Raw genomic sequence first — 71802 nt, 5'->3', positions numbered from 1 at the left:
CAGTATCATGGTACAGTAAAACCTGTATATAGATATCAAACAATAGAGAGAAGCAGTCTTTGTAATAGGATAGTCTTTATATGAACAGGGTCTGGTAATACATGTTTCAATGATATACAAGGATACACACTTATTATCAGGGATGGTGCCTCAAACGGTAGATCCACCATATTTTTTCAAGCACTAGTAAACCAAGATAGAGAAAAGGATGGAGTAAAGAGAATAAAAGAAATAAGTGTATCACCAGCAGAGGTTTCAGCTATGTAGCTTAATAATAAACCCTAAAATACAAATGATAAAAATATGTAATCTCTCAGTTTTTATGTTCATATTGTTACCCTTTGGTGTAAATTTTTACACGTATTGATTTGATATTTATTATGGATTCAGTTTATAGAAGCAATCGTGCTCAATTTGACCCCTCCACAAGTATAATCCCTATTTAATGTAAATTATTTTGTATATTTATATATTTTGAAATTGTAATAATGAAGTTAAATTTGAATTTCAATCATCTTCTTATATAGAGTCAATAAGATGTTGTAGACAGATGGTCTCTAAAGCAGCTTTGACTGTAAATACAAATGTTCCAATAATAATGACTTGTGAATACTGAATGCAATTGTTGTGGAACTTTTATACACATGGGAATGAATTTTTAAATAAATATTACTCTATTTTTTCATGTATATTGTGTCTGCTCTGAGTTTGTCATGAGATAAGTTTGTGTGGGCACGTCATGATCTAGTGGTTCTGACTCGCCTTTCAAACAGAGGGTCGTGGGTTTGAATCCTAACCATGGCATCTTTTCCTTCAGCAACAAATTTATCCACACTGCGCTGCACTCGACCCAGATGAGGAAAATGGGTATCGGCAAGAAGTAATTCCTCAAAAAGCTGTGCACACCAGACTTGCTAAGCCGGGGTAATATAGGAGTGCCTTGAGCACCTAGCAAGGTGTATACGTGCACTATACAAATCCTATATATCATTATTATAACATTATTGAATACATCTGATTAACAGTCTTGACTACCTTGTTTTGACAAAATTGCAAGATGAATCATAGTGTGGTAAGAAATAAAAAGAGATGAAGATATGGAATGAAGGAGAGGTGTGAGGGTGGGGTATGTAATAAGATAGAGATGAAGATGTGGAATGGAGGGAGAGGAATGAGGGTGGGGTATGTAATAAGATAGAGATGAAGATGTGAAATGGAGGGAGAGGTGTGAGGGTGGGGTATGGAATAAGATAGAGATGAAGATGTGGAATGAAGGGAGAGGTATGAGGGTGGGGTATGTAATAAGATAGAGATGAAGATGTGGAATGGAGGAGAGGTATGAGGGTGGGGTATGTAATAAGATAGAGATGAAGATGTGGAATGAAGTAGAGGTGTGAGGGTGGGGTATGTAATAAGATAGAGATGAAGATGTGAAATGAAGGGAGAGGTATGAGGGTGGGGTATGTAATAAGATAGAGATGAAGATGTGGAATGAAGGAAAGGTATGAGGGTGGGGTATGTAATAAGATAGAGATGAAGATGTGGAATGGAGGAGAGGTGTGAGGGTGGGGTATGTAATAAGATAGAGATGAAGATGTGGAATGGAGGAGAGGTGTGAGGACAAGGGCATGTAATAAGATAGAGATTTTTTTTCAAAAATGTGGAATGGTTTATAGGGTTAAGGGTAGGGCTAGGGTTAGGTTTAGGTTAGAGTTAGGGGGTAGGGCGGGGGGTAGGGTTTAGGGTTAGGTAAGTAGACGCTTTGAGCTAGTGGGGGATCCCCCATCCATTATGTTTGGGCTTTGTAAACTTATACAATTTATTCTTTTAGATTTATCTTATTCTTTTTTTCTTCCGTAGATAGTGTTTGTTTAATTTCCTTTGTGATGACCTTTTTTTTTACATGTTTACTTAATTTAGATCACTCTTATCCGGGAATTAGGGGGGCGGGGCAAATTCTCTTAGTGGCCGAAATTAATAAATGTTCATTTGGTTATGGCGAGGGTAAAGGTGAGGGAAAAGGTTAGGGTTAGGTATAGAGGCACTTCGGGCCAGGGAAGCGGGGGTGCTGGGGGTGCTTAGGACCCCCAAGATTTCCATGGGGGTACTGCGTGTAATATTCATCTCAGTAGGCAACACCCCCTTGAAAAGCTTACGAACGTAAAAAAATAAATATTAAACAAGAATTTCCTTAATTTTGTAGCAAAAAAACTTTTCTTTGTGCCTGTCAAATTTCTCTTGATCAAAAGGAGCTGAAATTTTTCGTGAAAACACCTTTTTTTCATATCAAATGTAAACCAGCACCCCTGTTAAAAATTGTTCCCAGCATCCTGTCCAACACATAATTTTTCTTGTCCCATTAACAATAGGATTCATGCATTTCAAAATCACCATAACATTTGTTTCACATAATAAAAGATTTAAATAAATTACAAGCTCACCCATTAGTAAGCACATCTCTTTACCTAGGTTGACAACAAGCTTTTTTTCTTTACTCATGTAGGAATGCTAAAAGATATTGAAAATACAAAACAATTCAAATACATGAATGCTTTGTAAATGGATTATGAAAGGATAGTTCGAAAATTATGAACAAAGATAGAGAAAAGCTTGAGAGGAAGTCTGCTGACTAGCAATATGTCCGATCGTCAACGTTTTTTTTTCCGGCCATTTGGCGCAAGCCTTTTTTCTTTTATATCTGCCAAAAATGTTCCGTGTGTATTCAAGCATGAATGAAACTATTTTTATGGCATTTGGAAGATAAAACTTCAGAGCATCTATTGACATCAACATACACATTATCGTAATTTGAAACAAAGTTTTGATAGATTTTACAAAACTGTCCTTTTTTCATACGCATTGTGGCTTGTACACTAATGTATCGTACAATTTCGTTGTTTCTTTTTTTTAATAGATAATGTAGGCCTTTGTGTTCAATATTTTTCATGGTCGTTTTTTAGGGTTAGAGTGCGAAAAGGTAAGGATTAGGGAAAGTGTTTAGGCTCGGTGTAAAATGGCAGAGGTAAAAATGGCAAAGGTAGTAAAGATCATGACATGCTACGTACATCAACAAGAAAAAGACGGAGCCTTTCCAGAATATTCATGGCGGTGTGCATATACATGTTTTCACAAAATATTGATAAAATTTAAAATTCAATAATTTTTTTTATCCGATTTTTGTGAAATTTTCAGCATTTTGCTTTGTGAATTTTACTGTATTTATGTTATTTAGATATAAATATTTTTTAGGGAATGCTTGTCAAGGGTATCGTTTATTTTATTTTTTTTCATACCTGGTATAAGGGTAGGGTTTCACACGCCAATACTTGTTAAGGGTTGCATTTTCAGAACATGGAAAATATTTGTTTAGGGTGTTTTTCAAACCCAATGTTCACGCATGGTATCCACTGGTCAATGGAAATGGAAGTGCCCCCCCCCCCCCCCTCCGGATAAAAAGTTAGCTGAATAACAACAGTTAACACGCCCGGAAAATTTGGATTTTATCTTCCACAGATTTTAAATAGCGCCATCTGTATGTCGATTAGGAAACAGTTTTTCTCGGGGATTCCCCGTGACGCGTTGCAGGAAGTGTTTGTCGACATCGGCCATTTTGGTCATTGGCCGCGTACTGTACAAACTCTTCTTCCTCATCTATTCCGAACTTTGACAGTTCATTGGTGGTCATTGTTTTCATCATCATGAAGACATCCACTATTAAAGTGCTGGGATGTCGTGATATAGGCCCCGCTCGAGAAAAAAATTGTAATCGATCATACCTCAATATCTAGGTTGCTAACTTCAGCTCACTATATATACTCGTGATATAGGCCCCGCTGCTGTGATGAATGGCTCAGAATGTCCGTTCGCGGGGCCTGTTTCACGAGTATAATACTATAATCGTTATATAGGCCCCGCACTACGGCACTTCAGGCACTCCAACACAGTAGCGGGGCCTATATCACGAGTATATTATTAAGCTTGCATCCTAAGATAATCGCGAAACTGGCCCCGTCCAATGCGCTTTTCCCAGCATTCGCACGTGCGTGGGGCTCGGATGACGGCTATTAGTATACTCGTTATCGAGGCCCCTTGCACTGTTATATCATGGAAAATAACGTGGTCGTGGGGCTTGTTTCCCCGGCCGGTGAGAATTATCATGGGCGGCGCTGGAGAGGGGGGGGGGGGGGGGGGGGGGGGGAGGGCCTCCAATTTATTACCCAAATAAACAAGGAGAGAGAATAATAAAATGTGTATGTATTTACTTCTTCAGAAATTTATTTGTCGATTTACTTATATATTAATACAGTTATTAACTTATTTATTTATTTATCAATCTATATATATTGATTAATTAATGTATTTTATTCATTTAATTAATTTGTTTTCTTTTAATTTTTTTTTCTTTTGTGATATAGAGAGTATCAATCAGTATCAATCTAGATTAATTAACATATTTATATTTATTCATTAATCATTTAATTTATTTGTATTGATATTTTTCCTTTTGTGATATAGAGAGCCAGAGGTATCATTCGTTTTTAATTCTTTTTATGTGTGGAAGTTCATTTATTTCAGTTTATTTTAATTGATTAATTAATGTATTTATATAGATTAATTAATGTTCTTATATTTATTCATTAATCATTTAATTTATTTGTTTTCAGTATTTTTGTCTTTTGTGATGTAGAGAGTCAGAGGTATCATTCGTTTTTGATTATTTTTATGTGTGGAAGTTCATTTATTTATTTATCAATCTATATTAATTGATTAATATATTTATATTTATTCATTAATCATTTAATTTATTTGTATTATTTTTTTTCTTTTGTGATATAGAGAGTCAGAGGTATCATTCGTTTTTAATTCTTTTTATGTGTGGAAGTTCATTCATTTATTTATTATCTATATATTTATTTATTATATATATATATATTTCTGTTATCTGAGAGGCGCGCGTAGGCCTAGGTTTTATGTTAATACAGGCTCGTACATTTCATTTATTTTTATTCATTCTGTAAGTTCTTGTGGATATACAAAATGATGACGGCAATCATTGTAAAGCTCAGAATATCTACTCTTTCACCTGGTATCCTCAGAATATTCCTCGATCATTCAGGCATGAATGACTTTAACAAATTGAAGAAAGTATAGATATACAATCTAAATTTGAAAATAATCGTTTACCTTTTTTTAATTAGTCGTAGTTGAAGGGTGTTATAACCTTATTTTTCGTTACATAAAAGGAATTTATATTTTATTTAAAGGTCAAGTTCACCCCAGAAAAATGTTGATTTGAATAAATAGAGAAAAATCAAACTCGCATAACGCTGGAAATTTCATCAAAATCGGATGTAAAATAAGAAAGTTGTGATATTTGAAAGTTTCGCTTATTTTTCACAAAACAGTGATATGCATAACTCATTTGCTTGCAAATGATACAGTTGATGATGTCCCTCGCTATTTCTTTTGTTTTTTTATTGTTTGAATTATACAATATTTCAATTTTCACAGATTTTACAATAAGGGCCAACGTGACTGAACCATATATTCCACATGTTCAGGGAGGAATTAATCATTGTTTCACTTGACAATGAGGAGAAAATTGGAAAATATATTTCATATAATAAAATACTAAAGAAGTAGTGAGTGGGTGGCGTCATCAGTTTCCTCATTTGCATACCGACCTGGATGTGCATATATAACTATTATTTTGAATTAAACTAAACTTCAAAATGTTATAACTTTCTTATTTTACATCCGATTTTTATGAAATTTCAGCGTTATGATCGTTCGATTTTCCTCTTTTTATTCAAATCATTTTTTTGGGATGGACTTGTCCTTTAAATTAATTTTTTTATTCATGTATTTGTTTGTATTAAACTTTTTGTTTTATTTGATGTTAGACCAACAATTATCGTTAATTTCTCTTTTTTGTGTATGTATTTGATCTCTCTCTCTATACCGTATATTATTATATGTATAACAAACTACATTTTGTTACCTTATAATATAATACTGAAGCCAATACGTGAAACGTTTATATATAGAGAGAGAGAGAGAGAGGGCCTAATACATTACTATTTCAAGTTCTCCTTCGTATTGCTTCACTTATTCATTTCCTGGTTTATTCATTTATTCGTTAATGTTTGTGCTGTTTTGGGAAAAAATGTTGTCTATTAATTGACACGATAGGCCTACCCCGAGAGGGGGCAGTAAACCCTGACGTAAAGTTGATGATAATTAAAGCAGAAACTAGAAAAAATATTCTTAAAGGTTTGCTTAAAATATATTTTTTTATTTGCCACGCATTTTGGTTAAGAAGTTCGCTATTCTCTAATAAAATATTTTCATTCTCACACTATAATTAATGTTTATTATATTAAATTGTATTCTACTCATTAATGTAATGAATGACTTTCTAAGATCAATTGTAATGTCACTTTCACCTGCCCAGTAACCTGCACAATCAAGGTACTAATGGATAATTTGTTTTTCTGTTCCAATCATGAAGAAGCGAAAACGAAAATCAGCCCCTTAGTTTGGGGTTTTTGAAAACACAAAAACGAAATCACAACGAGAATATCGTGTTGTGATTTGGTGTTTGTATATCAAAAAACAGAAAAATTAAATTAGAAAAACTTTTGTGCTTCATCTGATTTCTCATTCTAAATTTGTGTTTGTATATATATATAAACAAAAACAATATCAGAACATGCCACGATTCGTGACCTCACTGTCAACTAAGTATATGTATGATGCAACTGCATGAAAAACAGCGCCTTTAGAATTGTTGGATGTCGCCTAGCAACAGGATACTATGTTAGTGGTAATTAAACTACATGTAAATCGATGTAAAATATTGATATTTACATATTAATCCAACATGACCAAGCAATATCATTTTGGTTATATATCCTATATATAATGCTAATCAAATAAAGCTAATTTCTTACCCTACAGAAACTATTAGACGAAACTGACAAGGTAACAAATGTCACTTAAACACAACAGTCATATCATTTCGTCTTCAAGAAATATAATTTTACAAACAAAGAAGTTTATGAAGCATGATCTGATTATTAAATCAAGAATTATGTAAATCTCAAATATAGAGAAATAAAAAAAATATCCACGCAAATCATGTTCGATAAACGATCAAGCAGGGCACTGGGAACGATTTTTAGTAGGGGGTGCTGTGGGTTTTGTTTGAAAAAAATGGCAAAAAAGAAGAAAAAACATTACAGTCCAAGATGATGGGGATTTTGGTAAAAAATTATTGCTCCCAAAGGCAAATAAAAAAGAATTACAATCGATTATAGACCTATAATTTTATGCTCCCATCAATTCAAAGAACACAACGGTTCAAGGAAAACGTCAATTATACTAAAATCATTTAAAATGCATTATTATCCTTTGTAATGGATCAAATTCAACCAGGAAAGTTAAGTGTTGAACAAGATGCCCCCCCTCCTCTCTCACTCCTACATGTCAGCAGTGTTTAAAAACATAACCTTTTCGTGTCGATATAAACTATATCAACAAAATTCATCTCGAACTTCGATTGCATTCGCATCCTATTTTCAAGTGTGAAAATAAAATCAGCTCGCGCTCCTCTTTCACATCCTGTTCATGCGTCACTGTAAAGTCCTTTTCCAATCTTCAGTTCAGTAATTAAAATATTAAATAAACGTTTGTTGTTTAGGGTTAATAAGAGCTTAGTGTGCTCCATTCATAGTTTTTAACACATGGATTATAATTATTTTTTTTTACAGTTAGCGTTCTCGTTTAGTTCGGCCGTATAGTCATGGTAGGCCTATCTTGTTGGTAAATATTAAAGTAAAATGTACATAAACTTCCCTATCACAACGCCCCCCCCCCCAAAAAAAAAAAAAAAAAAAAAAAAACTTACCTTTTCCTCTTTGAGTGGCCGACCAGGGATTTCATGAATGGCAATGTGTCCAACTGGCCTGTACGGCTGTACCCCCGCCCCTTTAAAAATACTGAACCCGTACTTGTGTGTATATTTTTTCTGACGCATTCAACCAGACAGACCTATGCGCCACCAACTGTCTTCTCAAATTTGCGCTCCCCCCCCCCGCCCCCCCCCCCCCCCCCCCCGCTACGAAATCTCGGATCTGGGGGACACATTAAAGATAAATTCCAGTTTTGGTCACGATCTAAAAATGACTTTTTACAGAATCTAATATAATGACCACCTAAGTGTCTGTTTGTATGAATAAAAAATATGTGCCAAAGGATTCTGGAAGAAATTGTGTAATTGCTGAGAAATAAGCAAAATAAGCGCGGATTCGGTCACTTCCGTCGGGTCTTTATTTTAGCAATAATAATACACTGTCCCACGCGTGCCTATCTGTGTTGGTGATCTTCAGTGTGAACATTTTTCAGCGTAGATTTCAAGATTTCACAAAGTTCAGTTTATGTAACTGTACCAGATCTAGATCCTCGATGATATACTGACAATTAAGCCTTGTTTTACAGACTTTCTCATGAAATCAGTGTTTACTGCAAATACTGGAATTTCTCTTTAAACTCCTGAAATAAACTATCACAGATAAGGAAATAGTAGAATAATTCGTGCATGAAAATGAATTATAAGAACACATTGAGACACTTTTCCGAGATTATAAAATCTTTTAATAAAATCGGGGGCGAGGGTGTATGAATGAGTAAATAAATGAATACCATATAGGCGAAGAAAAAAATGCAATATTTGGATGGTGAATTAATGAAATGACGATCGATCAATAAATGTTTTATTTTAAATAATTTGTTGATGCGATATGCCGTTATTTCAGGCCTACTACCATGTATACCAGCATACAATCGAAATCCATCATTTTTAAAACCATGCCATCAAATACAGTTACAAACAATCTTCAAGTGGATTGATTAAAATGAATGCAGGATGGGAAAATGATTTAAGTTGATAGGTTAATTAGCTGAAGAAATACTGGGATATCAATGAACAGTATTAGTAAGCTTTTTAAAAAATAAAAGATTAATAAATTGATATTTAGGTAAAAGAGAAAACGTACTTAAGGTACTTAGACAATATAGGTAATGATAGGCTTATCCCCAATTGTAGGGGCCGGGAGGGGGATAAGTCTCAGTAAAATATAGATTAAGTTAATTATAGCGTAGATATCTCTCAAGCAATTATAAAATTGACCAAAAGAAAATTAATACATTTTCCCCGAATGAATATGCCTATTCGTTTTCTTTTCTGAACTTAAATGGATGAAAAGTGGGGAAGCGGGGTGGGGGGGGGGGTATGAAAGGAATTAAAAAAAATACAAATTGATAATACGCAGGAAGCCAGATGAATGATTCAATATTGAAAAACAGATTTACGTCAAGTGAAATATTGGGGGAAATTATACAAGAACTATACAATTTTATTATTAATGACACCTCCCTGCCCGCAAAAAAATAATTCAAATGAAATGCTGAATAAAACGAGGTTATCAAATAACTAGCAAATACAAATTACGATGGATAATGGAACAAAATAACTATATATAGGCCTAACGTTACATCGAAAACACTAAAAAAAAAATAGCAAATGAATGAATCATTCACGGATTTATCAAAAGTTATTCAGAGAGCAGATCTTTAAAAGCAAAATATTAGCAACACGAGGGCGGCGTCAGGTTGTGAGGGGCCTGGTTGATTTTTCTCTGAAAACTGGAAGGATAACATCATGCCTAAAACAAGTCGCCCATATGGATCCTACTCCATTGTCATGCAGAGTTTTTATACTCACTTCTATATTATTCCCCTTGTTTTTTTAAAAATAAATTGGACCCCCCGGGCTCCTACAGCGCCGCGCATGATATCACTCACCGGGGAATCAAGACCCACGACCACGCTATTTTCCATGATATAACAAGTGTAAGGGGCCTCGATAACGAGTATACTAATAGCCGTCATCCGAGCCCCACACACAATTAATATAGATTGATAAATAAATAAAAGAACTTCCACACATAAAAATAATTAAAAACGAATGATACCTCTGACTCTCTACATCACAAAAGACAAAAAAACTGAAAACAAATAAATTAAATGATTAATGAATAAATATAAATACATTAATTAATCAATATGAATACATTAATTAATCAATTAAAATAGATTGAAATAAGTGAACTTCCACACATAAAAATAATTAAAAACGAATGATACCTCTTACTCTCTATATCACAAAAGAAAAAAAATTAAAAGAAAACAAATTAATTAAATGAATAAAATACATTAATTAATCAATATATATAGATTGATAAATAAATAAATAAGTTAATAACTGTATTAATATATAAGTAAATCGACAAATAAATTTCTGAAGAAGTAAATACATACACATTTTATTATTCTCTCTCCTTGTTAATTGGCGCATTGGACGGGGCCAGTTTCGCGATTATAGGATGCAAGCTTAAAGGACAAGTCCACCCCAAGAAAAAGTTGATTTGAATAAGAAGAGAAAAATCCAAAGAGCATAACACTGAAAATTTCATCAAAATCGGATGTAAAATAAGAAAGTTACAACATTTTAAAGTTTTGCTTAATTTCACAAAACAGTTATATGCACATGCTGGTGGGTATGCAAATGAGGAGACTGATGACATCATCCACTCACTATTTCTTTTGTATTTCATTATATGAAATGGGGAATATTCTATTGTTCTCCTCATTGTCAAGTGAAACAAAGATTAATTCCTTCCTGAACATGTGGAATGAGCATTGTTTAATACTATATGATTCAGTCAAGTTGGTCCTTATTGTCAAATCTACAAATAATGAAATATTGTATAATTCAAACAATAAACAACAAAAGAAATAGTGAGTGAGTGACATCATTGACTTTCTCATTTGAGTTGTGCATATCACTGTTTTGTAAAAAATAAGCAAAACTTTAAAGTGTCATAACTTTCTTATTTTACATCCGATTTTGATGAAATTTTCAACGTTTTGCTGGTTTAATATTTCTCTATTTATTCAAATCAACATTTCTCTGGGGTGGACTTGACCTTTAATAATATACTCGTGATATAGGCCCCGCTACTGTGTTGGAGTGCCTGAAGTGCCGTAGTGCGGGGCCTATATAACGATTATAGTATTATACTCGTGAAACAGGCCCCGCGAACGGACATTCTGAGCCATTCATCACAGCAGCGGGGCCTATATCACGAGTATATATAGTGAGCTGAAGTTAGCAACCTAGATATTGAGGTATGATCGATTACAATTTTTTTCTCGAGCGGGGCCTATATCACGATTTTGCCGTGTTCGGAATCAGTCGTTAAACAACAAGATCTACTAGTACTGGCAAAATTGACTGGAATCTATCGAGTTCACGAATCACATTTGTTGGCCTACGGTCATGACGGTACCGTATGGGTACTAGTATTCAACCCGGCATAATTCAAAGATTTTGACATATTCCCCAAAATATCTAGAAATAGGGAATTTATCTTAATTTCATACCTTTGTTATTTCCAGGGTAATCTGTTGTCAGTATTTTCTTTATCAATCTGTCGACTGTGTGCGCAGAGGATCGAATTATGCGGCGATGGCCTTTTGCACTGAATGGTACTAGTATTCAACCTAGTGAGGATTGATAGCAAATCTTAAAAAGGTCTAGATTGCTAAATTAGATCTAGATCTATGTAAGTCTCTGGCTTTGATTAATTCCCTGTTTGGTCTCATCTCAAATGGTCTAGTCCATAGTCGGATGGGACAAGGGCAGATTGAGAGACAGGGCCATCTTTCATCGCTAGGTTGAATACTAGTGCCGACGGGTTGAATACTAGTACCAAAATCCGTCGCCGTAAAATTTGATCGCCCGCGCACGCAGTTGACGGGTTGAAGAAAAAAATAACCGGAAAAGAATAACCAGCATTTGCTCTTTGAAATAAGACAGGTCTGAAATTCAGGTAAATTCCATATTTCTGTATATTTGAAGAAACTCTCCAAACAGGTTGAATACTAGTACCCTTACGGTATATACAGTTGCATTGACCATGCTGGCTAGAAGAACCTCGTTCGTAGGATGAGTGCTGACTGGGTCTGGGAAGAATGATCAGATAATATTCTGCAGGTCATGCAGGTGAGATGATCGAGAAGTTCTTTTTCTATTAATTGCTATGAGAATATATCTTCATATAAACATGTAGAGAATGATAATGATGCCGAGTTATTATATTACAGGCAGACTTGTTTCCTGGTCTTACAAGTGGCTGTTGAAGTTCAACCTGGATAAATGTTGTGTACTTACAATAGGTAAAATGAATGATGAATTTAATGCCTATACAATGACACATGATGAGAATGCCTCACATCACAAGTTGAAACTAGTAAAGATTTAGGAGTGATTGTCGACACAAACATGACAAAGCTTAGTTTTGACCAGCACTTTCTGTCAAAGATAAATAAAGCCAATAGGCTAATGAATCTAATTAGAAGAACATTTGTTTATCTTCACATGTCACAAGGAGAACTTCTTACTCCTATACAAAGCATTGATTAGACCTCATTTGGAGTATGCTCCTGCAGTATGGAGTCCATACTTAAAGAAACATTCAAGCAATAGAAAATGTACAAAGAAGAGCCACTAACTTGGTACCTGAAGTAAAGAACCATCCATATGAACAAAGATTGATTCAACTAAAACTTCCTACATTAGCATATCGCAGTGTGCGAGAAGATATGATCGAAACATTTAGGTATGACCAAGAGGTAGTGCCAGGTTTGGGTCAGGTGCATGGGCCTACCAGTGGTCATGATAAAAAATTGTTCATTCTGAGGTCAGTCACTGAGAAATTATTGAATTTTAAATTTTATCAATATTTTGTGAAAACATTTATATGCACACCGCCATGAATATTCTGGAACGGCTCTGTCTTTTTCTTGTTGATATAAGTAGCATGTCATGATCTTTACCTCTGTCATTTTTACCTTTGCCATTTTTACCTCTAAGTCCGCTTGTAATAACTCAGCATCTTTGTCATCCGACGACACTCCTTTGCGGTATTCCGCTGGTTACATCAGCCCAGTCAGAGAACACATCATTCACACAAACACGGTGCTGTCGACCAACAAGAAATGATCTGACCTACTCAAATATGAGCTTAGATATGCCAAATCCCTCAATTTGGCTAAAATGTTGATTTTGAGGTGCTGCTAGGTTTGTGCTCCTCCTGGCCATGTGCATTTGCTATGAGACCTTTAAAAATGCTTAAAGGTCAAGTCCACCCCAGGAAAACGCTGACTTGAATAAATAGAGAAAAATCAAACTAGCATAGTGCTGAAAATTTCATCAAAATCGGATGTAAAATAAGAAAGTTATGACATTTTTAAATTTCGCTTAATTTCACAAAATAGTTATATGCACATCCTGGTCAGTATGCAAATGAGGAGACTATGACGTCATCCACTCACTATTTTGTTTGTATTTTATTGATATGAAATATTCTAATTTTGTCCTCATTGTCAAGTGATACAACGATTAATTTCTCCCTGAACATATGGAATTAGCATTGTGTAATACTATATGTTTCAGTCAAGTTGATCCTTATTGTCAAATCTATAAAAAATGAAATATTGTAAAATTCAAACAACAAAAAAAAAAAAAAAGAAATAATGAGTGATAGACATCATCGACTGACTCACCTCGTTGTGCATATCACTGTTTTGTGAAAAATAAGCGAAACTTTAAAATGTCATAACTTTCAAATTTTACATCCGATTTTAATGAAATTTTCAGCACTATGCTAGTTTGATTCTTCTCTATTTATTCAAGTCAGCATTTACCTGGGTTGGACTTGACCTTTAAATTTACAAATTTTTAAAGCCCCTTTTCAGCCAAAGTAGGTTTCATTGTCTTGTGGTTCTTGAGATTAGATGATACTAGTTGAAAAGTAGCAAGCAGCTATATTGCTTTTATTCCTCTAATTTGGGGTTTACAGATATTTGCGAAAAAATATATCTGATCAAATAAAAGAAAATGTCATTTATCCATAGGGGCTGTACATTATACAATGCATTGTACATACTACACTGCAAATATCCATGAATTGACCACCAAGACATATGACAAGTCCTGTATATAATGTCATAGAAATGAGGATCTGAGGTTTAGAATTAGATTGTGAATTTGATTGCTTGTCAGCTATACATGCAAATATACATGATGAAACCAGATGTAATGTAAATTCCTCATGAATATCATTTGCATATTATGTACGTACATCACATTTTTAGCCATATCTTCTTTTTTTAACCGACCCACTGTATGGTTTAAATGGGGTCAGGTAACTACCATGGTAACGCTGATCAATGGCCAATTTTAGAATAAAGGATTCCATGCAAGTTACCATTGGACGGCAAAGTTAACGTAATGGTAAATTTTTATGCAACAGGCCCAAAATAGCTACAGTGTAAATGCCATAATGCGGGGTTGACTATAATCTATTATATATTTTCCTCTCTCTGCCCCCTGAATTAGCATATTTGACAAAACATGTCTTCAATTTCTGAGACAAAACATATCTTCAATTTCTGAGGCATTTAGAGCTCATTTCTATGATACTTTAGTTTATATACAGACCTTTTTATATGTCATGGTGGTCAATGCATGGACATATGTATGCAATGCAGTATGTGCAGTACTTTGTATACTGTATAACCCCAATGGATAATTGGCATTTTTTTTTGTTTAATAAGATATTTTGCAAATATCCGTGAAACCCAAAGTAGAGGAATAAAAGCAATATAGCTACATGTACATGAAGCTACTTGCTATTGTTGAATTTGTATCATCATTATATCCAAGAACTCCAGGACAATGAAACCTACTTAATTTTGGCTAAAAAAGGGCTTCAAAAATTGTCAAATTTAGATAAAATTATCTTTTAGATCTACAATGGTTTAAAGTACTAATTAGAGGAAAAACAAATTGTCTGCCCCCCCCCAAAAAAAAAAAAATTTAATAGACACCAAAACCATAGAAAAAAATACCACCAAATAAAGAAGTTGTGGCCAAAACAGTGATTTGGGGGGTTTTCGCTGCAATTTTGGCCCGGCACAATTTTTTCTTGGACCCGAGACAAAAAATATTGTCATTTTTATGTTGAGATACATTACAAGGAATTAAAAAAAAACTGTTGCCATATTGAAATGACAAAAAATAGTTTTGACCCATGTATAGCCCGCTCCTATTGGTATCATATTATTACCCCGGCTGAAGCTAAGCCGCCTATTTTAAACTAAACTTGACATGTACCAGAGGACCTTTATCAAAATTTACTGTTGCCTTTCAAAGTTCTTTCTATTAAAGCGTACATTCATACAAAATTGTCCTTCAACTCCTTTTTAGAAAATACAAATTTTTCATTGTTAACAATCTTCATCTTATAATACAGATTAACTAGATGTACTAGATCTGTCTTATACTGAAATATCTTAAACCAAAATCTGAAATAAAAACAAAATATCGTGATATGGTATTTTCTCCATCTTTATGTTATGGGGGGGGGGTATATTTTTCAAAAATTCTATCATGATCATCATCAGATATTTTATCAATAACGTAGCGGAAAAAAATCTGGTAACAAAATAAATTTTATCATGTACATGTATTTTATTGATTTTTTTTTTATTTCTAAAGTATTTCTTTTTAAAAACCTTTTTGTTACAATTTCTGGAAAAAAATCATTGGGTACATTATTTCTCTTATAAATAGCGTCAAATTAAATGACTGTTGTCAATGAAAATGAGAATAGATTTTGTAGTGACTTTGTACATGATAGATACATCTTGAGCAATTTGGTCTGACAAGAACTTAATGTTGCATAATTTATTTTGTTACCGCATGCCCGCGCATCACAAATTTGGTCTACATGTATAAAGCTGTGCAAGACTTAAAATTAAATAGTCGTTGAGCGGCATGGTAAAAATTTGTGCAGCTGATATATCTCGAACAATTTTGAGGCTGCCTGAAAGCCCCCCCCCCCTGCAGATAAGTTAAGGTTAAAAGGAGCACCAAAACTCATTCCTGCAGTGACATCATCAACTAAATGTTATAGAGTTAACAAAGGGACAGGGGTATTTTGAGGGTGCCTGAAAGCCCCCCCCCCCCCTGCAGATAAGTTAGAGTTAAAAGGAGCACCAAAACTCATTCCTGCAGTGACATCATCAACTAAATGTTATAGAGTTAACAAAGAGACAGGGGTATTTAGATTTCTTAGAGCTGACCTGTATTATTAACAACGTCTAACATCAATGATGAATTAAGGAAATGTAAAGGAATTGAATGAAAGCAGATAATTTTATTGTCTGCAACTGCTTGGTTACATACCATTGTCTATCTATACAAGTGACGCCGACTCGATTGATGATGTTACATCCAGCATGCGATCTTGAGCCTATTGGAGGGAATTGGGTCAAGTTTATTTGGCTGTCTGATACTATACTTTAAAAGTTATGATTATTTTTTTAAACAAAACATTTTGATATGTTTTGATACCATTATATTGAACTTGTATTGCAGGGGTCCACTAATAAGACAAGGGATCTGACCCCCACCTACATTAATTCTGTAACGAAAAAATTCGGTGCTGCACCGTGTCATGCCTATTTTTTAAGCCTTGCGAAACTTTTGAGAATATTTGCGTCTCCTTCTGCACCCGCCTTAATAATCTATTACTGTGGTCTGGTATGATATTCCCCTATCCAGTCATTAATACAAAGCTTGTCACAGCCTGATAAGCAGAGAAGAGAGGCAGTTACCACCCCCCCCAAAAAAAAAAGAAATTGAATAAAATATTTATACTGAAAAATATTCACAAAATTAACCATAAGTGTGCACAAAATCCTTCAATTTTACTTTAGAAAATGCAAAAGCGCTCCAATGGCAAACTTGGTTAATTTGCTCCCTCGCTTTTGAGTTTCATCAGAAAAATTCTGTTTACGATCTTGTTCATCCCCTCCACACAAATCGACACCCATGGTAGTAGAAGTAGCAGAAGAAGAATGTTATCTGTATGTCACCTGGAAATTATATTGGGCACTCAAACTACTGGAAAACAGAACAAGTCCCCCAACAGAGCCTTGGGGTACTCCACATTCAAGTGGCCTTCTCAAAATGGTTTTGCAGGAGTGACCGGAGAAGAATTGGAAATTTTCATTTAGTTTTCTCACCCACATTCTCATGCCTTTTTCTCATTTAATCTGCTTTTAATTGAAAAAAATCAGGCAAAAATCACCAAGTACCATGACGGAGACCTTAACAGAGGAAAAACTCATCGCCCTAGCAGAGGCTGTGGGTGACCATAAGAACGTATTTAAGTTCGGGTTGAAACTGGGATTCAAGAAGTCCGAAGTCAGTACATACATCAGTACAAATAGACGAAATGACAGTTCCGAAGGAACCACCTCCATGCTCTTCGACTGGAAAAGAAAGACACGGAGTGCAAACCAAATACCTGATATCATCAAGGCACTTGAAGACGCTGGATTTGCGGAATTAGTAGATGATTTCTTCCCATCTGGAGAGGGTAAGGTGGCCTTACATATTCCTTTTAAAAATACATAAAAGCGAGATCCCCTTTAAAATGATGTAATTTAATGAATTTTATTATAATAGTTTATTCCTTGAACTGCTCTTTGCGAGTGGGTATGTCTCTTCGGGAGAGGGAAGGGTGATGTTCTCCTTTTTAAATATATATTCTTTATGGGCCTTCTCATTTAATTCTAATTTTAACTTCAAATATTTACGTACAACGTAATACTGGTACATGTAGTGTTCGATAATAAAAAATATCTAAAAATTAAAGATAACTTAGAAATTATCCTTTCGTTTAGTATAACGAAAATAGACCACAAGGGATCCCAAAATTTCAAAGCCATGCTAAGAGGTTCTATTAATTTTGTAAAAAATAGTTATTACACCAGTTTTTCATGTTACTTGATACGCTCTTTACTTCTTGATGAATCCTTTGAAGTCTTTGGGTAGACCTTTATGAGCTTACAAATCATTTTGCACTACATGTATTTCATATTTTTCATTAATATTTGCTTTAGTTTCATTGTAAAATTAACTGTGCTATACATGTACTCTCCAAATGCGTTAGATAAAATATCAGTGTAAGTACATAATGTTATATGGACCAAACCAAGGTTAGATTAATAATTTGCAAACAATAACTTTGATTTCCCTTCTGTAAAATTTTTAACACATACATATTTTGGTTTTGTCCCTATAATTGCTCTCAAATTATTTGAGAGTATAGGTATATATTTTGACAGATTTCCTGCATTTCCTAAGCAAATGAAGTCAGATAAAAGTGAATAATCAATAAATCGTTAAAGGGATACTCCGGGCTGAAGATATTCATATCTAAATAATTGTAGTACAATGCACACAGCAAAATGTTCAAAATTTCATCAAAATCTGAAGTTATTGAATTTCAAAGTTAAGCAATATTTTTTGTAAAGAGTTATATGTGTGGTAATATATTTGTTCATGTCTTTAGTTAAATGAAATCTATTAAACCTGTTTGAGATTAGTTTGTTAATGGCTTTGCTTGCAGAATGCCTTTCTGAGTGTAGTACATTAGGAATTCTCAGTGGTAGTACAGTATATAATTAATAAAGGTCAAGTCCTCCATAAGAACAAATTAATTTGGATAAAAAGATAACGTTCAATCAAGCATAATGCTGAAATTTTATCAAAATTTAACAAGATGAGAAAGTTGTGATGCTTTTTTCGTAGTTATTCACATTTCAGTGGTTTGCAATGAGAGAGTTCATGGCTGATGTAGCTCACTCACTATTCATTTTTTTCAATTTTTTAAAATTTCAGTTGTTAAACATATGAGAATACAGATTTAACCACCAAAGGGTTAATTAAATGGCAATGCCATATGTTTAATAGGAAAGAGTAAAACTTTCACATTACAATGAGGAAACAATTTTGATATATTATATTTCGTATTAAAAATAACATACGAAAGAAATCATGAGTGGGTGATACCGATGGTTCCCTCCTTACTTGCATGCCAACCAGGAGGCCCATTGCATAAAAGTAAACCAATCATAACTTGCATGGAATCCTTGATTCTGATTGGCTGTTGAGCAGTGTTACCATGGTAGTTATCATTAGATAGAAAAGTTTAAAACCACAATAGTATACGATGGGGTCCAGGATGTGAAATGATTCAACAGTTTTGCATTAATCCTCATTTGACCCCCTCAACAAATTTTTGTCACTATGCCGTCGCGCATTTTTGTTTAACTGCGCCGCTTGCTTACTTTTTACTTTCAAGTCTTGGGCATTATTTGAGACCAAATTTTCGACGCCCGGATACGTGGTTTGGAAATTATGCAACATTTTATTTTGTAAGCGCATGTCAGGCCCCAAAAAGCTCAAAAATGTGATCCTTTGTACAAAAGTCAATGTAAGTTGTGTTTTTAAACCAAAAATTATATCTATAAATGTATGATTATTTTTACTTTTGTTGGTTAATGATATTCATGACTTTTGGCAGCTTTTGTCTGTTAGAAATGTAAAAATTAATACTCTCTCAAAAAATAAGCATTCTACTAGCTATATTAAAAAGGCAAAAATCTACAATAAACAAATTTAGGGGAAATTTCATATAGATGCTTATTTGCATAATTAGATGATAAGAAATATAGACAATCAATATTTGGAAAATTTTACTAGATAGTCTTATAGTTTACATCTGGCTTTATGCACGTGCAAAATTACACGGTGATCGCGCAATCAGCTGCCAAGATCTGAACAGGGGTCAAATTGATCCTCCTCCCCCGTCTATGGTGAAATTATATAGCATTTTATATTACCATATTTTTTCCCATTTTTTTCTTTCTTTAAAATGATAAAGATGTCTCACAAGAAACTGCAACAACTTCAAGAGCATCGACTTCAACAGGAGCAGCAGACATGTCAGCATTACCACAGTATGTAAACAATCAATACTTGACTTGGTGTACACATGGGGATGTGACCAGAGCGTTAAAAATCTGTGTTTCTTCGTATGCTAGAAAATTTGGACAAACATCAAAATAAGAAATCTAGATCATGATATATCATACTCTTACATTGTTATAAACATTTTAATAAAGACTATAGAGTACCAAAGTGATGAGGTCAGTTGCCATGGTATCATGCCGGCCTGGTTCTAAACAAATGAACCCGGCCAAATGAAAGCGTGTGTTTCTCATAGGAGAAAATGGCTGCTATCAAATGATTGCTTGCAACCTATTTTTCAGATGAGCCAAAGTCATTTACAAATACAGATGATCGCTAGGTGTGACTTTGATCAGAACCAGCCCGCCATGACACCATGGCAACTGATGTCACACTTCAATACTCAAGATGATTGTACGGTATTTTAGTTTAGGTAGAAAATAATACATGTACATGTGTATTCTACTGGGTTTGTACATTACTTTTAAGATTTGTAAATAAGACGAGGCTTTGCATGATGTACAGTAATTGCGTACTCCAAATGTATAGTATAGGGAAGATGAGATTTGATTTTGATAATTGGTACTCAATAATGCATCACAATAATATTAGCACTTGATATTTCTCATTTCTTCTACAGTACCATCAGTGAGGGAGAACTTTTGATGTTGTCAACAGAGATCGGACCAAGTTACTACAAGAAAGTTGGCGTTAACCTGAATATCTCCATTGTAACCCTTGATAACATCAAGGAGCATACCCGAGATAACTGCGAAGCATTGATGACAGCTTTCACAAGATGGAGGGATAAACAGCTTCCAGACACAAACATCAGGGCTCATCTTGCAGAGGCTTTACAAAAGAGTGGTCTAGTGTTGCTTTCTCAGAAACTGATTACTGGAAATCTATTGACAGAGTCAACAGGTAAGGGGAAGAAGGAAGTTATGATGGCTGCCTTCAAAAATCAGTTCAATCAATTCTTAAAACAAAATACTGTTTTTATCTAGTGGCACTATTCCATTGACCTGTTTGATCGGGTTCACTATCATACACAATGATACACTTATCTTACTTCTTATAGAGTTAGGATATAAATGGTGATGTTTCAGTTTGTTTGAGCATTTTGATGCCTCATCAAAACCGTTCCTAAATTGAGTTGGTGCTGCCCAGAAAACAGATTTTTGACCCATGGGACCACGCCCGATTGAAAATGCATTCATTATACAAATAAACAGACATAAATTGACCATGAATTTTTTTTAAATTTATGACTGAAATAGTAACACCTACGATTTAAAAAAACACACACACACAAGAAAACCAAAAGCCAAAAACAAAGAAATACATAATGTACAGTATACATGTACTTGTACATGTCTATCAGTGAAATGGACCTCTGGTGATCTCTCACAGCTACACTTTTCATGCTAAGGGGGTGGGGGGGGGGTGGGATGGGCTCCGATTTGACCGGGGTGAAGCTTGAGTTGTTATGGATCACATTTGACGGGCTCTCATTTTACAACTATGCTCTACAACAATGAGCTGTTTAAGTTTCGAGGTCACACGACTTGTTGGCCCAATAAATGACGTAAGTCGTTTGTCGTCCGTCCACAATTTCAGAATGCTTCTTTGCCATTTCAAGTCCGATTTCAATTCTGTTTGCTTTATATGATAGCACTAGGTGGGGGATTCAAAACTTCTACACAGAATTTTGAAATTCAGTAAATATGCTAATTTATGCACATTTTTCGAAATCCACAAAAAGTGCTTTTTCTTCTTTATTTGTTGATCGATTTTGATTTTTTTCTTCCATCTGGTAGAGCTTCATAAGGTTCACCAAACTTCTACACAGAATTTTGAAATTTTCAGTAGAAAATTATTTATGCTAATTTATGCAAAATTTATTCAGAAATCACAGAAAATGCCTCTTCTTCTTTATTTGTAGACAGATTTTGATTTTTTGCTTCCATCTGGTAGAACTTCATGAGGTTCACGAAACTTCTACACAGAATTTTGAAATTTTCAGTAGAAAATTGTTTATGCTAATTATGCGAAATTTATTAATAAATCACAGAAAATGCCTTTTTTTCTTTATTTGTTGACAGATTGTGATTTTTTTCTTCCATCTGGTAGAATTTCATGAGGTTCACCAAAAGTCTACACAGAATTTTGAAATTTTCAGTAGAAAATTATTTATGCTAATTTATGCAAAATTTATTCAGAAATCACAGAAAATGCCTCTTTTTCTTTATTTGTTGACAGATTGTGATTTTTTTCTTCCATCTGGTAGAATTTCATGAGGTTCACCAAAATTCTACACAGAATTTTGAAATTTTCAGTAGAAAATTATTTATGCTAATTTATGCAAAATTTATTCAGAAATCACAGAAAATGCCTCTTCTTCTTTATTTGTTGACAGATTTTGATTTTTTTTCTCCCATCTGGTAGAACTAAATGAGATTTACCAAACTTCTACACAGAATTTTGAAATTTTCAGTAGAAAATTATTTATGCTAATTTATGCAGAATTTATTAATAAATCACAGAAAATGCCCCTTTTTCTTCATTTGTTGACAGATTTTGATTTTTTTCTTCCATCTGGTAGAACTTCATGAGGTTCGCCAAACTTCTACACAGAATTTTGAAATTTTCAGTAGAAAATTATTTATGCTAATTTATACAAAATTTATTCAGAAATCACAGAAAATGCCTCTTCTTCTTTATTTGTTGACAGATTTTGATTTTTTTTCTCCCATCTGGTAGAACTAAATGAGATTTACCAAACTTCTACACAGAATTTTGAAATTTTCAGTAGAAAATTATTTATGCTAATTTATGCAGAATTTATTAATAAATCACAGAAAATGCCCCTTTTTCTTCATTTGTTGACAGATTTTGATTTTTTTCTTCCATCTGGTAGAACTTCATGAGGTTCACCAAACTTCTACACAGAATTTTGAAATTTTCAGTAGAAAATTATTTATGCTAATTTATGCAAAATTTATTCATAAATCACAGAAAATGCTTCTTCTTCTTTATTTGTTGACAGATTTTGATTTTTTTTCTTCCATCTGGTAGAGCTGCATGAGGTTCACCAAACTTGTACACAAAATTTTGAAATTTTGTCTGGAAAATTATGCAAATTTATGCAAAATTTATTTATAAATAACAAAAAAAATGTTTTTTCTTCTTCATTTGTTGATCAATCTCAATTTTGTATGCTTGATATAATACATGTAGCTCGAGGTGGTGATACAAAATTTCAACACAGAATTTTTAAGGTCATTAAATATGATAATTTATTCATATATTTTCAAAACTCACAAAAAATACTTATTCATTTGATTGATTTTGATTATTTTTGTTCCATCTGAGAGCTACATGAGGTTCACCAAGGTTCTACACAGAATTAAGAAATTTTGACTAGAAAATTAATATGCTTAATTTACATGAAATTTATTCATAGATCACAAAAGATGCTTCTATGTAATTTCTTCATCAATTTAAATTCTATATCCTCAATTTAAGTCACCAGTATAATTCTCTACAGTGTCAACTGGGCTGAAATTAAAATTGTGTTAAATTTTGTTGCGAGATGCCGGATGAGCTCCCCATCATTGATGTGCTAGTCTATTGATAAGTTTAATAGATTGAAATTCATTTAGGACGAAAGAAGCTTGTGCTTGCAGAAATATGTCTATAATTGTTTCACATGACTTGAAAGTTAAAAGATGTGACTTTTTTTTCTAGGTGCACCTGTGACAATTCCAGTATCAGAGACCAAACCACTTTCCCCTGACCTGATTGAGAAATGTAAAGATGAGCTCCAATTCAAGTACAGGACTGATTTCTGTATGATAAGAGCTGATCCACTAGATCCTGATTCTGTTGTGCCATTCCAAGATATGTACACAAACCTTTTCTTGGAAAAAGAAAAACGAAAGGAAAGGAGTCAACTTGAGTATAAAGATCTCTTTAATCTCAGAATCAATGGAGTGTTCCCCAAACGAATCATGATCCAAGGAGAGGCAGGGGCTGGAAAGACCACATTCTTGGCTAAGATTGCATGGGACTGGATAAACGATAGTCCAGATCTCTCAAAGTTTGTGTGGGTACTCATTATCCCTCTGCGTGAAGCCAAGCGATGCACGATTGGTCAGATTGTTAAGTCATATCTCTCAAAGGACAACCCAGCAACAGCCTGTCAGATCACAGAGTACATCCGTTCAAATCCAGAAAAGGTATTCATTGCCTGTGATGGATTAGATGAGTTTAGTGGCAAGGTTGTACAGCATACTGAAACCAAGCAAGGTTCAGAAGGTGCTCAGTCAGAGTTCAAAGTTGGATCAGAAACAAGTCCAGCAAGTATATCTATGCACACAAGAACTAACACCGAACTAAATGTACGTTCTGTGGAGAGAGGTGATATCACAGTTGAAGATATTCTTCGCTCAGATGAACTTCGTACTTGCCCTGTAATGGTGACAAGCCGTCCATGGAAGGCCAATGAAATCAGAGGGAGCAGTAGTTTAAGAAATCGATACACATTCATCCATGTGGAAGGCTTTAGCAGGGAGAATGCTAAGGTTTACATTCGCAATTACTTCAAAGACACTGAGGCTACAGCAGATGAATTCATCCAGTTGTTTGAAAGCAATGATATCATATCGGAGAATATGGCACCATATCCTATCTACATATCTATACTCTGTCACATGTGGAGAGAACTTGATGACAACAAGAAAGAAAAGTTGAAGGCTTTTCAAAGATATTCTGAAATATTCTGTGAAGTGTTTGAATTCCTAAAGGTGCGTTATGTTCAGAAAGAGATCCCAGATTTAACCAGCCGATTATTCAATACCTTTCGCTCTGAAATAGAGAAACTCCTGAAACCAATTTCCAAGGTTGCTTTTACTGGACTACAATCAAATAACCTTATTTTCAATAAAGAAGATCTTGAACAGTACTCAGACTCTTTGAAAACAGCATGCAAAGTAGGACTGTTGTCACAGGAGAATAAGCTCTCATCCATTCATGATAAGAGCAGTCCGTTCCTGCAGTCAACAATCTTCTTTCCTCATAAACTATTCCAGGAGTACATGGCTGCAGTCTATCTTGTGTCTCTCTATGATTCAGATCGCATTGAATTTAACAGGCTGATTGAGGAAGTAGTGATCCCTAGGAAGGAAGAGTTTAGGTATCTCCTGTACTTCACTGTGTCACAGGACAAAACAATTGCCAAGTATACCACAAAATGTTTGTTACAACAGTACGCCCAAAGCAAAGGCGATGATGCACGAAAGATGAATTTCTTGGTTGATGTAACCTTTGAGAGGCAGGATGAAGATACCAACGCCATGCTTCAGAATTCAGTGTCATCTCTGTCCATTGATGTAAGAGACACACACACTTTAGCTGGTTATGCATTCACTAGGATATATTCAAAGGCGGTAAGTTGGATACAACGGAAAAGTTCCCTGAGTTCATGCATGTTTCTATTTTTTCAATACAGTAGCACACCTTCAGGAGTGTAGCTGAAAGTCATCAGAAAGATCTTACTAGTCTTGAAATTGACTTAAACATAAAAACAAAAAAACCTGTAACCATTCAAACACCCATCTTTCAGTTTGTTTCTCATTTATTGAGTAAAATATCAGTAGTACATACATGTATGAAGATATTGGAATCTTGAATTGGACTGAAATATTGTCCATCTTATGCATGCATATTATGATAATTATTATACCGGTTGAGTTCAATAAAAACTTAACACCTCGAATCCCCAATTTATGGCAAAATAAATCATGAACACATAATTATTAAAAATGGCATGAAAGAGTATGTTCTTCCAAATAATTTTATACCATATCTATGGGGTATGTGTTAATGCTTGGATGATCAGTAGGTATTCTTTGCAGTGATGTAAATTTTTATTTGTGCCAAAGTAAAGCATGACTGCAATGAATGAATCCGGATGTCAGTGATGTCAAATCCTACAAGGGTTGCATTAAATTCAAAATCAAAACATGTTTTCAATAATTTACATTATAATTGTTTAACTGTTTAACACTTTTTATTATCAGTTCTCAATTTAACTTTATTGACAAGGGATGTACAAATATGTTCACTAACTCATGTGGGATTATGCAGGGCTCGACAAATCCGCTTGCCCGCTTGCCCAGGGCAAGTGAAAATGACGTGCGGGCAAGCATTTCTCAAAGTCAATTGCCCGATCGGGCAAGTGGTTTTTTTGAAAATGAACAAGATAAATTGACAGTAAAGTTTAATAATTTTTTGATAAATTGCAATTATCGGCCAATTATCTCTCATACAATGTCATACCAGTCAAAAAACAGTGGAAACATGTCAAATAAGCGCCAATTTACCGACAAAAGGCAACAATTTATCGCCAGCGGTCCCGTTCGATACGTCGTTCGATGGAGGCTGCCATCTTACTTTCTAAACTACAATGTGCGCATGCCCTACTAATCGACGAAGGAGCTAGCTGGGGAAACCCCTCTCTCGCCCTCTGAGCGCATGTACGGACGTACACGAGCGATCGCGATCGAGCCAGCCGAGTCTCGAGCTAGATTGCGCTGAATGTATGCAAGCTTCGGACTGACTCGGCCAGGACCAGACGTCCCGTATTTTATTCATTTCTAAAACATTTTAGTTTTTATTTTATTTTAAAAATATATAAAAGAAACACCAAATATCATTAGGATTTTTGTTATATGATTGGATTGTTTTTATTTGCTTGAAGTTTGAACTTTTTCCTCTTTCTTTCTTTTCTATCCTTCTATCTTTCCTTCTTGCCCTTTTTTGTTACATATCTATTTTTATTTCCTGATCCTTTCTCTCTCTCTCTCTGTTCATTTTCTTTCTTTCCTTCTTTCTCTTACTTGCCTTCTTTATTACATTTCCTTTTTTTTATTTCCTTCATTCCTTCTCCCTTCCACTCATTTTTATTTTTGTTCTATCTCTCCTTCCATTATTTTTTTTAAATTCATTCTGGCCTCCCTTCATTCTTTCCACCCTCTCTTTCCTCCTTTCTTTCTTTCATTATTTATTTCATTTTGTCCTTATTCTTTTCCCTTATACTTTCTTTCCCTTTCTTCCTTCCTGTTTTCTTCTTTCTTTCCAAGAATGAAGGAAAATTTTCTTTCCTTCTTTCTTTCCTCCTCCTTTTTTCTTACTTTCTTTTTGTCTTTCTCTTCTTTGTTTTGACTTTCACACATTTATTCATCTTCCCTTTTCTTTTTTATTCTTTCTATATTCAATTCAAAGAATGACAGAAACCTTTTAATCTATTTTTATTCTCTCATCCTTCTTTTATTAGAACTTTCTTATATTTTTATTATTTCCTTCATTTTTTCTTTTTTTCTTCTCAATTCATCTCTTTTCTTTCTCTCCTTCATTCTTTCGTTCACCCTCCCTTCCAATTCTGTTCTTTTTTCACAAGTCTAACACTGTGTAGCCTTCTTTCTTGATCTTTTTTTTTTGTCGAAATCTGGTCACCCTGGCAAGGACTCGGCTTCAACTTCAAACCAAATAAACAATGAGACGTCAGACTAAAATAGGCGACTTTTGTCGTCATGATCGGCGGCCAGAACAACTTGAACAAGAGTCAAGAAAAAGAAATGCCAAGGGCAGCGCCAGTAAATCAAGTTCAGCCAGGACAGAAAAGAATAATTATTAAGAGCAAAAGAATTTTTGAAAAAAAATCGGGCAAGCAAATTTTTTTATCACTTGCCCGACAGGGCAAGTGATGAATTTTTTTTTTTTAGAGGCCTGATTATGGCATCATAAATATCTGGATTCATTAATTGCAGTCATGCCTTACTTTTGTGCAAATCAAAATTTACATCTTTGCAAAGAATTATCTTCGTGTAAAGATATACCACATAAATATGGTATCAAATTATTTGGGAGAAGAAACTTTTTCCAGCCGTATAGAATGATTATGCATTCATGCATGGCTGTACGCAGGAGGGGGGCAGTTACCCCCCCCCCCCCACAAATTTTGAAAACATACAAAAGTATGCACAGAATCCTTCTATTTTACTTGACAAAATCTAAAACGCCCCAGTGACAAGCTCGGTCGTTTTGCTCCCTTGCTTTTATGTTTTTTGTTTTGTTTTAAGTTTATGCTTGGTGCCCCCCACCTACATGTAGTGAAAAGTCTCTGCATATGGCCATGTGTTCATGACATATTTTTACCTTAAATTGGAGGTGTCAAGTTTTTGTTTTTTATTCACATGGTACACTCGTTGAAATGTTCTTTATTCTCTATCTGAAAACAAGCTTTTCAATACTTAGGCATTGATACTTTGTAAACATTATTATGTAAGGGTGGTCCTTTTCAGCCCATTCCAAGTTTGCATACATGCAGCACTGCTACCATTTCTTATATTCTGCACTGCCTAGCATACTGTATCAACCCCTTTGATCATTCAGATTCTGATCAGGGAATTTCCTGAGCTGACCAGAAAATCTCCAAGATCTAACCAAGCTCATCAAATCATAACATTGCGCATGTTCGGAAGGGCAAAAACAGTATTTGACAGTAACAATTCATTTCAAGTTTGATAATGGAATATGCCCAAAGAGACAACAAGTATGTTTCATTCATGCTCAATTCTAACTATATTGCATTCTTGATGTCATTCTATTTTATTAACTTTGGATAGTACAGAACAAGCCAAGATGTGAACCATGGAATTGAGATATTTCTACAGTATTGATTTGTAGATTTTATTCAATCTGAAATGATAAAACAAAACAGCATATTTTGAGTCATCTCAACCTGAAGTAAAACATGCACTTAAAAATGAATATCTTGTATAATCTGGTCTTGATGCATTTACATTTGTCCATTAAAGTATTACTAAATATTCTGACCAAAATTTACTTTCATTGTTTATAGTAAAAGCATGGATTAAGACTAATATAAATCACCTGAAAGTCTGGATGTAGCAGACAATATTATTTTCTATCAAAATCACTCCTTATACAAAAGGCAGAAAAAAGTCATTGCCCAATTTTGGCAGGGCGCCATCAACGCATAGTTGAGTCCAACTATGCCGAAACAAATCCCTAATAGCTTTTAAAACTGCTTTTCTCTAAATCAAATGTACATGCAATTATTCATGAACCAAAACTAGTTTTGTCAGAAACTTATTTCTACTTTTTTGAAATACACTTCATGATCTTGAGTTCACCAAACGTTCATGTATCAGACTCATGACCATGTATTTGTATCCTTTTGTATAGATCTATATACATTTATGCACTTTCACCTTACAAGGAGCAACTTGTCTTAAGCATAGATATGCTTTAAAATACATCAATCCAAACTTTGTAATATGAAATTAAACCCACATATTTTTTCTTTTCATTCTCACTAAAAGAAGTCTTATATTTTCATGCTCTTGCTAAGATTATAAATCCAAACCGAACTGAACTTCCTGGAAATGTTCATATTCACATTTTCCAACATCACTAATTGCTCCCCAAAAAACTAAACAAAGCTTTCAACTGAAGCTTTTCATTAATTAAATATTCAGATTTTAGACATCTTGTATCTTTTACTTCATAACACAAATTTCAGTTATGTGCATTTAAGACAATTGTGATCAGATTTAACACGAGCCTTTCGAGCCAAAAATTGTCTACTAACTTCAACCTCTTTTCACGTGTACATTTATAATGAATTTTTACTTCTGTTTTTCGTCAATAACTCTCTTTGACTTTCTTGACATAATTATAATAATAATATAGGGTATTTATATTGCGCACATATCCACCTTGTTAGGTGCTCAAGGCGCTCCTATATTACCCGGCTAAGCTAGGCGTTCATAGCGCACACAGCTTTTTAAGGAATTACTTCCTACCGGTACCCATTTACCTCACCTGGGTTGAGTGCAGCACACTGTGGATCAGTTTCTTGCTGAAGGAAATTACGCCATGGCTGGGATTCGAACCCACGACCCTCTGTTTCAAAGTCCGAAGACTAATCCACTGGGCCACAACGCTCCAATTATATAATCAACACATTATCTCCCCTATTATCTGATTAATCTACGAAACTTACTTCTATGACAAGACACAAATGAACATTGCTGAATTTTGGACATAAAAGGTGACGAACTGCAACATCTCCGTTAATACATGAACGTGAAAAATCTGATGCTGAAGATAGCGCACTGTTGTAAATTGACATGTTGACAAATTTGCTATGGTATCTTTGAGATAGATAATTAAAACAAACGTTATAATTAATTATATGGAGTCCCGGGGGGGGGGCCACTTACATTGACGAGTGGATACCATGCGCGACCAAAAAAACACGTAAAAAGGATGTCTTTTTCACGATAGGGCACGTTACGTAACGTGATAAGGGTGTCAAAAACACAAAAATAATGAAAAAGGGGTATCTATTTCGCTAGGAAAATTACGTGTTTAGGGGTTGAATTTGCGAGGATGATAAAACAAAATTAAAATGTTTTTATAAAGGATGTCCTTTTTGCCCCAACACTTCGTGTTTAGAGTCCGATTTGCACGAGGTGTAGAAGGTGGGGTCGTACTAAACCAAATAAGGTAAAGCTGACGACCGAAGGACCCATAACAATGAAACATTCCTGTACTTGTTTAGGGGTTCATTTCAGGGAATATTTGCCAAGATTATCGTTTTGTTTCCAATACTTGTTAAGGGTAGGGTTTCACACGCCCATAATACTTGTTAAGGGGTGCATTTTCAGAATATGGAAATTACGTGTTTAGGGTGCTTTTCGAGACCCCATGGTTGCGCATGGTATCCACTCGTGAATGGAAGTGGTCCCCCCCCCCCCTCCCGGGTATGGAGTTTAATTCAAAACAAATCCCTTTTTTCCAAAGTTTAATCTTCTCTCCAATTTAGCTTTTCTGAAGGATTAAATTGTCTCATATATTCAGCTTCTTACCAAAACAAACTTAATGGGCTAAAGTTAATTCACCGGACCTTTTTGAATGAAAAAAAGAAAAATATTTCCACAAGTAATGTTCGCTTTTGCAAAGTATGATGCACTCGTGGTTTTCCCTTTATTGTTCAGCTTATTGTACTTATCCATCATTCATATTTTCTATGAAGTTGATGCACTGATCCCCTATCAATCATGAAAAAAACGTCATTTTTGATGGTTTTTAGCTCATCCGGCCCGAAGGGCAAGATGAGCTTATGCCATGGCGTGGCGTCCGTCGTCTGTCGTCCGTCCATAATTTCAAAATGCTACTTCTTCGCCATTTCAAGTCCGATTTCAATTCTGTTTGCTTTATATGACAGCACTAGGTGGGGGATTCAAAACTTCTACACAGAATTTTGAAATTCATTAAATATGCTAATTTATGCACATTTTTCAAAATTCACAAAAAATGCTTCTTTATTTGTCGACCGATTTGGAAATTTTTTGCTTCCATCTGGTAGAGCTTCATAAGGTTCACCAAACTTCTACACAGAATTTTGAAATTTTGACCAGAACAATTTTTATGCTAATTTATGCAAATTTTTAAAAAATCACATAAAATGCTTAGACCTTCTTTATTTGTTGACCGATTTTGATTTTTTTCTTCCATCAGTTAGAGCTACATGAGGTTCACCAAACTTCTACACAGAATTTTGAAATTTTGACCAGAACAATTTTTACGCTAATTTATGCGAAATTAATTTATGCAAATTTTTAAAAAATCACATAAAATGCTTCTTCTTCTTTATTTGTTGACCGATTTTGATTTTTTTCTTCCATCTGTTAGAGCTACATGAGGTTCACCAAACTTCTACACAGAATTTTGAAATTTTGACTAGAACAATTTTTATGCTAATTTATGCGAAATTAGTTTATGCAAATTTTTAAAAAATCACATAAAATGCTTCTTCTTCTTTAATTGTTGACCGATTTTGATTTTTTTTCTTCCATCTGGTAGAACTTCATGAGGTTCACCATAATTTTTAAACAGGATTTTGAAATTTTCAGTAGAAAATCATTTATGCTAATTTATGCGAAATTTATTCATAAATCACAGAAAATGCCTCTTCTTCTTTATTTGTTGACCGATTTTGATTTTTTTTCTTCCATCTGGTAGAACTTCATGAGGTTCACCAAACTTCTACACAGAATTTTGAAGTTTTCAGTAGAAAATTGTTTATGCTAATTTATGCGAAATTTATTCATAAATCACAGAAAATGCCTCTTCTTCTTTATTTGTTGACAGATTTTGATTTTTTTTCTTCCATCTTGTAGAGCTGCATGAGGTTTACCAAACTTCTACACAGAATTTTGAAGTTTTCAGTAGAAAATTGTTTATGCTAATTTATGCGAAATTTATTCATAAATCACAGAAAATGCCTCTTCTTCTTTATTTGTTGACAGATTTTGATTTTTTTTCTTCCATCTGGTAGAACTTCATGAGGTTCACCAAACTTCTACACAGATTTTTGAAGTTTTCAGTAGAAAATTGTTTATGCTAATTTATGCGAAATTTATTCATAAATCACAGAAAATGCCTCTTCTTCTTTATTTGTTGACCGATTTTGATTTTTTTTCTTCCATCTTGTAGAGCTGCATGAGGTTTACCAAACTTCTACACAGAATTTTGAAGTTTTCAGTAGGAAATTGTTTATGCTAATTTATGCGAAATTTATTCATAAATCACAGAAAATGCCTCCTCTTCTTTATTTGTTGACAGATTTTGATTTTTTTTCTTCCATCTTGTAGAGCTGCATGAGGTTTACCAAAATTGTGCACAAAATTTTGAAATTTTGTCTGGAAAATTATTTATGGTAATTTATGCAAAATTTATTCATAAATCACAAAAAATGTTTTTTCTTCTTCATTTGTAGATCAATTTCAATTTTGTTTGGATAGCTCAAGGTGGTGATACAAAATTTCAACACAGAATTTTGAAATTCATTAAATATGCTAATTTATTCATATATTTTCAAAACTCACAAAAATTACTTATTTATTTGTTGATTGATTTTGATTATTTTTGTTCCATCTGAGAGCTACATGAGGTTCACCAAGGTTCTACACAGAGAAATTTTGACTAGAAAGTTATTTATGCTTAATTTATATGAAATCTATTCATAGATCACAAAAAATGCTTCTATGTAATTTCTTCATCAATTTCAATTCTTTATCCTCAATTTATGTCACCAATATAATTCACTACAGTGTCAACTGGGCTGAAATTAAAATTGTGTTAAATTTTGTTGCGAGATATGCCGGATGAGCTCCACATCATTAATGTGCTAGTTACCCTTCTGATCATGACCTGGTTAAATAATGAGTCCTGATAGATCACATAAATGTCCCTGCTCAGATCCTTGATGGTAAAATGAGGGTTATCATGCTAATGCAGAAATACAGCAGTCTTGCAAACTTGGAATGGGCTGAAATGCACCACTAATATGTAACAGTGTGTGTATTCAAAACCACTGAAGCGAGACCAATGAAATTTTCATAGAAGTTGGATTATTTTTACATTTGTTTGAGAATACTACCACATTTTACATAAATTCACCCCTATGTCAGAGGGACTTTTTGGGGGGATGCGCTGTATAGTTATATTGCCTGAGTTTCAGGTCACATGATTAATGTCGAAGGTCACATAGGGTCAACATACTTTGGCCATGTTGTCTCTTTTTTTGAGGAATTTATATCATAGCTTTAAAAGTTTATGGATCTAGTTCATGAAAATTAAACATAAGAGCAATGATGTATCCTTGAACCTCCTGTGCGAGTTTCAGGTCACATGACCAAAGGTCAAAGGTCATTTAGGGTCAACAAACTTTGGTAATGTTGGGGGTATTTGTGGAATTGTCATAAACTTTAGCAGTTTATGTATCTAGTTCATGAAACTTGGACATTATACAAATAATGCATGTAAGCGCTTGCATGCAGGGCCAAATAAGAAATGATGTGCGAGAAGAGCCAATGGATATACCGCACCGAGGTCTGCAGGACCGAGTGCGGTATATCCATTTGGCAAGTTGAGCACAGAGTTCATTATTTACATCCTCTATGCACAAGAATGCGTGCGTTGTTTGTTTTATACAACCCCCCCCCCCCTCACCCATGTTACTGATTTGCCCTGAATGCTATATTTGATCAAAATTCTAGATAATTCTATATAATTCCAGAACTCGTACTATCCTGCACTCTGTCATCAGAGTGCAGGATAGTGCATTTTGGATGCAATAGTGCAATTCGCTGAATATCATTTGATCCGATTTGGACCAAACAGATTACAGGACATTCTTGGGATTTCTATAAAAGAGCAGCAATGTATCCCTAAATACCCTGTATGCATTTCAGGAACATGGCCAAGATTAAAGGTCATTTAAAGGTTAATGACCTCTGGCCGTGTTGGGAGTATAATTGCATGGTATCATAACTTAGAATGTTTTTTGATGCAAGCTCATGAAACATCCGGTAATCAAGTATGAATGATTGTTTTGCACGTCTTCGGTCACATGATCATTGTCAAAGGTCATTTTGAGTCAATCGACATAATATTTTATCATAATAAGTGTTTTCTTCTGTGAATAATTATTCATTAGCTGTTTTCAAAGGCAGCACTGCTGCTACATGTATATCGAATTGCGTCATGCAGGCGAGACTGCCAGAGGTGTTCCACGTCTTTAAAACTTAATATTGATATTGAAAATGAAATATAATTTTTCATTTTGAATAAAAACAATAATTCTGAACCCAATGACAATAATAAATAAATAAATACATGTAAATACCAAATAATGCAATCAAAATAATGTAATTCTGATGTATTGCTCTACTTTCAGATCAAAATGTATATTGGTAGATATTTAACTTCCTATGGACCAGGTATATCAAATGAGGTTGCATTGATGATATGCTCAGCACCATCACTATGGGATGTTAGACTGACTGGAAGCTTTCACCCTACCTTCTATGAAACTCTTGCCAGAGAAGGAAGGAAAGCCACAGTAAGTAGAAATTCATCTTAAAGAATAAGATGGTCATGTTGATGTTAGAATAAAGAGGAAGAAGATGATGAGTGATGATAGTAATAATGAAAATGAAGGTGCTAAAAACAATACTAATAATTTTTTATTTATAATTCTAGATTATATAACACTGTAATTGTAATCCTGATATAATGCTGATGACATTTAGTGAATATGATTGCAATTTTAAGTTGCCTACATAATCATGATTTATTATGCCAGTCTTGTACAGTGACATTCCTCGATACATGTAAGGCAAATAAAATGATTAACGACCAGTTTGAAAAAAACATAACAATTTTTTTTAAATTTTATTTTTTAGAAATAACCTTTAAATGATAAAAAAGGAAACAAATACAATAAGCCCAGGTTATCTGTTTTAGACGAACAGTATACAGGGCAACATAAATTGAATATACATGTACATAAACAAACATAAAGCAAACGATAATATGCACATGGATTATAACGAGTCAATTCAATTCATAACGAAATTCATAGTGAAGTAATGAGAAGGGGGAGGAGGAGATGCTATTTGGTTTAACTTATTTTGTTCTGATTTCTTTTTACATGAATTCATAATTGTACAAACATATTGTTATGTCAAATATATATAAACTATGCAAATACAAGTATATGAAAAAAGCAAGAATGGTTGGAATTGAGTATTCATATCTTAGAGAAGAAACTTGGGGGCAAATGGAAGCTTGAAAAGAGATCAAGATAGGGAGAATTAGGAACAATGACTGATGGGAAGAAAGGATATCGAACATAGTAAGATAGAAAAAAGGTTGAGGGGAATAAAGAGAAAGAAGAGAGAGAGAAAGACAGAGGGGGAGAGAGAGGGGAGAGAGCAAAGAGAAGGGATAAGAAATCAGTCCTTATGCCGTAATAACCTTAACAGCGTAATAATGCCAGGAATATTAACAATCTATTATTTCTAACAGAAAGCTAAAACAAAGCAAATGTAGCATATAATCACATTGATGGTTTGTGATGGAGCTTTGCTCAGACCAGACATATCAAATGAGGTATAGTGTAGTAGTAGTGTGATTAGCACCAATCTCTAAATACTGTTTATAAAAACTAGGGCCAATCTTTCAACCTAGCTGCTTTTATGAGGCTCTTGGTAAAAAGAGATAGAAAGATTACAACGTGAACGGATAGTTGAGATGGACAAAGATACATGTATTGTACATTTAAGCGCAGTAGTGTAGCGGTTCTGACCTTCGCCTTGTAATCAGAGGGTCATGTGTTCGAATCCCACCATGACCTAGCGTCCTTTGGCAAGGTGTCAATCCACAATTTGCCACTCTCCACCCAGGCATTAAATGGGTACCCGGTAGGATGCAAAAGCCTATAAATAGTATGCCTAGCAATTGAGTCTTAGAACTCTTGTTGGAGTGCTTTTCAGGGAGTGGAGAAGGTGCATACATTGTATGCGGGCCTGCAAGGATCCTTTGACCGGGGTAATAATATTTCTGTAAAGCTCTTAGTGACATTGTTCCGTTGTGTTAAGCGCTGTATAAATGCAAAATAATATTATTATCAAATATGTATTATAACATACCCTCTAGATTGTTTTAAATAACAAACAAAAGGTGAATTAATATCCTGGATATTTTTTTGCTCTACATGTACTGCACAGGTTTAGTGTCCAGCTAATTCTGTTATGAAGTTCTGGTTATAATCGCTACACAGGTTTACATAATTATGTAGGCCTGTATATTAAGTAACTGACTAATACCGAATTCATGATTCTTTTCATACATCTTTTGATAAATACTGATGTATGTACAAGGAAGAACATAACAAATATCATGTTTTAAGGGGAAGTTCACCCTGACAAAAAGTTGAATAAAATAACAGAAAATATAAAAAAATATTGAATGTTCAAGAAAAATCCATCATAATGAATAAATGAAGTTATTATTGAATATTTGATTGATGTTATATGCTAGTAAATTCTTTTCATATCGTTTGGTGAAAATAAATCATCACAAACCGTTAAGATATTTTAAATTTATATTCATTTTATATTATGTATTATTTTGGGCAGCTGCCCTGTTTATGACGTTACCAATATGAAAAATGTAATCGTATAGGGATAAATACATTTAAGAACAAATTTTTGTACTACATGTATGTAGACAATATTATCTGAGAGTGCTTATAAATAAGGGAGACTAAATGAGATTTTTTTTAAAAATCTGGTTCTAATGCACAGGTATGCTGTCATTCAAAATGTGTTATACTGTCAAGTGTTTTGACGCAAAAACATCTAATTGATGCAAAAACATGGAATCGTTTTTAACTTTATAAAATCCATATCTTCCTAGACATCTTTTAATTAATAATATTTTATAATCATGGAAGTTAAAAAGGGATATATTAGCTTTAAAAGTTACATGTAGGAGAGAAAGTAGATCATTGAATTTCAGAGGTGCATGTGGTATTTGTATGAGAGTGATATTGAATGACAATGTCCATGATACATGTGTGTATTACAGTATAGGGAATATAAATATACATAGAGTGAAGGTAATGAAAAATGACCAGGTGGGTTGGATTGAGATGGTTTGCAGGGTGAAGGCTTAATTCTGAAAATGGAATACATCTATGTAGACATGCAGTAGCAGCACATGTTGTTCTTGAAAGAATGTTTGAAATTATTAAGTTCTTTGCATCGAAAAGTAATTATAGGTCACATCAATTACAGGCTTTTGTAAACTTGTAAATCATCCAAATTTGTTTTGAGAATAATAATAATTGGCATATAGCGCTTTATCAATCTATGACTTCTCAAAGCACTTCATAATTATTATTACCCATTCACTTAATCAATCTTTAAGCAGCCTGTTTTTATAGGCGCACACCTGCTAAACCAACCACAATGATGGTTGTTTCCTACCGGTACTCAATCAATTAGTACCTGGGTAAGAGTGGCAAAGTGTTGATTTATGCCTTGCCAAAGGACGCTACGCCATGGTGGGATTCGAAAACATGACCCTCTGATTACAAGGCGAGAGTCAGAACCGCTACACCACTGCGCTTCCACAAGAATAAGGCAGTTAATATTATATAATGCCAACAGTACATAACCAAGATAAACGATTTTGAAAAATTTAATTCTTTCAATATTCAGAGGTTTTAGTATTAACATAATACATGCACTTAAACAGAAAAGCTATATAATGAAAATAAAGTGTTTGGATATGGTTGATGTAGAAACATGGAATCTTTTTAACTTTATCCATATGTGATTCTTCCTAGTCATCTCTTATGATAATACACATGGAAGATATAAAGAGAAATATCAGCTTCAAAAAGGTGGGAGAGAAATTAGATCATTGAATATCAGAGGTACATGTGGTATGTGTATGAGAGTGATATTGACCATGATACATACAATGTATACAGTACAGTGAGAGCTACATTGAGTGTATACATGGAACATAACAATAGGATGAAATGAACAATGACCAGGTGGTTTAGATTGAGATGGTATGTAGGGTAAAAGGTTACTGAAAATAGAATACAAATATGAAGTAACAAACATATCACAGAGTATCTGGGATTATTATTGTCTTCACATGTATGATCTTAAATTGATCATTTTTGTGATATCTCAGAAATTGTTGAAAGTGATGTTATAATGTTGAATAAGGGTACAGAGATAACCTGTAATGATTCCTTCTTTCACGATTCATAGGTATTAAAATGTCTTTTATAAACAAAATACACATCAACAGAAAAGCTGTGAAGCCTAAACAGGTATGGATGCTACAATGTTATGTTGTGAAATACATCTATGAATACATTAGCCTTATCAACACATTTTTGAACCAGTTCAACTTGAAGCATTACAGCATGATCATACCATCTGATATGTACATGTATGTTTAATGATCAATGTTTGTACACATGTAGGTCCATACTCTTCAGATTTTGATTGATAAGCCTCTATCATCAGCCTCTTCACATCACCTAGTAGAAGCTTTATGCTCCATACCTAACCTGACTAACCTGACACTATATAAAGTGTGTAACCAAGAGGATTTCTGTTCTCATCTGAATAAGAAGGCTTCAACCTTGAAGGTATATCCGCCTCTACTTTATACCCACACCATGCTTGAAAACGTGGAATAATAAAAAAAAATGTTTATCTAATTTTATTGTTAAATACATTAAAGAACATATTTTTATACTATTTAGGAGTGATTATTAATAAAGGAGACTAGATGAGTAAATGTTTTGGAAATTTGGCTCTAATGCACAGGTATGCTGTAATTGAAACAATTTGTCATGTCCTCAAGTGTTTGGTTATGACTGATGTAGAAATAAAGAATTGTTTACAACTTTGTCCGTCAGTCAGTTTTACAAGATATTTCTTCATAAAATAGGTATACGTGGAAGATAAAAAGAGAAATATCAGCTTTAACAAGTTAAGAGAGAAATTAGATCATTGAATATCAGAGGTGCATGTGGTATGTGTATGAGAGTGATATTGACCATGATACATACAATGTATACAGTACAATGAGAGCTACATTGAGTGTATACATGGAACATAATAATAGGATGAAATGAACAATGACCAGGTGGTTTAGATTGAGATGGTATGCAGGGTAAAAGGTTACTGAAAATATACTTCAACAGAAAAGCTGTGAAACCTTATCAGGTATGGATGCTAAAATGTTATGTTGTGAAATACATATCCAAACATTAGCCTTATCAACACATTTTTGAACCAGTTTTACCACATGATCATACCGTCTGATATGTACATGTACATGTATGTTTAATGATCAATGTTTGTACACATGTAGGTCCATACTCTTCAGATTGAGAATAATAAGCCTCTATCATCAGCCTCTTCACATCACCTAGTAGGAGCTTTATGCTCCCTACCTAACCTGACTAACCTGACACTGAGTAGAGTTTGTGACAAGGAGGAGTTCTGTTCTCATCTGAATGAGAAGGCTTCAACCTTGAAGGTATGCTTGCTTCTACTTTATACTCATAACATGTTTGAAAACATGGAATAATGAAGAAAAAAAAGTCTAATTTTATTGTGTTAAATACATTATAAAAGAACATATTTTTTACTACTATTTAGGAGTGTTTATTAATAAAGGAGACTAGATGAGTAAATGTTTTAGAAATTTGGCTCTAATGCACAGGTATGCTGTAATTGAAAAATTGTCATATCATCAAGTGTTTGGTTATCGTTGATGCAGAGATAAGGAATTGTTTACAACTATGTCCGTCTGTGATTTTGACTAGACATCTCTTAATAAAATTGGTATACATGGAAGATATAAAGAGAAATATCAGCTTCAAAAAGTTGAAGAGAAAGTAGATCATTGAATATCAGAGGTACATGTGGTATGTGTATGAGAGTGATATTGACCATGATACATGTACATACAATGTATACAGTACAGTGAGAGCTACATTGAGTGTATACATGGAACATAACAATAGGATGAAATGAACAATGACCAGGTGGTTTAGATTGAGATGGTATGCAGGGTAAAAGGTTACTGAAAATAGAATACAAATATGGAGTAACAAACATATCACAGAGTATCTGAGATTATTATTGTCTTCACATGTATGATCTTAAATTAATCATTTCATGATATCTCAGAAATTGTTCAAAGTGATGATATAATGTAGAATAAGGGTACAGAGATTACATGTAACAATTCCTTATTTCAAGATTCAGAGATATTCCAAATATGCAGTCCTTTAACAAAATACACCTCAACAGAAAAGCTATAAAGCCTAAACAGGTATGGATGCTACAATGCTATATGTTGTGAAATACATGTATGAATATAAGCCTTATAAACACATTTTTGAACCAGTTTAACTTGAAGGATTACAGCATGATCATACCATCTGATATGTACATGTATGTTTAATGATCAATGTTTGTACACATGTAGGTCCATACTCTTAAGATTTGGAATAATAAGCCTCTATCATCAGCCTCTTCACATCACCTAGTAGAAGCTTTATGCTCCCTACCTAACCTGACTAACCTGATGCTGATAGGAGTTTGTGACCAGGAGGAGTTCTGTTCTCGTCTGAATGAGAAGGCTTCAACCTTGAAGGTATGCTTGCTTCTACTTTATACTCATAACATGTTTGAAAATATGGAATACTGTATAAGCTGTAATTTTCGCGGGGGTTTTATTTTCGCGGATTTCGCGAATTGCCGATCGGCCGCGAATTTAACAACACGCGAAAATATTGACACACTTCTTAGTCAGTGCCAATGTCCCCAACAGCAAAGCTTTGCTATTGAAAACATACTGTGTATCGAGAAAGTGGAGATATGCACCTCTATATGTACAAAAAATAAGGCTTAGAAAGTACAGTTAGTGATTCAAAAAGTTAGCTAGAATTTCACTTTTTTTAATTTCTCAAACAAAATCAGAGCCTAAACTATTTACTAACATTATTTTATCAATATCTATACACATACTGTAATATTAAAATGTATTTTCCATGAAATAATTTGATTTTATTGTCAACTGATTGACTCTATACACACGTATTGGCAGCTATTTGCATACTCATTAATATTCATAAGTCACATGACCAGAGCTTTTAGAGGTGAAGATTCTGTTCACAAAATTCCACATTTTTTCACTTTTACCAACCTTTTGAAAAATTAATAGAACAAAACACAAATTCTAAAGATTGCTTAACCCTATAAATTACAGATCAAACTGTGGCATGATGAATTTTCAGATCTAAAGGTAAAAAAAATGAAATTTAAACCACCTTTTTCCACAGTTTGTAACTGTTTTTACAGGGACATACTTATGTAGAAAAGACACATCAGCACAGGGACTTTGAAGAGTAGTGATTTGCACTAGTTTTACTTCTTTTAAATGCTGTGGAAATGTTTACTACATCTTCCGATCGCGAATTTAACAACCCGCGAAAATGTCGGGACCCCCGCGATTCGCGAAAAATTCTGTACGCGAAAATAACGGCTTCTACAGTAATCAAAAAGTGTTTATTCGATTTTATAGTGTTAAATATGTTAGAGAACATAATTTTTTATACTATTTAGATGTATTGTATGGGAGTGTTTATTAATAAAGGATACTACATTTTGTAGATGAGTAAATGTTTTGGAAATTTGACTCTAATGCACAGATATGCTGTAATTGAGAAATTGTCAATTCATTACCTTCAAGGGTTTGGTTATGATGTCGAAACATGGAATCCTTTTTAACTTTATCCATATGTGATTCTTCCTAGTCATCTCTAATATGATAATACACATGGAAGATATAAAAAGAAATATCAGCTTCAAAAAGGTGGGAGAGAAAGTAGATCATTGAATATCAGAGGTGCATGTGGTATGTGTATGAGAGTGATATTGACCATGATACATACAATGTATACAGTACAATGAGAGCTACATTGAGTGTATACATGGAACATAACAATAGGATGAAATGAACAATGACCAGGTGGTTTAGATTGAGATGGTATGCAGGGTAAAAGGTTACTGAAAATAGAATACAAATATGGAGTAACAAACATATCACAGAGTATCTGAGATTATTATGGTCTTCACATGTATGATCTTAAATTAATCATTTCATGATATCTCAGAAATTGTTGAAAGTGATGCTATAATGTAGAATGAGGGTACAGATATTACCTGTAATAATTCCTTCTTTCAAAATTCATAGGTATTAAAATGTCTTTTATAAACAAAATACACATCAACAGAAAAGCTGTGAAGCCTAAACAGGTATGGATGCTAAAATGTTATGTTGTGATGCAAACATTAGCCTTATCAACACATTTTTGAACCAGTTTAACTTGAAGCATTACAGCATGATCATACCATCTGATATGTACATGTATGTTTAATGATCAATGTTTGTACACATGTAGGTCCATACTCTTCAGATTTTGATTGATAAGCCTCTATCATCAGCCTCTTCACATCACCTAGTAGAAGCTTTATGCTCCCTCCCTAACCTGACTAACCTGATACTGATAGGAGTTTGTGAAGAGGAGGAGTTCTGTTCTCATCTCAATGAGAAGGCTTCAACCTTGAAGGTATGTCTGCCTTTACTTTATTCTCACATCATGTTTGGAAAACTTGGAATAGTAAAAAAGTATTTACTAACTTTATTGTGTTAAATACATTAAAGAACATATTTTATGCTACTTAGAAATATTGTTTGAGAGTGTTTATAAATAAAGGGGACTAGATGAGATTTTTTTTTCAAATTTGGTTCTAATGCACAGGTATGCTGTAATTGAGAAATTGTCATATCTTCAAGTGTTTGGTTATGGTTGATGTCAAAACATGGAATCCTTTTTAACTTTATCCATATGTAATTCTTCCTAGTCATCTCTTATGATAATACACATGGAAGATATAAAGAGAAATATCAGCTTCAAAAAGGTGGGAGAGAAAGTAGATCATTGAATATCAGAGGTGCATGTGGTATGTGTATGAGAGTGATATTGACCATGATACATACAATGTATACAGTACAGTGAGAGCTACATTGAGTGTATACATGAAACATAATAATAGGATGAAATGAACAATGACCAGGTGGTTTAGATTGAGATGGTATGCAGGGTAAAAGGTTACTGAAAATAGAATACAAATATGAAGTAACAAACATATCACAGAGTATATGAGATTATTATGGTATTCACATGTATGGTCCTAAATTGATCATTTTCGTGATATCTCAGAAATTGTTGAAAGTGATGCTGTAAGGTAGAATAAGGGTACAGAGATTACCTGTAATAATTCCTTCTTTCAAAATTCATAGGTATTAAAATGTCTTTTGTAAAGAAAATACACATCAACAGAAAAGATGTGAAGCCTAAACATGTATGGATGCTAAAATGTTATGTTGTGAAATATATCTATGAATACATTAGCCTTATCAACACATTTTTGAACCAGTTCAACTTGAAGCATTACAGCATGATCATACCATCTGATATGTACATGTATGTTTAATGATCAATGTTTGTACACATGTAGGTCCGTACTCTTGAGATTTTGATTGATAAGTCTCTATCATCAGCCTCTTCACATCACCTAGTAGAAGCTTTATGCTCCCTCCCTAACCTGACTAACCTGATACTGAGAGGAGTTTGTGACGAGGAGTTCTGTTCTCATCTGAATGAGAAGGCTTCAACCTTGAAGGTATGTCTGCCTCTATTTTATTCTCACATCATGTTTGGAAAACTTGGAATAGTGAAAAAGTGTTTATCTAATTTTATTGTGTTAAATACATTAAAGAACATATTTCAAGCTACTTAGAAATATTGTTTGAGAGTGTTTATAAATAAAAAAAGGAGACTAGATGAGATTTCTTTTTCAAATTTGGTTCTAATGCACAAGTATGCTGTAATTGACAAATTTGTCATATCTTCAAGTGTTTGGTTATGATTGATGTCGAAACATGGAAACCTTTTTAACTTTATCCATATGTGATTCTTCCTAGTCATCTCTTATGATAATACACATGAAAGATATAAAGATAAATATCAGCTTCAAAAAGGTGGGAGAGAAAGTAGATCATTGAATATCAGAGGTACATGTGGTATGTGTATGAGAGTGATATTGACCATGATACATACAATGTATACAGTACAGTGAGAGCTACATTGAGTGTATACATGGAACATAATAATAGGATGAAATGAACAATGACCAGGTGGTTTAGATTGAGATTGTATGTAGGGTAAAAGCTGGAATGGAAAATGGTATATACAAACATGATATGAATATATATACTGTTTCCTTGCTGACTCACATATATATACCTGCCTCACAACTTGGCATCAGTTCCAAATTAATGTTTTTCAATCAACATTACATATATCTTTTGGCAAGACAATAAATATGTTTTTGTCCTGCTCAACCTATGTTTAGTGAGTTGGTGTCTGATGACATATTTCTTTAGAATACGTCTCAATTGCTAAGGAATATAGTACTCATAATTAATAGATTTACATTAAAAATGAATAGTTTTAATGTTATTTTAAATCTTGTGTGTGTGTGTTATGAAAGACTTATTCAGCAAGGAATGAAAAATTTGTTTCAAGGACAATGAGGAGAAAATAAATCATATTTCATATAATGAAATACAAAAGAAATAGTGAGTGAGTGAATAAATATATCATATGACTGTTTGTTTAATATTGGTTTAATTTAAAGGAATCACTTGTAAGTGGCAAGAAGATGTTGTTTAATTCTAGCTTTAAATGAGGTAACGGTGGTCATTCTTTTAAGTAGTGGGTTAAGACTGTTCCAAAATTGAGCCCCTTTGTGTTTAATAGAGTTCGTCTGTCGTAGTTTTAAGCGTGAATATGGCACAAATATATTGTTTCTCTGTCTTGTATTAACACTATGTTTTTTATCAACCGTAAAAAAATAATTATTGAATATGGCTGGTAACATGTTATTCATATATCGGAACATAAAAAGTGCTGCCTTTATTTTTATAGTATCAGTTAAATTGGCAGTGTTGAACTTTTTAAATAGAGGTGGAGTATGGGCAAGATAATGCGTGTTAGAACATAGACGAATGGCTTTCTTTTGAAGTACAATCAACCTGTTTAAATTACATTTTATCAAAAATTTCAGCTTGCGATTTGTGCTCACATTAATTGTTGAAAATATATTAACCCAGGCATCCTATTCATAATTACAAAAGTGCTAAAATGTCCAGTTTTCAGGCCTTAATATCAACAAATTTTGCACTCTCATTAGGGTTATGAGATGAATGAATAAGATAATAACATTTTCATAAATTCTTAATAATCAAATTGTCCCTTTTTCAGAAAAGAATATCAACAAGTCTTATCTTGCGCTAAGGAAGAGGAGTAGGAAGATACGTGTTAGTCATAATTTTTGTATGATGACAAAATATCCTTAGATTGTCCCGTTTCTAGGTCAAAATGATAATTATAAAAATATAAGCTTCGCTCTTGCATCATTTAAAGTGCGGTCTATATCCACTTCAGATTTTTCCTACACAGTGCTTGAAATAGTGCTAATTGATCCTTTTTCAGATCAGAGTATGAAATATTTTCAGCTTGCATTATTGATTTCCATGATAAAAAATGTATTTAGAATGCACAGATTTTTAGGTCTAAATCTAAAACATGCGCGCGCATGTTTATACCACCCTCAATATATGTCTTTCGATGAAAGCTGAAACATCTTCTTCTCAAGGACTATTCTTAGTATGAACACAGTTGTGTATCTATATATCAGTTATAGCCTCATTCCATTTGCTCTAGTAGTTTATCCTGAATTAATTTTATGTTTTATTTCTCATTGCTCCTTTATATCTGTTGCGCGTGGGTTGTCATATCCTTGGAAGTCATCCCCCCGGCCCAGGGATCTTTGGTCATCTTGATCGGATGTGAATCTATTATGTGGTGGTACCTACTCTTACATACATGTATAGGTGGTTTGAATTAAAATTAATAAACGGCTGTTTTCGACTCGCCGTACGGCGGCGATAGAGCAAATGTGACCAAGGTATTACTTGAGTGCCCCCCTCCCTTGTTGCCCCCCTTACCGTCCCTTCCGCTCATTACTCCCTGATGCCATTGATCATTGACTTCCATTATTATCATTACTTTTTTGCCACTCTTAGCAATAATTATTTTCATGCTCCTACAGGCTCTGATCAAATTTGTTGCTTTTACACTTATTATTTTACTCATTATTTATTGATTGATTGGTGGGGATTTTTTACCTGATTGCTAAGAAAGCATGAATGCTTGTAAGCAAGCAACCAAAGGACCGACGGCTTAAGGTCCTCTCCGAAGGACCTGGTAATGAGGATTAATGCCTTTATACCAAAGGGCACTAGCACACCAAGTGGGAATCGAACCCAGATCACCGGAATACAAATCCCCCGCTCTACCGACTGAGCTATCGCGCCTCCTTTATTTATGTATTTGTGTATCCCCCGCTTTTGTTTACTTTTCGTTTGCTCTTTTATTCATTCCTCTATTTTTCTTGTCGTATTGATATTTTTATGGGACTTTCACTGCATATTCTTTGGAGCCTTCAACCAACAAGCTCTGCTTTTACTTTTGGCTCCCTCATATCTACATTTCCCATTTTCTTTCTTTGTCATTATTTTAGAACCTAGCTATTACAAGGATACATTTTAGTACTTTTTCTATTGTTATATTAGGTATACATTTCATATTTTATGATATTTATTTAAGCTTTTCTATGATAATTTGTATTGTATAATACTATTGTTTGTATTGAGTTGAAAATGTGAAATGTTCATATGAATAAACCTTGAACCTTATTGAGATATATGCAGTTAGTTCTTAAATTATCCAGTTTCAGATCAGAATATCAGAATGTAGGAAGATACCCAATTACCCATCCTTTTCATGCTTTATAAAACATGAAATCTCAATTTTTCCGTAACAATATTTTGTTATATCCTGTTCCTGGTTACAAAAATGTGCTTCGAACGTCCATTTTTTAGGTCAGAATGTAAAAAAATTTCAGCTCGCTTGGTTGGTGAAATACATCTTTTCGATAAGGCCAGAACCTCTTTAAAAAAATTCTGCTCGCACTTGCAGTAATTATAGACCTATAGTTACATACTCATCTTGTTCAGGATAAAAAACATTGCACTCAGAATGTTCAATATTAGGGACAAAATACATTAAATTTCAAAAATTTTAGCTCGCACTTCGCGCTCACTCTTTTTAAATTAGGGCTTATGAGATTATGATAGATTTATGTTATTTTATAAGAATATAGCTAAAAAGTGAATGTTATAGGACTACCCCATCGAAGAAACTAACAAAAATCAATTTTGAGCCCGATCAGGAAAATGTTCCCCCCCCCCCCTTGGTGAAAAGCTGGATCAGCTTCTGTTTATCATTATTAAAAGATGAAGGTAATTTGAAAATTTATGTGAATTTGCATCAGGCAAATTCCATGCATAAGCATTTGTTTGTTTTATTTATTGAGAAACAGAAAGTTCAATTTTAATGTAATTGCTGAATGCTCGAAACTTGCAGATTAAAACTTTCATAAAAAAAAACAAATAAATGTATATATTATCAAGTTCAAAATGATTATAACTTGCAAAAGTTGATGCATTTAATTCCATCAGACCAATGGAGTACCGGGTTTTAAAGCAAGAAAATGATTGATACAGTATTAAAACAATGTGTCAAATAACACAGAAGGTCAATTCTTTTAATGATAAAGGATGTGAAGTGTCATGGCAAGTTCAGTTCTTAAAAGTAGGTCATAGGTTATACATGTAAATTGTATTTGTTTTCTACATGTACAATGAAAGCAAAGATTAATTGTTGAAAACTCAAAATAATGCAAGGAAATACTGAAGTACTTTGATATAGTTTTCCATGAATTTCAGATGGTCAATTTTTAGACAAAAGCAATCAAGAAATTTAAGAGGATACATAACAGTATAAAAGCAACACAAAACACCAGATTGTCATATTGAGTTATTTTATTGTGATAAACACTATATTCATGTTGCATTGTCTGTCTCCTCTCTCTGTGTCTCTATTTTCTCTTTGTCCTCAGATCTTCCTCCTGTTCTCTTTCTCATCACTATTTAAAAATTCACCTCGTTTCAGTTTTCTCCTAGAGATGCAAGAGACATCTTCTGTTAATTTGAATTTGAGGAGATAATTATCAAAATCTTGTGCTCCGCACACAAGGGGGCAAACTCCCCCTCCCTGCATTCTCCCCCCTAGGAAGCACGCTTAACACTCTCTGTAAGTGTTGGCAACCTTTGCATGCATTAATCAGCTCCCTGTAAAAGTCCAACTCAGAATCCGCGCCTGATATGACCTATATAATATTTAAATAAAATAAGAAAGGTATATTCTATGCATAATACAATTTTGAGCATTATGAAAATGAGAATAAAGAAATGATTTGATGAATTACTATTTCCAATGATGCTTCTATTCTTTCAGGGTTCTTTCCCTCAGATCAGTAAAGGAAATTTCATGTTCAATGAAGAGCCTCAGAAGGATCTTCAATCATTCTTACAAACACTCAGTTACTTCATGTAGATACGGTAGGTGAACTAATAAACTTATTAAGCTAAAGGTGACCTCTTCACTCAGACTGATACAACCTAGATATGATCAATGTATAAACTGTTCTTATACTGCTCATTAATTTGATCATTACAATGGGCCAACTCATTTATAAATGTACATGTATGACATAAGATAATTGTACCTAAACTGGTCATGTAAATGAAATAATCATATACACTACTAATTTATAAGTATGAGGAACATAATGATTGTACTTAAAACTGATCATGAAACTGCTTCGTCCACTAGTACTTGATTCATATGAGGAACACAGCAATTGTACCTAAAAAGGTCATGAAACATGTTTATGTGCAATATTAATATGTATGTATGAGGAAAACGGTAATTGTAATTTTCATTTGTCATGAAACTTCTTACTAGTTGTAAGTTTAAGGAAGGCCAAAATTTTAGCTAAAATTAGTAAAACCGAACAATATTGTTCATAAAACAGATTTTTTACAGTACTGATTTATATTTACGAGAAATCCACATTTGGATGTTGTTTGAAATGATTGGAATACACATTTATATGTAGGCCTACGAGGAGTGCAATAATTGTACCTAAACTGGTCATGAACAGCAGCGTTTTTGTACCAAACTAATTTATTTGTAAGAGGAATGAAATAATTGTTCCTAAACTGGTCATAAAAACATGTCTTAACATTATTAATTTACATGTATCAGGAACACCTTACCTGGCCATGAAACCGCTTTTAGTAATTTATATTTACGAGGATTTTGGGCCCACATCCTGTTGAATTAATCCTGTATTTTTGCATTTTCTAAATATCCATAGCCAAATGGATCTTCTTCGGGCAAGATTTTTTAGATGAGAGCTCCTCGGTTGGACCCTCTTTCTTAACATGAGTACTCTGCTGCTGGTGCCTCTTCCTCAGACAAATATTTTGATGAATGACATTTCTCTGTCATGGACTGTGTCATGTACATGTATTATCATTAGCAATTATACCTGTGCGCGCATTATGATGTCACTAATGTCTGCACAATGATACGCTGCCATAGTAACCGGTCATGCTGGATGAAAGCCTTGGAATTTTTAAACTAAATATACCACCTTGGACTTGATTATTTAGTGTATGTGTTGGTGACATAGTGCCAAGTAATTCATACAAACATATAACAGAGTATCCCAACCATCTAGATGGTATAACTGGTTTCATTCTACTCTAATGAATAGAACCATCTTATTGGTCTCCATGACAGTCACTAGATCCTACAATGGTGTGTACATGTACATATAACAGAGTATCCCAACCATCTAGATGGTATAACCGGTTTTATTCTACTCTAATTAATAGAACCATCTTATTGGTCTCCATGACAGTCACTAGATCCTACAATAGTGTGTACATGAACCCATTTCAGTTTTCTCCCTGGAACATTATTTTATTCGTAAAATGACTGAGCTCTTTCTATCCCAGAAAGATTTGCAAGGAATTTATAATGTGAAAACTTTTGAGCATAGAAGATTATGCAGTCACCACCCGTTGTTGATGCTAATTTTCATTTATTACCTAGTACATGATGTTAAAAAAAATTCACCTTGTTAAGTTTATGCATATATAAAGATAAATTTTAAATATTTTTCAAAGCTATTCCAAATATTTTCATATTATTCTTAACCCTAAGAAGACTGGGGGCTGATTCAGCCCCCCCCCTCGACATTGTTCGCGATAAATCCGCCGCGCGAAATTTTTTTGACCGCATCATTCGCTGAATTTTTACTTTCAAGTCTCGCGCAACTTTTGAGACCAAAATTGTGACCCCTGGGTACGCGGTTTCGAAATTACACAGCGTTTCATAAGTGCATGCAAACCCAAAATTGCTCATAAACGTGAATTTGTGTAGAAATCCACTGCAAATAGTGTTTTTAGCCAAAATTCATAAAATGTATCATATTTTTCTTTTTACTGCTTAAAATCAATTAATTTTATCTTGTTCATGGTCAAAATAAAGTCTCCAACAATTTGCAATGAAAAAAAAAAAAGTCGAAAAACAAAGAAATACATAAGAAATTTAGAAAACAATAAAATACATAAAAAAATAAATGTGATGTTGACATTAAAAAAAATTTAATCAGATGCCTATACAGAGTATGTAATTTTTTTTTAGTATTTTAGGGGCATTATTTTGTTAATTAGAGCAAACTTATGAATTTACGCATAAATTAACATAATTAATGAGCAATGAGATTTTTCACAGATTTTGATATAATAATTTGGTAGATAATGCCATGGGTAACGTGTGTGCCAATTTTCTTCGCGATCGCGCGATCGACGGCCGAGATCATAAGGGGGGGCTGAATCAGCCCCCCCCCCAGTCTTCTTAGGCATCAAAATAGCCCAGTCTATTTAGGGTTAACCAAAACCCATGTTTCATATGTCAAAATTATATCAGTTTGATGTGTTATCAAGCCAAACTCTTCCAGAGGTAATACTGTTTTATTCTTCCTGGAATCCTATTATGTTATCTGAGGTAGAAGATCTAACAACTATGCTGTAGAAAATGAGAATGTCCTTCCTTTAATTATGTTTTATTTATCATGTTATGTTTATCATAAAGGAGAAAGTCACTCCTTCAATTCTATTATGTTTATCATAAAGGAGAAAGTCACTCCTTCAATTCTAGTATGTTTATCATAAAGGAGAAAGTCACTCCTTCAATTCTATTATGTTTATCATAAAGGAGAAAGTCACTCCTTCAATTCTATTATGTTTATCATAAAGGAGAAAGTTGCTCCTTCAATTCTATTATGTTTATCATAAAGGAGAAAGTCGCTCTTTCAATTCTATTATGTTTATCATAAAGGAGAAAGTCACTCCTTCAATTCTATTATGTTTATCATAAAGGAGAAAGTCACTCTTTCAATTCTATTATGTTTATCATAAAGGAGAAAGTCACACTCTCAATTCTATTATGTTTATCATAAAGGAGAAAGTCACTCCTTCAATTCTATTATGTTTATCATAAAGGAGAAAGTCACTCCTTCAATTCTATTATGTTTATCATAAAGGAGAAAGTCACTCCTTCAATTCTATTATGTTTATCATAAAGGAGAAAGTCACTCCTTCAATTCTATTATGTTTATCATAAAGGAGAAAGTTGCTCCTTCAATTCTATTATGTTTATCATAAAGGAGAAAGTCGCTCTTTCAATTCTATTATGTTTATCATAAAGGAGAAAGTCACTCCTTCAATTCTATTATGTTTATCATAAAGGAGAAAGTCACTCTTTCAATTCTATTATGTTTATCATAAAGGAGAAAGTCACTCCTTCAATTCTATTATGTTTATCATAAAGGAGAAAGTCACTCCTTCAATTCTATTATGTTTATCATAAAGGAGAAAGTCACTCCTTCAATTCTATTATGTTTATCATAAAGGAGAAAGTCACTCCTTCAATTCTATTATGTTTATCATAAAGGAGAAAGTCACTCCTTCAATTCTATTATGTTTATCATAAAGGAGAAAGTCCCTCTTTTAATTCTATTATGTTTATCATAAAGGAGAAAGTCGCTCCTTCAATTCTATTATGTTTATCATAAAGGAGAAAGTCACTCCTTCAATTCTATTATGTTTATCATAAAGGAGAAAGTCACTCCTTCAATTCTATTATGTTTATCATAAAGGAGAAAGTCACTCCTTCAATTCTATTATGTTTATCATAAAGACTCCTTCAATTCTATTATGTTTATCATAAAGGAGAAAGTCACTCCTTCAATTCTAGTATGTTTATCATAAAGGAGAAAGTCACTCCTTCAATTCTATTATGTTTATCATAAAGGAGAAAGTCACTCCTTCAATTCTATTATGTTTATCATAAAGGAGAAAGTCACTCCTTCAATTCAATTATGTTTATCATAAAGGAGAAAGTCACTCCTCAATTCTAGTATGTTTATCATAAAGGAGAAAGTCACTCCTTCAATTCTATTATGATTATCATAAAGGAGAAAGTCACTCCTTCAATTCTATTATGTTTATCATAAAGGAGAAAGTCACTCCTTTAATTATATTATGTTTATCATAAAGGAGAAAGTCACTCTTCAATTCTATTATGTTCATCATAAAGGAGAAAGTCACTCCTTTAATTCTATTATGTTTATCATAAAGGAGAAAGTCACTCCTTCAATTCTATTATGATTATCATAAAGGAGAAAGTCACTCCTTCAATTCTATTATGTTTATCCTAAAGGAGAAAGTCACTCCTTCAATTCTATTATGTTTATCATAAAGGAGAAAGTCACTCCTTCAATTTTATTATGTTTATCATAAAGGAGAAAGTCACTCCTTCAATTCTAGTATGTTTATCATAAAGGAGAAAGTCACTCCTTCAATTCTATTATGTTTATCATAAAGGAGAAAGTCACTCCTTCAATTCTATTATGTTTATCATAAAGGAGAAAGTCACTCCTTCAATTCAATTATGTTTATCATAAAGGAGAAAGTCACTCCTCAATTCTAGTATGTTTATCATAAAGGAGAAAGTCACTCCTTCAATTCTATTATGTTTATCATAAAGGAGAAAGTCACTACTTCAATTCTATTCACTTTTTTGTTTGATGATTTTATAGACATGAAATCAATTTAATATGAACTTTGAAACCAAGTTGTAATCTTTCAGAATGAAAGGCAGTTCTTTTTACACAAATATATGACCTACCAATATAATATTTGATTCTCTTCATAACAATATGCATATTCAATGACAACATACAATAGATTACTTGTTTTCTGATGCGTACATACACTGAGTTACTCATCCATTCTTAATTCAATGTTTATATCTAACTTGTAATAATAATAAAGCAAAATGAAAAGACACCATTTGATTATGATAAAGGTAATAATTCTTCACCTTTTAGAAGTGATCCGAATCAAACTGCTATTTTTTCTATTTTAGAAGAACAGAGGGGTGGGGCAATTTCAAAATCATACAAAATTGATTATACAATATAGATACACAAGCTCACAATAGATTACATTGAGTATGATTACTCCTTGGATGAAAATAATCTTCATCATTTTTCATCTGTATCCATGGTATCAGAATGATTTATCTTTTAAACAGAGACCAATAATCAGCTTCTAGTATTTTGTCACATTTCATCTTATTCTTTGCATTGTAAGAAAAAGCATTGTGGAATTATTATAAGCTACAAGTACATGTTCACAGTGTATGTGAAGTCCTCCAATTTTGATAATGTATAGAGTCATAAATGATACATATATAATGTAAATTAGTAGTGTAAAGTTTAGAAGACAGTTTTGTCTATAATAAACCAATGGCAGCTGAAATTTGGTTATCTTCAGGAATTTTCTTGGGTACATTGTTAACTGTTTATATCTAACTATTTTTCCATTCCTGTATGTCATTTGCTTTAAAAGTTAAATGCCTTTTAATGTTCATTTATTATCACATCTCCCATGAATTACTCATCCTTCAGATGTAAGATGTTTGATAATTTATTGTATCCATCCATCCTGTATAGACCAATTTGGTTTAGGAGGATTTTAATGGTAATTTGAAATGTTGTGTATCAAAATGACTAGGTATTGACTTTTATCAAATTTGTGAATCAGAAAATCCCCAATATGTTACGTCTTGAATATGAATCAAAATTTAAACTGTTTTGTCTTAGGATAATTGAGTAAAAGGATTGCTCCTGTCAGAATATTGTGAAGTGGTACACCTGTATTTTGGACACAGTGGTATTACTAATTATGTGTTGTTAATACATGTAGTAGAATTTGTGTATCAAATTAGTAGTAGTGTCAAATTGGTGTATCAAAAATGACCAAATCCCATTTAATTGAGAAGGTGATTAATGAGTAGAAAGGATTACTTCTGTCAGATTATTGTGAAGTGGTACGTAATGGTGCTCTATGAAGGTATTAGGGCAAGGAAACAAGCTAAAAATGTAAAAGATATCTCCAAATCAATCTTCCTAGCTAAAGTCTGTGCCTTCTTCACGATTGAAGTCTACGTTTTATTCATATAACTATTTCCAAATCTGCGCAAATAATTTTTCAAAAGTGAGTGGTGCTCACTCAAGCGGAACAATTGTTTGACAGTTACGGAGGCGCGGTAGAGCGGGGGTTTCGGATTCCGGTGACCCGGGTTCGATTCCCAAGTGATGCGCTAGTGCCCTTTTGTAAGGCATTTATCCTCATTACCAGGTCCCTCGGAGAGGACCTTAAGCCGTCGGTCCCCTGGTTGCTTGCTCACAGGCATTCGTGCTTTCTTAGCAGTCAGGTAAAAACCTCGGTATGTATGTATGTATGTATGTATATCATCATTGGCTTAAAGAGATCTGTACCAATGTTAAAATGTGGAAAAATCTTCAAGATATTACAAATGTATAATTTTACAGGATTTTTTCTCAGTGTAAACTTTTTTTATATGAACTGTATACATGTATGTCATTTGCTTTAAAGCCAAGGCCTTCATGTTAATTTCTTATGACATTTCTCATGAATTACATATTCTCCCGATGTAAGATGTGTGATAATTTATTTTGCATCCACCTGTAGAGGCCATTGTGATGTCACTGGTTTTGAATTGTCATTTCTGCCTGAAATAGTTCTTGACTATTGTCAAATGTGTGTATCACACAATCCACTTCATTATGTATAAGAATTGATGGATAACTTGCTTAGATAGAAGTTGATTACTGAGTAGAAAGGCTGACTTCTGTCAAATTTATTGTGAAGTTGTACACCTGTACTTTTGACACAATGGAGTTACTTATAATGCATTCTAAATGCAAATAGAAGAGTTCGTTTTAATTGCATGAATCATTAAAACATTAAAACATGTAATATGTCATTCATATTGCTAAAGATATAAATTAATATTATACACAGTATCATGGTACAGTAAAACCTGTATATAGATATCAAACAATAGAGAGAAGCAGTCTTTGTAATAGGATAGTCTTTACGAGCATGTTTCAATGATATACAAGGATACACACTTATTATCAGGGATGGTGCCTCAAACGGTAGCTCCACCATATTATTTCAAGCACTAGTAAACCAAGATAGAGAAAAGGATGGAGTAAAGAGAATAAAAGAAATAAGTGTATCACCAGCAGAGGTTTCAGCTGTGTAGCTCAATAATAAACCCTAAAATACAAATGATTAAAATATGCCATCTTTCAGTTTTTATGTCCATATTGTTACTTTTGGTGTAAATTTTTTACACGTATTGATTTGATATTTATTATGGATTCAGTTTATAGAAGCAATTGCTCAATTTGACCCCTCCACAAGTATAAACCCTATTTAATGTAAATTATTTTGTATATTTATATATTTTTAAATTGTAGTAATGAAGTTGAATTTGAATTTCAATCATCTTCTTCTAGAGTCAATAAGATGTTGTAGACAGATGGTCTCTAAAGCAGCTTTGACTGTAAATACAAATGTTCCAATAATAATGACTTGTGAATACTGAATGCAATTGTTGTGGAACTTTTATACACATGGGAATGAATTTTAGAATAAATATTACTCTATTTTTTCATGTATATTGTGTCTGCTCTGAGTTTGTCATGGGATAAGTTTGTGTGGGCACGTCATGGTTCAGTGGTTCTGACTCGCCTTTCAAACAGAGGGTCGTGGGTTCGAATCCTAGCCATGGCATGTTTTCCTTCAGCAAGAAATTTCTCCACACTGTGCTGCACTCAACCCAGGTGAGATAAATGGGTACCGGCAGGAAGTAATTCCTCAAAAAGCTGTGCACACCAGAATCGGTAGACTTGCTTAGCCAGGGTAATATAGGAGTGCCATGAGTACCTAGCAAGGTGTATACGTGCACTATACAAATACTATATTTTTATTATAACATTATTGAATACATCTGATTTACAGTCTTGGCTACCTTGTTTTGACAAAATTACAAGATGAATCATAGTGTGGTAAGAAATAAAGAGATATGTAGATGTGGAATGGAGGAGAGGTGTGAGGGTGGGGTATGTAATAAGATAGAGATGAAGATGTGGAATGGAGGGAGAGGTATGAGGGTGGGGTATGTAATAAGATAGAGATGAAGATGTGGAATGAAGGAGAGGTATGAGGGTGGGGTATGTAATAAGATAGAGATGAAGATGTGGAATGGAGGGAGAGGTATGAGGGTGGGGTATGTAATAAGATAGAGATGAAGATGTGGAATGAAGGAGAGGTATGAGGGTGGGGTATGTAATAAGATAGAGATGAAGATGTGGAATGGAGGGAGAGGTGTGAGGGTGGGGTATGTAATAAGATAGAGATGAAGATGTGGAACGAAGGAGAGGTATGAGGGTGGGGTATGTAATAAGATAGAGATGAAGATGTGGAATGAAGGAGAGGTATGAGGGTGGGGTATGTAATAAGATAGAGATGAAGATGTGGAATGGAGGGAGAGGTATGAGGGTGGGGTATGTAATAAGATAGAGATGAAGATGTGGAATGAAGGAGAGGTATGAGGGTGGGGTATGTAATAAGATAGAGATGAAGATGTGGAATGGAGGGAGAGGTGTGAGGGTGGGGTATGTAATAAGATAGAGATGAAGATGTGGAACGAAGGAGAGGTATGAGGGTGGGGTATGTAATAAGATAGAGATGAAGATGTGGAATGAAGGAGAGGTGTGAGGGTTGGGTATGTAATAAGATAGAGATGAAGATGTGGAATGGAGGGAGAGGTATGAGGGTGGGGTATGTAATAAGATAGAGATGAAGATGTGGAATGAAGGAGAGGTATGAGGGTGGGGTATGTAATAAGATAGAGATGAAGATGTGGAATGAAGGGAGAGGTGTGAGGGTGGGGTATGTAATAAGATAGAGATGAAGATGTGGAATGGAGGGAGAGGTATGAGGGTGGGGTATGTAATAAGATAGAGATGAAGATGTGGAATGAAGGAGAGGTATGAGGGTGGGGTATGTAATAAGATAGAGATGAAGATGTGGAATGAAGGGAGAGGTGTGAGGGTGGGGTATGTAATAAGATAGATATGAAGGAGAGGTATGAGGGTGGGGTATGTAATAAGATAGAGATGAAGATGTGGAATGGAGGAAGAGGTATGAGGGTGGGGTATGTAATAAGATAGAGATGAAGATGTGGAATGAAGGGAGAGGTATGAGGGTGGGGTATGTAATAAGATAGAGATGAAGATGTGAAATGAAGGAGAGGTATGAGGGTGGGGTATGTAATAAGATAGAGATGAAGATGTGGAATGAAGGGAGAGGTGTGAGGGTGGGGTATGTAATAAGATAGATATGAAGATGTGGAATGAAGGAGAGGTATGAGGGTGGGGTATGTAATAAGATAGAGATGAAGATGTGGAATGAAGGAGAGGTATGAGGGTGGGGTATGTAATAAGATAGAGATGAAGATGTGGAATGAAGGGAGAGGTGTGAGGGTGGGGTATGTAATAAGATAGATATGAAGGAGAGGTATGAGGGTGGGGTATGTAATAAGATAGAGATGAAGATGTGGAATGGAGGAAGAGGTATGAGGGTTGGGTATGTAATAAGATAGAGATGAAGATGTGGAATGAAGGGAGAGGTATGAGGGTGGGGTATGTAATAAGATAGAGATGAAGATGTGAAATGAAGGAGAGGTATGAGGGTGGGGTATGTAATAAGATAGAGATGAAGATGTGGAATGAAGGGAGAGGTATGAGGGTGGGGTATGTAATAAGATAGAGATGAAGATGTGGAATGAAGGAGAGGTATGAGGGTGGGGTATGTAATAAGATAGAGATGAAGATGTGGAATGAAGGGAGAGGTGTGAGGGTGGGGTATGTAATAAGATAGATATGAAGGAGAGGTATGAGGGTGGGGTATGTAATAAGATAGAGATGAAGATGTGGAATGGAGGAAGAGGTATGAGGGTTGGGTATGTAATAAGATAGAGATGAAGATGTGGAATGAAGGGAGAGGTATGAGGGTGGGGTATGTAATAAGATAGAGATGAAGATGTGAAATGAAGGAGAGGTATGAGGGTGGGGTATGTAATAAGATAGAGATGAAGATGTGGAATGAAGGAGAGGTATGAGGGTGGGGTATGTAATAAGATAGAGATGAAGATGTGGAATGAAGGAGAGATATGAGGGTTGGGTATGTAATAAGATAGAGATGAAGATGTGGAATGGAGGAAGAGGTATGAGGGTGGGGTATGTAATAAGATAGAGATGAAGATGTGGAATGAAGGGAGAGGTATGAGGGTGGGGTATGTAATAAGATAGAGATGAAGATGTGAAATGAAGGAGAGGTATGAGGGTGGGGTATGTAATAAGATAGAGATGAAGATGTGGAATGAAGGAGAGGTATGAGGGTGGGGTATGTAATAAGATAGAGATGAAGATGTGGAATGAAGGAGAGGTATGAGGGTGGGGTATGTAATAAGATAGAGATGAAGATGTGGAATGGAGGGAGAGGTGTGAGGGTGGGGTATGTAATAAGATAGAGATGAAGATGTGGAACGAAGGAGAGGTATGAGGGTGGGGTATGTAATAAGATAGAGATGAAGATGTGGAATGAAGGAGAGGTATGAGGGTGGGGTATGTAATAAGATAGAGATGAAGATGTGGAATGAAGGAGAGGTATGAGGGTGGGGTATGTAATAAGATAGAGATGAAGATGTGGAATGGAGGAGAGGTATGAGGGTGGGGTATGTAATAAGATAGAGATGAAGATGTGGAACGAAGGAGAGGTATGAGGGTGGGGTATGTAATAAGATAGAGATGAAGATGTGGAATGAAGGAGAGGTATGAGGGTGGGGTATGTAATAAGATAGAGATGAAGATGTGGAATGAAGGGAGAGGTGTGAGGGTGGGGTATGTAATAAGATAGATATGAAGGAGAGGTATGAGGGTGGGGTATGTAATAAGATAGAGATGAAGATGTGGAATGGAGGAAGAGGTATGAGGGTGGGGTATGTAATAAGATAGAGATGAAGATGTGGAATGAAGGGAGAGGTATGAGGGTGGGGTATGTAATAAGATAGAGATGAAGATGTGAAATGAAGGGAGAGGTGTGAGGGTGGGGTATGTAATAAGATAGAGATGAAGATGTGGAATGGAGGGAGAGGTATGAGGGTGGGGTATGTAATAAGATAGAGATGAAGATATGGAATGGAGGGAGAGGTATGAGGGTGGGGTATGGAATAAGATAGAGATGAAGATGTGAAATGAAGGAGAGGTATGAGGGTGGGGTATGTAATAAGATAGAGATGAAGATGTGGAATGGAGGGAGAGGTATGAGGGTGGGGTATGTATTAAGATAGAGATGAAGATGTGAAATGAAGGGAGAGGTGTGAGGGTGGGGTATGTAATAAGATAGAGATGAAGATGTGAAATGAAGGAGAGGTATGAGGGTGGGGTATGTAATAAGATAGAGATGAAGATGTGGAATGGAGGAGAGGTGTGAGGGTGGGGTATGTAATAAGATAGAGATGAAGGAGAGGTGTGAGGGTGGGGTATGTAATAAGATAGAGATGAAGATATGGAATGAAGGAGAGGTATGAGGGTGGGGTATGTAATAAGATAGATATGGAGATGTGGAATGAAGGAGAGGTGTGAGGGTTGGGTATGTAATAAGATAGAGATGAAGATGTGGAATGAAGGAGAGGTGTGACGGTGGGGTATGTAATAAGATAGAGATGAAGATGTGGAATGAAGGAGAGGTATGAGGGTGGGGTATGTAATAAGATAGAGATGAAGATGTGGAATGAAGGAGAGGTATGAGGGTGGGGTATGTAATAAGATAGAGATGAAGATATGGAATGAAGGGAGAGGTATGAGGGTGGGGTATGTAATAAGATAGAGATGAAGATATGGAATGAAGGAGAGGTATGAGGGTGGGGTATGTAATAAGATAGAGATGAAGATATGGAATGAAGGAGAGGTATGAGGGTGGGGTATGTAATAAGATAGAGATGAAGATGTGGAATGAAGGGAGAGGTATGAGGGTGGGGTATGTAGTAAGATAGAGATGAAGATATGGAATGAAGGGAGAGGTATGAGGGTGGGGTATGTAATAAGATAGAGATGAAGATATGGAATGAAGGAGAGGTATGAGGGTGGGGTATGTAATAAGATAGAGATGAAGATGTGAAATGGAGGAGAGGTATGAGGGTGGGGTATGTAATAAGATAGAGATGAAGATATGGAATGAAGGAGAGGTATGAGGGTGGGGTATGTAATAAGATAGAGATGAAGATATGGAATGAAGGAGAGGTATGAGGGTGGGGTATGTAATAAGATAGAGATGAAGATATGGAATGAAGGAGAGGTATGAGGGTGGGGTATGTAATAAGATAGAGATGAAGATATGGAATGAAGGGAGAGGTATGAGGGTTGGGTATGTAATAAGATAGAGATGAAGATGTGGAATGAAGGGAGAGGTATGAGGGTGGGGTATGTAATAAGATAGAGATGAAGATATGGAATGGAGGGAGAGGTGTGAGGGTGGGGTATGTAATAAGATAGAGATGAAGATATGGAATGAAGGGAGAGGTATGAGGGTGGGGTATGTAATAAGATAGAGATGAAGATATGGAATGAAGGAGAGGTATGAGGGTGGGGTATGTAATAAGATAGATATGGAGATGTGGAATGAAGGAGAGGTGTGAGGGTTGGGTATGTAATAAGATAGAGATGAAGATGTGGAATGAAGGAGAGGTATGAGGGTGGGGTATGTAATAAGATAGAGATGAAGATGTGGAATGAAGGAGAGGTATGAGGGTGGGGTATGTAATAAGATAGAGATGAAGATGTGGAATGAAGGAGAGGTATGAGGGTGGGGTATGTAATAAGATAGAGATGAAGATGTGGAATGAAGGAGAGGTATGAGGGTGGGGTATGTAATAAGATAGAGATGAAGATGTGGAATGAAGGGAGAGGTATGAGGGTGGGGTATGTAATAAGATAGAGATGAAGATGTGGAATGAAGGAGAGGTATGAGGGTGGGGTATGTAATAAGATAGAGATGAAGATGTGGAATGGAGGAGAGGTGTGAGGGTGGGGTATGTAATAAGATAGAGATGAAGATGTGGAATGAAGGAGAGGTATGAGGGTTGGGTATGTAATAAGATAGAGATGAAGATGTGGAATGAAGGAGAGGTATGAGGGTGGGGTATGTAATAAGATAGAGATGAAGATGTGGAATGAAGGGAGAGGTATGAGGGTGGGGTATGTAATAAGATAGAGATGAAGATGTGGAATGAAGGAGAGGTATGAGGGTGGGGTATGTAATAAGATAGAGATGAAGATGTGGAATGGAGGAGAGGTATGAGGGTGGGGTATGTAATAAGATAGATATGGAGATGTGGAATGAAGGAGAGGTGTGAGGGTTGGGTATGTAATAAGATAGAGATGAAGATGTGGAATGAAGGAGAGGTATGAGGGTGGGGTATGTAATAAGATAGAGATGAAGATATGGAATGAAGGGAGAGGTATGAGGGTGGGGTATGTAATAAGATAGAGATGAAGATGTGGAATGAAGGGAGAGGTATGAGGGTGGGGTATGTAATAAGATAGAGATGAAGATGTGGAATGAAGGGAGAGGTATGAGGGTGGGGTATGTAATAAGATAGAGATGAAGATGTGGAATGAAGGGAGAGGTATGAGGGTGGGGTATGTAATAAGATAGAGATGAAGATATGGAATGAAGGAGAGGTATGAGGGTGGGGTATGTAATAAGATAGAGATGAAGATGTGGAATGAAGGGAGAGGTATGAGGGTGGGGTATGTAATAAGATAGAGATGAAGATATGGAATGAAGGAGAGGTATGAGGGTGGGGTATGTAATAAGATAGAGATGAAGATATGGAATGAAGGGAGAGGTATGAGGGTTGGGTATGTAATAAGATAGAGATGAAGATGTGGAATGAAGGGAGAGGTATGAGGGTGGGGTATGTAATAAGATAGAGATGAAGATATGGAATGGAGGGAGAGGTGTGAGGGTGGGGTATGTAATAAGATAGAGATGAAGATATGGAATGAAGGGAGAGGTATGAGGGTGGGGTATGTAATAAGATAGAGATGAAGATATGGAATGAAGGAGAGGTATGAGGGTGGGGTATGTAATAAGATAGATATGGAGATGTGGAATGAAGGAGAGGTGTGAGGGTTGGGTATGTAATAAGATAGAGATGAAGATGTGGAATGAAGGAGAGGTATGAGGGTGGGGTATGTAATAAGATAGAGATGAAGATGTGGAATGGAGGAGAGGTATGAGGGTGGGGTATGTAATAAGATAGAGATGAAGATGTGGAATGAAGGAGAGATATGAGGGTGGGGTATGTAATAAGATAGAGATGAAGATGTGGAATGAAGGGAGAGGTATGAGGGTGGGGTATGTAATAAGATAGAGATGAAGATGTGGAACGAAGGAGAGGTGTGAGGGTGGGGTATGTAATAAGATAGAGATGAAGATGTGGAGTGGAGGAGAGGTGTGAGGGTGGGGTATGTAATAAGATAGAGATGAAGATGTGGAATGAAGGAGAGGTATGAGGGTGGGGTATGGAATAAGATAGAGATGAAGATGTGGAGTGGAGGAGAGGTGTGAGGGTGGGGTATGTAATAAGATAGAGATGAAGATGTGGAATGAAGGAGAGGTGTGAGGGTGGGGTATGTAGTAAGATAGAGATGAAGATGTGGAATGAAGGGAGAGGTATGAGGGTGGGGTATGTAATAAAATAGAGATGAAGATGTGAAATGAAGGAGAGGTATGAGGGTGGGGTATGTAATAAGATAGAGATGAAGATGTGGAATGAAGGGAGAGGTATGAGGGTGGGGTATGTAATAAGATAGAGATGAAGATGTGGAATGGAGGGAGAGGTATGAGGGTGGGGTATGTAATAAGATAGAGATGAAGATGTGGAATGGAGGGAGAGGTATGAGGGTGGGGTATGTAATAAGATAGAGATGAAGATGTGGAATGAAGGGAGAGGTGTGAGGGTGGGGTATGTAATAAGATAGAGATGAAGATATGGAATGGAGGGAGAGGTATGAGGGTGGGGTATGTAATAAGATAGAGATGAAGATGTGAAATGAAGGGAGAGGTGTGAGGGTGGGGTATGTAATAAGATAGAGATGAAGATGTGGAATGGAGGGAGAGGTATGAGGGTGGGGTATGTAATAAGATAGAGATGAAGATATGGAATGGAGGGAGAGGTATGAGGGTGGGGTATGGAATAAGATAGAGATGAAGATGTGAAATGAAGGAGAGGTATGAGGGTGGGGTATGTAATAAGATAGAGATGAAGATGTGAAATGAAGGGAGAGGTATGAGGGTGGGGTATGTAATAAGATAGAGATGAAGATGTGAAATGAAGGGAGAGGTGTGAGGGTGGGGTATGTAATAAGATAGAGATGAAGATGTGAAATGAAGGAGAGGTGTGAGGGTGGGGTATGTAATAAGATAGAGATGAAGATATGGAATGAAGGAGAGGTATGAGGGTGGGGTATGTAATAAGATAGAGATGAAGATATGGAATGAAGGAGAGGTATGAGGGTGGGGTATGTAATAAGATAGATATGGAGATGTGGAATGAAGGAGAGGTGTGAGGGTTGGGTATGTAATAAGATAGAGATGAAGATGTGGAATGAAGGAGAGGTATGAGGGTGGGGTATGTAATAAGATAGAGATGAAGATGTGGAATGGAGGGAGAGGTATGAGGGTGGGGTATGTAATAAGATAGAGATGAAGATGTGAAATGAAGGGAGAGGTATGAGGGTGGGGTATGTAATAAGATAGAGATGAAGATGTGAAATGAAGGGAGAGGTGTGAGGGTGGGGTATGTAATAAGATAGAGATGAAGATGTGAAATGAAGGAGAGGTGTGAGGGTGGGGTATGTAATAAGATAGAGATGAAGATATGGAATGAAGGAGAGGTATGAGGGTGGGGTATGTAATAAGATAGAGATGAAGATATGGAATGAAGGAGAGGTATGAGGGTGGGGTATGTAATAAGATAGATATGGAGATGTGGAATGAAGGAGAGGTGTGAGGGTTGGGTATGTAATAAGATAGAGATGAAGATGTGGAATGAAGGAGAGGTATGAGGGTGGGGTATGTAATAAGATAGAGATGAAGATGTGGAATGGAGGAGAGGTATGAGGGTGGGGTATGTAATAAGATAGAGATGAAGATGTGGAATAAAGGAGAGATATGAGGGTGGGGTATGTAATAAGATAGAGATGAAGATGTGGAATGAAGGGAGAGGTATGAGGGTGGGGTATGTAATAAGATAGAGATGAAGATGTGGAATGAAGGAGAGGTATGAGGGTGGGGTATGTAATAAGATAGAGATGAAGATGTGGAATGAAGGAGAGGTGTGAGGGTGGGGTATGTAATAAGATAGAGATGAAGATGTGGAATGAAGGAGAGGTATGAGGGTGGGGTATGTAATAAGATAGAGATGAAGATATGGAATGAAGGAGAGGTATGAGGGTGGGGTATGTAATAAGATAGATATGGAGATGTGGAATGAAGGAGAGGTGTGAGGGTTGGGTATGTAATAAGATAGAGATGAAGATGTGGAATGAAGGAGAGGTATGAGGGTGGGGTATGTAATAAGATAGAGATGAAGATGTGGAATGGAGGAGAGGTATGAGGGTGGGGTATGTAATAAGATAGAGATGAAGATGTGGAATAAAGGAGAGATATGAGGGTGGGGTATGTAATAAGATAGAGATGAAGATGTGGAATGAAGGGAGAGGTATGAGGGTGGGGTATGTAATAAGATAGAGATGAAGATGTGGAATGAAGGGAGAGGTATGAGGGTGGGGTATGTAATAAGATAGAGATGAAGATGTGGAATGAAGGAGAGGTATGAGGGTGGGGTATGTAATAAGATAGAGATGAAGATGTGGAATGAAGGGAGAGGTATGAGGGTGGGGTATGTAATAAGATAGAGATGAAGATGTGGAATGAAGGGAGAGGTATGAGGGTGGGGTATGTAGTAAGATAGAGATGAAGATGTGGAATGGAGGAGAGGTATGAGGGTGGGGTATGTAATAAGATAGAGATGAAGATGTGGAATGAAGGAGAGGTATGAGGGTATGTAATAAGACAGGCCCTTACGGTATTAATTATGCACAATGTGAATGGGAACAAATCATTTCAACAGAATTTGGCTATGCTTGGCCAAATGGTGATGTATGAGTGAAATATTGTTTGAAAACATGATCTATAACAAAATATATCATATCTTATGTAATTTAGATGATAAATACTGTATTTCAACATTAAAAAATGCTGCCATATGCCCTTTTTGTGAACATTATTTGTCTCCTCTCAAATTGTATATTATACGATAAGGGCCTATGGTGGCCATTTTCAATTAAAAAATACAGCATTTATCAGCTTAATTACACAACATTATGATAAATCTAGTTAGAATCCAAGGTTTAGACAATATTTCACCCTTACATCACAATTCACAATTATATGAAATATTTAGAGTCAAGCAAAGCCAAATTCTGTCAAAATTATATGTCCCATGTTACGATGTACACAATACTTTTAGGACATATGGCAGCCATTTTGAATTTCAAAGTACAGCATTTATTACCTCCACGACCAATATGTGATGCATTTAGTTAGAAATCATGTTTAAGACAATATTTTTACTCGTACATCACAGTTATATGCATTTTATGATTCTCACTCTTGTGAAAATTAGTTTCTCTATTCGCATGTTACATAATTTAGTTAGGGCTTGTCGAGGTTATTTTGAATGTCAAAATACAGTATTTATCACCTATATGGCAGAAGAAATGCTAAAATTTATATTAAAAAAAAATGTTTTCATATAACATTTTACTCATACAACAGGATTATATGGATGTCATAGTCGAGCAAATCCAAATTCTTACAAAATTATATGTCTCCATTCACATTGTAGATAATATTGTTAGGACCTATAGGGACCATTTTGAATTTCATAATACAGCATTTATCTCATGCCTGACAAAAGAAATGATATGTCTTGCTATAAAACATGGTGTCAGACAATATTTTACTCGTATATCACAATGACATGCATTTTATTTTTCTTACTCGTGTGAAAATTAGTTTCTCCATTCGCATTGTACATGATAAAATATAGGGCATATGGCGGCCATTTTGAATTTCAAAATACAGCATTTATTACATAAATGGCCTATTAACAATGATGTTTTTAGTCAGTATTCCACTCGTTTATCTTAATAATATGCATTTTAGTGCTCACTCTTGTCATTTTTTGCCCCCGGCCATTGCCATTGTACATAATACTCTTTGGGCCAGTGGCGGCTATTTAGATATCAAAATACAGCAATGTTCCCATATATGACATAATAAATGATATATCTCGTTAGTAATGATGATTTGCATATACTACTTTCATACATCGCGATTTTAGCGGTTTAGTGCTCATTTTTGTGAAAATTAGTTTTCCCTATTCATATTGTACATAACAGAGTATACAATGGCATATGGCGGCCATTTTGAATATCAGGAAAATAAATATTTTGTCAAAAATTGTTTTTTTAGAGAGTATTTCACTCCCGCCGCACGATTTCATGCATTTCATAGCCAATGTGCGGACAATTTTATGATTTTCATGGGTAATTTGGGGTAATTTGCATATTTTGGCGGCCATATTGGATTTTGCCAATTTGCGGAAAATGCTCAATGTTACACGAGTGGCATCATCCAGATTCTGAATCAGCACCCTCGAATTGACAAGAAACCATCAAAAAATATTGTATATATATTTAAAAAAAACAAGGTTTTGGTCAAGTTTCTATGGGGCCTATCCTGGACTAAAAGCGAAGCAGTGGAATCAAATGAAACTGAATGTCAAAGAAACAGAAACATCCTGTTACTTTAATATCTAGTGTATATTTATTTAATTCCAGTGTAAATGTATTTATTATTGAAAGGAAATTTCCCATGCAGAGGGATTAATCGCCTCCTGATTCGGGGGTTAAAACAAAAATGGTCAGGAAGAGGAATTAGCGGAGGGGGGTGTTGATTGGTAGGCTCCCTATATAATTCTTATTCCTCTGGGGAGTCCCTATACAGTGCGTATCAAAAAAAGTTTACACTTTGAAAAAGCCCTGGGAATTAAAAATATACAACATGTGGGTAATTTTTTTTCAAATATAATCTTGGGTTTGGGTCTAATCTATCTAATGAAAGTAAAAGTTTTGACAGAATGTTACACTTGAGTGAGCACTGTCCATTTTTGTAAAGCTCGCAGAAATCTGTTTGTGCAGAAATGCTCGTTTTCACGCTGTGTAAAGGAAAACGGGCGAAATCAAACTTACCCTGCGAAACATTTCTCATCCATTTCCCTTGCACTTTTAGTTATTGAAACAAAAACGGATACATTCAAGCATTTTGTAACAATTTTGCCACCCAAATTAAAATGTCAACACTTAGTAAGCACAACCTTTACCCTTTTTTGTGCCAGCTGGATCTAAAGAAAATGAAGCCTAAGCCATTTCATGTAAATCACAGCTCAGTGTAAAGCAAATATCGTCACGATGACATCGGTGTGTGGGGGAGAGTGGTGGGGCGCAATGCACTCTTCGAAGTGGGTTGGGCAAGGAAACAACTTAAAACAGGTACAAGATATCATCAAATCAATTTTACTAGCTAAATTCCACGTGTTCTTCATGATTAAGGTCTACTTTTATTCGCATAACTCTTTCAAAGTCCTGCGGAAATCATTTTTCACTAACTTTTCAAAAGTAAGTGGTGCTCACTCAAGCGGAAATGTTTTTTTCGACAGTTATATCGTCATTTGCTTAAATGGATCTGTACAAATGTTAAAATGTGGAAAAATCTTCAGGATATTACAAATATATAATTTTACAGGATTTTTTCTAAATGTACACTTTTTTTTGATACGCACTGTATAATTCAAATTCAAAAGTTTATCGACAATTCTGACAATGAAGGTTCATCATCAAAACAAAGAAACATAAGGAAAAAAATAAGATAACATAAGCATAACATAGTACCAACGAAGGGAAAAATATCGATCTTGGATAAAGTGTTAGATGTGAGATACATATCAATGCACAAATATACACACACATACATAATATACCTATACATAATACACACATACCTATACAAATACATAAACATATATATTATATTTTTATATATATTATCTATATAATGCTAATTCCTCTCGGGGTCAGTGGGCTCATATCATTCAAATTCCTCGGGGGGGGGGGGGGTGGGCTCTTATAATTCTAATTCTCGGGGGGGGGGGCTCCCTACATAATTCTAATTTCTTGGGGGAGGGGGCTCCCTATACAATTCGAATTCCTCGGGGGGGGGGTGGGCTCTTATAATTCTTATTCTCGGGGAGGGGGGCTATATAATTCTAATTTCTCGGGGGGGGGGGGGCTCCCTATATAATTCTAATTCCTCTCGGGGGTGGTGGGCTCCCTATATAATTCTAATTTCTTGGGCGAGGGGGCTCCCTATGCAATTCGAATTCCTCGGGGGCTCCCTATATAATTCTAATTCCTCAAGGGGGCTCCCTATATAATTCTAATTCCTCTCGGGAGTGGTGGGCTCCTATATATAATTCTAATTCCTCTGACCGTCAGCCTTGTTGATTTTTCTCTTCCACGTTTTCGTCAGATTATGGTGGTGAAGCCCTCTACGACATGGGTATGTACATGGTCTATATGACCACAATGAACACTGGAGTAGCACCGATATCATCTATAACAAGAGGGGTCCTCAATGATGACGGTAAACATATAAATCCATTGTTCTTTGAAAGATAAGGGACGTGTATGAGTGGATGAGGTCTTCCAACTTAGACTCATACTACTTTAATATAACTTATAAAGAGAGTCTATGTTGGAAGATGTTATTTTGAAGCATTTCACTTGAGGATATCAATAATAATGCATATACTATATTTATAAGCATATTAATGTTATTAAGACCCCATAGGAAAACAGTGTAGTATTTTGTTAATACCGCTGAAATTGTAATGATTCGTACGACTTGTTAAATTCAAACATGTATATTTTATTCTTTTTTAGGAAGCTAGATAGAAAGAAATATATAAATGAACAAAAAGTGAACCAGAAGACTTTTTTTATCTAAAATGTTGATGAACAGATGATAAATCGGGTAGATTTTGCATAAATCATATGGATATTTTATTTACTTTGATTGATTGGCCGATATGGCCTTTTATCTGCATCCAAGATAAAATCATACATTTAACAGGATAAAACAATATTTACAAAATATTATAAAGAGGCAAGGGATAAAAAAGCAAAATACAATTTTAGAGATAACAATTACAACAATTGAAAGCACAACATACAAATACTGGATGCAGGGGACCAGCAAAGGCCGAAGGCCTATCAAGGCTAGTCCCCGGACACAACATAACAATAAACAAAGTATACACTAATACAAAAAATGTCAACCATAAAGGATAACGAAACTCTTAAAACTAAGTGAATTATAAAATCAAGAAGAAACGGATCAATAAAGTTTGATAGGAAAAAAAAGAATAGATTAAGATTTAGATTTATCTATCTCCGTTAAACAAAATAAACAAATACAATTGAAGTATTATTCAAAATAATATAGAATGTTCAATAAGAAAGGTATGAAAATTTTGGTGCTTATGTCTTTACTGCTATGTAGGTCATCCCTCTAGCAATTAGAAAATATATGTGATTGATATTACACGTTCCACATTACGTGCATATTTCAACGTTATTGCAAGATCAGGTTTTCAATTTTTATGAGAGGACGTGAAATATAGTTTTCATGACAGAAATAATTGTTCTATCGTTAGCATGAACAAAAGGTGATGTTTAGGTGTAGGGATTGTGTGACATTGCACATTTTCATTACCAATGTGAGGATCTCAATATTATTGTTTTTGCGTTCTCAGCATTCAAATGATCATTTATTTACTTATTGCTTGTCTAATTTTACTCAAACTTTCTTTGATCTTATTCTTTGATTTTGCTACTTTCACAACTTGTTCCAAATGTTTAATTCTCCTTTAATGATCGTTATTTATTTTCCCCTTTAGGAGTAGATGAGATGTACACAACTGTGATGACGTTTCGTAACAACACTATGGCAACGCTTTCATGTACAATCACAGCAGACTATCCAAATGAAGTCTTTATCAGCGGCACGAAAGGACATCTCAAGGTACTACTAACCAACGAACATAGAGGACAGCATCACACAGCAATACTGCTAAGGGCTCACAATACAGACCCCCATTCACTCACGTGTTATATCATAGCTCATAAAAAAAAAACATTCATCATCTGCTGTAATCTTCAAAGGGCTCTGCAGCCTATCACGAAGATGAACTGAAACTTGGACGCACGTTATTAGGAGGAGTGAGGAATATTTTAGTGGTTTTGCAGAAGCTTTTGAAAGCTGTCAAGCGAGACTGCATTAACTATTTGGAAAGGGAGTTTATTCCATTCAGGTACAGATCGTTGGGCAAAGGCAAATTTGTCAATATTGCCTCTTGGATGATATGTCTGAAAACATTTGTTGTGATTTTTCCTAGTGACAGTGGTGCTTAAGGAGAAGAATTTGTCTTGGGG

The 71802-nt window shown here is 34.8% G+C and overlaps 2 protein-coding genes across 12 annotated transcripts in view; both read left to right on the top strand.

Annotated features, from left to right (window-relative positions):
• The first annotated feature begins 11165 nt into the window (after positions 1–11165).
• LOC129282526 (NACHT, LRR and PYD domains-containing protein 12-like) lies at positions 11166–51484 on the top strand. 11 transcript variants are annotated; one of them, XM_064115278.1, is made up of 14 exons: positions 11166–11250; positions 11999–12127; positions 17272–17573; positions 19926–20001; positions 20652–20935; positions 23762–25461; positions 34848–35012; positions 38964–39131; positions 39863–40030; positions 40988–41155; positions 42966–43133; positions 44086–44250; positions 49053–49156; positions 49978–51484. In XM_064115278.1, the coding sequence occupies exons 3-13, from the start codon at positions 17291–17293 to the stop codon at positions 49149–49151; spliced, it is 3444 nt and encodes a 1147-aa protein (XP_063971348.1). In that variant the 5' UTR covers positions 11166–11250; positions 11999–12127; positions 17272–17290; the 3' UTR covers positions 49152–49156; positions 49978–51484. The 11 variants fall into 11 exon arrangements, with proteins under 11 accessions (XP_063971348.1, XP_063971346.1, XP_063971347.1 ...); XM_064115276.1 differs by having other exon boundaries at positions 11984–12127; XM_064115277.1 differs by having other exon boundaries at positions 11248–11340; positions 11984–12127.
• Positions 51485–58998: 7514 nt separating this feature from the next.
• Positions 58999–71802, top strand: part of LOC135158050 (trans-1,2-dihydrobenzene-1,2-diol dehydrogenase-like) — an 18835-nt gene continuing 6031 nt past the window's right edge. Inside the window, exons 1-3 of the mRNA XM_064115317.1 lie at positions 58999–59065; positions 69839–69952; positions 71268–71392. Coding sequence (XP_063971387.1) covers positions 58999–59065; positions 69839–69952; positions 71268–71392 — 306 coding nt within the window. The remainder of the gene's footprint in view (positions 59066–69838; positions 69953–71267; positions 71393–71802) is intronic.

The sequence above is a fragment of the Lytechinus pictus genome, unplaced genomic scaffold (assembly GCF_037042905.1).
Source record: "Lytechinus pictus isolate F3 Inbred unplaced genomic scaffold, Lp3.0 scaffold_26, whole genome shotgun sequence".
Lineage (NCBI taxonomy): Eukaryota > Metazoa > Echinodermata > Echinoidea > Temnopleuroida > Toxopneustidae > Lytechinus > Lytechinus pictus.
This window is presented reverse-complemented; position numbering and strand designations above follow the sequence as displayed.

Bases quoted from the DNA above. Each gene is read 5' to 3' on its own strand.
- LOC129282526 (XM_064115278.1), top strand. From the start codon at position 17,291: ATGACGGAGACCTTAACAGAGGAAAAACTCATCGCCCTAGCAGAGGCT. The intron at 25,462-34,847 runs GTAAGTTGGATA...CTCTACTTTCAG, and splicing joins CTAGGATATATTCAAAGGCG to ATCAAAATGTATATTGGTAG. The intron at 43,134-44,085 runs GTATGTCTGCCT...GTACACATGTAG, and splicing joins AGAAGGCTTCAACCTTGAAG to GTCCGTACTCTTGAGATTTT.